The following is a 71197-nucleotide window of genomic DNA, read 5'->3' on the forward strand; positions in this document are numbered from 1 at the left end:
TTCTTAGAACCACAGCAGCAGAGCCCATACTGTGTCCTGCTCTCGGACATGTGACACAGTGTCACAATGGTGACACCCACACCTCCCAGTGCATATACTGCCCTCGACTGGTCATCTGTCGACTCAGTTAAACTGCTATTTTCCAGTTAGTCGCAAGGGTGTCTTCTCTCTCTCCTCCCTTCTGCTCAGTCTGAAAATTTGGATACCTGTAGCTACCACCAAACCCAGCAGTTATAATGTAAGAAAATTCTTAAATCTCATAGAAAGCCGGAGCACCTGAAAGCCCCATGTTTTCTTACATAACAGTTATTAATTTGCAAAGAGGAAAAGCTGTCCCCCAAAATCTTAGGCTTGGGTATCTTCTTTTCTTTTTTAACATTTGAAACCCTAGAAAGGAACATGATCTAGGGAGAAAGAGTTTAGAAGACTTCTTAATTGTATCCCAGATGCACTGACGTTCCTCTAAGCCGAGCACCACTGAGGCAAGGAAATTTCCAGTCTGCTTCCTGGGACCCTGCTGAAGGCCAGTGGCAAGTGTGAGCGTTGAGATAATTCTAACACAAGGAAAGAACATACTAGAATGTGTGTGTGAGATTTCCTCAGCCGGGGAACTTAGTCCCTGTACAGCACTAACATGTAGGTCTTCCTATCACTTCTAAATCTGTGTGGGGCGTTTTTTTTGTTTTTATCACACAGAGGTATTTTATTGTAAGTTATAAGCAAAAGCAACTTAGTTCTTCAGAAAAAAATTTTTAAATAAAATAGATCAATATTTAAGATATACCAGACCAAAAAAAACCCTGAATAAAAATGATAAAGATAAAAATATATTACTCAAAAAAATCCTTGAGGGCTTCCCTGGTGGCGCAGTGGTTGAGAGTCGGCCTGCCAACGCAGGGGACACGGGTTCGTGCCCCGGTCCGGGAAGATCCCACATGCCGCGGAGCGGCTGGGCCCGTGAGCCATGGCCGCTGAGCCTGTGCGTCCGCAGCCTGTGCTCTGCAACGGGAGAGGCCACAACAGTGAGAGGCCCGCGTACAGCAAAAAAAAATCCTTGAATTTATTAGAATATAAAACTTTAATGTCCCTCTAGTCAAAATTTTATTCACAAGAGATCGTAGGTTGGTTGTTTGTTGGAAATCTGTTTGAAAAGTTCAAAAACTAAAATAGTTGCTTTATTTCTTTGTTCCATTAGTACTAAGTCACGAGATCTTTGTAAGTCAACCCTCTCTTCTTTGGTGTGAGTTTTCTGCTGGGATGAGGAGCCGTGGGCCTGGGAGAGTTGGACGAACTGCCCCGCTTCCCCTGTGGTCGAGGCTGGTGAGGGTAGGCTTGCCTGTGGGTTTCAGCAGGTCGGCTGAAATCGTGAGCCTCTCTAGAGCGGCAGTGGTTCCAATTCCTACAGTCGCCTTCATTTGGAGCAGAGACTAGAGTATAGAGATGCAAGGAGTCCACCTCTGGCTCCCTCTGGCCGCTGCCCCCATGGAGCCTGTCTAACTCGGCAGAGTTGCACCCCGGCGACCGGGAAGCCCTGAGACAACCAGGATCTGGCTGATGAGCAGCTTTTCAGGCGTGATTTTCTTGTCTCATCTCTGTTTCTTCCTCCTCCAGGAGAAATGGGCCCCGTGAGGCAAGCGTGACCCTCAAGTCCAGCCCGCCAGCCCGACGCCCGGCCGGGAGGACAGCGCCATGGCTGGAGTCGTGGAGCAGAAGAGCGGGCTGGTGCACAGCAAGCTCGGCGAGGCCGGCAAGAGGAATGGCCTGATCAACACCAGAAGCCTCGTGTCTGAGAGCAGAGATGGGCTGGTGTCCGTGTACCCGGCACCCCAGTACCAGAGCTGCCGGATGGTGGGCAACGCGGCACCGGCCGCCCCGGACAACAGCAGGAACAAGCCGGTCCAGCAGCTGCTGGACCCCAACACCCTCCAGCAGTCGGTGGAGTCCCTCTACCGGCCCAACATCATCCTCTACTCGGAGGGCGTGCTGCACCCCTGGGGGGACAGCGTGGCGGCCGACTGCTGTGAGACCACCTTCATCGAGGACCGGTCGCCCGCCAAGGAGAGCCTGGAGTACCCCGACAGCAAGTTCCTCGACCTCTCGCCCGAAGACATCAAGATCCACACGCTCTCCTACGACGTGGAGGAGGAGGGGTTCCAGGAGCTGGAGGTCAGAGCGCGTGTCTGTCATGGGCCTTCGGGAGCAGGGTGTGGGGCTCCGGCGGGATACGAGCGCCAGGCAGAAGTCGGGGCGTGAAGCCAATGTGCGCAAGTGCAGGGAAACCGAAGCCTTCTGGGTGCCCTTCACTCAGAACATTGATGCGGGGACGGAGAAAGAGCTGAGGACCAGGACCCGGGGGGCTTCAGCAGAGATGCTGGTCAGAGAGGGCACAAGGTCACAGCCGTCGGACAGGGCTGAGATGGATTTAACGGATGACAGTGCTGAGAGGGGGTGGGGCTCTGCTCACACCCCGCCCACAAGGGAGACCGGTCACTGGCAAAAGCGAGCCGGGGAGGGGGGCTCATGGTCCTAGGGCCACACAAGGCTGGAAGTACACGTGTGGGGACAACTTGGGATGTTTTTGCTGCTACGTGTGGTTTACTCAATTTGACATTCCAGAGCGTCTACTAAGGATCATTGGAATAGCTGAAACCTGCTGGAAGAAACAGTTGAAATTGATAGCATAAGTGACAGACGAGCTGAATTATCGCAGGGTCCCGTCTCCCATAGGGCAGGCCCAGGCGTCAGATCACATGCCCAGAAACGTGCGTGTTGGCCGGGGTGTGACGCACGGCCACCCCCGTGGAGGGCGAGGGTGAGGCTGCAGTGGTCTGAGCCCTGGAGGCCAGCGCCCAAGCCGGGGGGCAGTCATTTTGCTGCTGTGAGGCCAGAGGGGGTTCCTCCAGGACATGCATGGCAGGGAGAGAGGGGCCGGTTTCTGTCAGTTGGGAGGGAAAGACCTTTAGGAGGAAGCGTGTGGTCAGAGGGAAAGGAAGTTGGTTTCCTACTTTGATAGGTGAGAACTTTTTGTGGGTGGAGGGAAATGTCCAGGGCAGAGGATGCCGGGGGGGCGGGGGAGGGGGCAGGAGTTGGCGTCCAGGCAGAAGTCTGGTCTTTCTCAAGCAGTCCACACAAGGCTTGTCTGAGAAGGTTACCAAGTCCAAGTGCTCTAGGTGGAAGAGGATGGGATGAGGGCCCACGTGGGGGAGGGTCATGGAGCTGGGGGAGGGTGAGGACCCTCAGGGCGGTGACTCAGGGGAGCGACCATCCTGGAAGAGACAGCCAGCGTCTGGGGCAGGGGGGTCCGTGTGCAGGTGTGGTCAGGCCTGAGCGCTGTGACCTTCCTCGTGACGGGCGGCCACCCTTCAGCAGGGGAGGCTCAGGGCAGAGCAAGCTCATTGCTTCCTGCCTGCAAGCTGGGAGAGGCAGGAGAGAGCAAGGGAGGGTCTCGAGTAGACTCAGTCCCACTGCGGGGGCCCAGACTGGGGAGAAGGTCAGTGAGGTCACAGGGAACTGGTGGGCCCAGGAGACCAGGGGCGTCAGGACCGGAGGTAAAACGAGAACGAGAAGCAGCTGGAGAGGTGGTTTTAGCAAACAGATATTCAGAAATGGAAAACAAAATGTGCTTTTGTAGCAAACCCTGTGAACAGAGCCCCTGAAACCAGCTGACGGGGAGTGGAGCAGAGGGCAGCTGTCGGAGGCCGTCGGGAAGACCAGCACAGCCCGGGGGACCCTGTCAAGGGGCAGAGCGGGGGTGAGCTCGGGCCAGTGCTGAAATCTGAGAAAGTTGGGCGAGTGCTTTAGCTGCCATTCAGGAGCCTCTGTTCAGCGTCCACTTTTACCAAGGTCTGGGGTTTTGCCTAAAGCCAAAGTGTAAGTGCTGCATGGAATTTAGGAAGCAGACATACAAAGATGCAATTTCAGCGAAACGCGGCAGTTATGGTGATGCAAATCCGCTGCTCCGAGAGCCTCCGAAGGAGAGGCTGACCCCCGAGCTCAGCGTGGGGCTCAGTTGTGGCTGCAGAGGAGGCGCCCGGTTGCACCTGGCCGGGGAGAGAGAGACCCTCCGGCAAGAAGGTTCATCGGGGTAGGGGGTGAGAATCAAAGGGACGTCGTGAGCAGATGACACACAGAGGTGTCCAACCTAGATCTGCGGGAACAGAGAGGGGTTAGACCTGGTGGGGCTGGGAAGGCAGGACCAGGAGGACGTGGGGTCCTGTCCCTGAGGACCTCACTGCTGTCTCGGGGAGACTGGATTTTAGGCGGGGACACAAACCCAGAGGCTTGGAGACAGGAGGGACCGTAACAGGGTCAAGAAGAGCCCCACGGAGGGGCGGGGCCGAGACTGGGAGCCCAGCCTGTCTGCAGCTCCAGGGGTGCCGCCGTGCAGGCTCGTGTGTAGGGGATCCCGGGGGGTTGGGGCTGTTTCAGGTAAGGGTGCATCGTCAGAGCTGCTCTGGCTGCAGAGCAGGACGAGGGGCCTGTCATAGAAGAGGATGAGAGAATCAGGGCAGCATTACAAGTGAACAGATGCTCAGGACGTAGTACCTGCCATTGTCCGGAGGAGATAGGAAAGAAGGGTCGGGGGGCCTCTCTGTGCACACAGGGTCCCAAACCCCCCATCGGCCAGGCTGGCTGGTACAGGATTTTCAGCTTTGTCACAAGTTCTTAGAAATCAGCCCCAGCACATAACATCCCCAGCAGTGAAAAGTGGGGGACACTTAGTAGACTGAAAACGTAGAGGTAGCTCCTTCATCACTCGTGTGGGCTTCAGGCCTCCCCTCTCTCTGGTCACATCCTACATGCAGGAAGTGTTCCGTTTTCCCATTCCATGAAAAAATAACGGGCATGTACGCATTAGCATTTGCTGTGTAACGAATCTCCCCCAAATCGGTGGCTTCTAACAGCCCCGTGAGCTCGTGATTCTCGGGGTCAGCATTCTGCAGGGGTCTCAGCTGGATGGAGGCTGCTCTGCTGGGCTTGCCGGGTTCCCCCACTGGCCTGAGCCTGAGAATGTGGGCTGGGCTATTGGCCCGGGTGACAGAGGTGACAGGACCACATGCCTCTCTTCATGTGGCCGCCGTGGTGGGGATTCCGGGAGCAGAGAGCGGGGTGAGCAGGGAGCCAGGGCTTTTCAAGTCTCTGCCGTGGAGCGCACGTTACACATCTTATCTTCCAAAGCAAGTCACATGGCCAAGACCAAAGTCTGTGTGGGAGGGGCTGCTCAGGGTGACAGGATAGGAACATGCCAACCACAGGGCCAGGACTGCAGCAGCTCCCACAGAGCAAGCATCACTTTTTAAGATCATCGAATTGAACAGAATGAGAACAGTCCTGGTCGTATTGTAACTCAAATTAAAAAAACATGGTCCGTACGGATGTGGGGCTCTTCCCAGAAGGCAGCTCTACTTCCGATAAAAGGGAAAATGTGGTTTTGACTCCTTGGGGAGTTCCGTGGCTTCACTCAGTCTACAGTAGATCGATTCTGTTTACTGGAAATCACAGTTTTCAGAGAGCTTTGCCCTGGTAGGAGCAGGGCCCTGTCACCAGAGCCTTTCCTCTGCCCCCATCTCTGCCTGGACTTGTCCAGCGCTCGGAGTGGAGGTGGCCTGGTCCAGACGGGTCCGCTCACTGGGCGCACATCTGTAGGAGCTCCTGCAGCTTCATTTGCCTCTGGGGCGGTGGTGCTGGCGTGAGCGTATCTGCAGCTGATTGAAAGCATCTTGTGCAGAGGCCTCGGCCACGGCATTTGCCGTGCGCTGCCCGGAGAGTGGGAGCCCGTCACAGCAGAGAGTCAGCCTGGGGAGTTGCAGGGGTGCAACGGGATGGAGGGTGACCGGGCAGGCGCCTCGGGGGCCCTCGGGACGCTCTGCGTACACGATCTGGGGCCTCCTCCTGGTACCCGACCGCAGCTAAAACCACAGCTCACGGGGCCCCAACCGCAGGAAATCACGTCTCCTTTTCACACAAACCAACTCAAGCAGAGAGATTTCAGGCACAAGTAATAAAGCAGTTCTGCAAAATATAAAACTTGAGCTTAAAGTTATGAAATGAAGTGGGTGCGGGTCAGGGCTGGAGGGGCCTCATTGCATGTTGAAAGGCTGATTGTCACCCTTTTGTGACAAAGCCAAGCCTCCAGCATCCATTGGAAAGCACATGGGATGTCGTCACCGGGAAATAGTGACACGGGAGGAAAGCAGAAGGCGACGCGTGTTTCTGGAGCATCTTCCTGTACTAGCCCCTCTGCTCACCCTGCCTTCTGATCCCGGCAGCCACACTGGGCGACAGGCTCTGTCCCTAACACTGCACATGAGAGGTGGAAGCTTGGAGGGGTCCCAGGTGGCTCTCCTGGCGTCAGACTCCCGTGTCCTGATGGCGATACTCTGTGGTCCCTGAACGGCTGTTTCAGACACAGCCACCTCCTCATGTCTGAGCCCACACCTGGGCTGTCCAAGCCCTGAGTCTGCCCTCCCGTGAAAAACCAGAAACCTATTGGGAGAGACAGGGGTTCACACTCAGGGTAGCACCTTGCAGAGGCCTCTTTCACACACAGGAACGAAGCAGGGAGGACTCGCAGACATTTGACGAAAACCCCAAAGCGTGAATGAGGCAGAGGAACAAAAATAGAAGAGTGGACCCAGAGGAAACTGAAATTACTCAGAAAATAATAGGCAGTGTTTTAACCACGATCATAGCGTCCTATGAGGATGTGAGAGGCTGCTCCGGGGTGGGGCGGGGAGGCCGGGTCTCGTTTGGTTTGTTTGTCTTGTACCTGGGCTGGACCCTCACGTGCGCTGGTGACAGAGGTGGTGAGTGGGGGTCCTCGCCTCGCTCCTGGTTCGGGGTCAGTGCTCAGACTCAGATGAAGGATCATGTTTTTGAGGCTCTTAATCAGGTGCAGGGAGCAGCCTTTGTCAAGACTTGGTTAAACAGGAGTTTTTTAAATATACAAAATGGCAAATGCTGGGAATTTTTGTCCTTTATTGTATTTATGTGACCTATTATATTAACTGATTTTCATATATTAAACTACCCTTACATTTGGGGATAAATCCCCCATGGCCATGGTGTTTGCTCCTCTTTAAATATGGCTGGATTTAATGTGCTAACAACTTGGTAAGGATGTTTATTTCTGTGCCCGTGAGGGGTCTTGGTCCTTGACAACTACAGCTTTCTTTTCTTGTCTTTTTCTGGCTTTGGTGTCAGGGTGACCCTGACCTCATAGGATGAGTTGGGAAGTGTTTCCTCCTCTTCTCTCTGAAAGACTCTGCCCAGCACTGGTACGTTTTCTTCTCAGGTATTCATTCATATTCACAGTGAAGCCATCTGGGCCTGGGCTCTTCTCTGTGGGAAGATTTTTGATTACTGATCAGACCTGATTTCTCTATGATTTTAAAGCAAATCTAGGTTTTCCTTTCTTCTTGACTCAGCTTTAGTCATTTGTGTCATTCTAGGGATTTGCCCGTTTTATCCAAGTTACCTAATTTGTCAGCATAACATTGTCCATGATATTCCATTTAAATCTTCTCACTTTCTATACAGTTGGCAATGTCTCCTCTTTCCCTGCCTAGTTTTGGTGAGTTTCCATTTCTTCCTTGCGCAGTCTCAGTCTAGCCAAAGGTTTATACATTTCCTTGATCTTTTCAAATATCTGTCGTCTGTTTCCATTGGTTTGTCCTTGCTGCTCGGTTTTCCATTTCTATGATTTTCACTCAGATATTTATGATAATTTCCTCTCGTTTCCTATGGGCTAAATTTGCTCTTCTTTACCTAGTTTCTTAGTTACTGATTTGAGATTTTTCTTCCTTCGTAATATATGTATTTAAAGCTGTAACTTTCGAACACTGTTTTAACTGCCTGCTATAAATTCTGATATGTTTTTTCATTTTCGATTTAGTTCAAAATATCATCTAATATGTGATTATTTATTTATTTTCTTAATGGGTTTTTATTTATTTATTTATTTTCTTAATGGGTTTATTTATTTTCTTAATGGGTTTATTTATTTTCTTAATGGGTTTATTTATTTATTTTCTTAATGGGTTTGTTTATTTATTTATTTTCTTAATGGGTTATTTATAAAAGTGTTTTTGTGATTTATTTATTTTCTTAATGGGTTATTTATAAAAGTGTTGTTTAATTCCCAAATTTCAGGGATTTCCCACACTTTTCCTATCATTTATTCCTAACTTCATTTCATATGGTTGAATAACATAGTTTGTATAATTTCTCTTCTAATTTTATTGAGATGTGATGTGTGGCCTAACGTACGGTGTGTTCTGGGAAGTGTGCCTTGTGCATTTGTGAAGGAACTTGTATTTGTCGTTGTGTGAAGGACCCATGAATGCTTGTTGACTTGAGTTGGCCATGCTGTTCACGTTTTCTGTCTTTGTTGCTTATCTCCCTGGTCGTTTCATCAGTTTTGTCAGCTTTTGCCTCATGTATTTTGGGCTCTATTGGTTGGTGCGTGTACCTTTATAATTGGTATATGTTGCTGGAATATTGACCATTTTTGTCTTCAGGTCTATTTTGTGTGGCATTAGTATAGCTGCCACAGCTTTCTTATTATTACAGTTTTCACGAGGTATCTTTTTCCATCATTTTGCTTTGAGTTTATTTTTGTCTCAGAATTTATAGTGTGTCTCTATAGAGAACACATAGGTGGGTCTTGTTTTTTTTAATTGTCTTACAATCTCTGTCTTTTGATTGGAGTATTTAATCCATTTGCGTTAGCTGTAATTTTTTATATGGTTGGATTTATGTCTGCCATTTTGATTTTTGTTTTCTACGTGTTTCTTGGTTTTGTTGTTGTTCCTCTTTTTCTTCTTACTGCCTTTTGGTGGCAAATATGCGTTCGCACAGCCTCACATCAGCCTGGGATGTGAGGAGAGATCCCCAGGCCCCCGTGGTCCTCTCCCTTCCAGGAGCTCCTTGTTAAATTCTTGAGTCATCCTGCTGTCTGCCACTTGGCCCAACCAGGACTAGAGCCATAGTTTGGGAGAGCTGCAAGATTTCCAATTTGTACCTGGGACTGGAGTTTCCACTCTGTGCTCCCCAGTCAATTCAGCTCCTTCTAGCAGTGAAGCTTCTGGTCTCCAAGGGTAGCCCCACCCTAGCAGAAATACTTCATGGCCAAGCTGGTGGTGGATTTGGATCAGCCCAGAGCAGGAACACCCCAGACTCACACTGTTCTGGCTCAGAATTCAGCAGTGGTTCGTAAGCACACGCCCCCCAGTTTATCGTTGGCCCTGGGTCAGTGCAGAGTGCCCTGACAAGGCCGTTTGGACAATTCTGTTCAGTCATTTCTCCGGGACAGGATTTGCCTGCCTCCCGGCTCTGTTATACCCGAAGTTTTGCAGGATATTATTTGAACTGCTAGATGCATTTTCCAACAGGCACTAGACATGGACAAGAATATGTTCAAATGCCCACAGATGGCTGGTGGTTAGGTTAAGAATTTTAATCGAATTAATTATCTTTAAATAATATGACGTATATCCACTTACAGCATTAGGAAATTAAATTACTCATTTTCCTCCCTTGAGACAGTCTGTAAATAAAGAAATGTATTTAGAGATTCCAGTTTCTTTGGATCTATGCGTGGGTCATTCGCACTGGAAATCTGTTTTATTTCCTATAGTCACGTCTTACCTAGCCCTCTTCAAGCTGCAGCTCATTCTGTAAAGAGGCCTGTGGGAATAACTTCTCATCTCGAAATTAAATTTACCTTTACGGAGTAAATATTTTGAGGGCATCCTACATACTCATGATTTCCAAAGACAAATTCAAAAATATTGTGTGAAATACAAGCATGATTGGAACAGCAGTGCGCTATTTACCGGTTTAATTTTCGATGTCAAGGAAAACTCTCATATAAATGTGGAACTTGCGGCACGTTTCTTACAAAATAAAAATCAATATCTTTATATTCTCATCTCACACGTGCCAGGAAAAGGCACTGGAGCGTGTAATTATAGCCGTTTGATGAGGAGAGAACCTCTGAGGTAATAAATCCATCTGTCATAAGAACACAAGGGGATCATTCGTCACATTTCCCTGAAACACTTTCCGATAAGCGGGAGCGTTGGGACATCAAACCAAATTTGTATGCCAAGGAAATAAAAGCCTTTTTACTCATTCAAGCTCACACTGATCTCTCGGCGGCGGCTCCTGAGCCCCTGCTCAGAATTGCAAGTGGGAGAGAGCCATCCGTGTATCTGTGGCCACCTGGAACTGGAATCTTTCATCGTTGTAAGACTACAATTATTGTAATGAAATCAGCTTTTACGTATTTACAGGTAGCTGTGAGCTGAATGTGCTAACACGGTAAATGTGACTTGAATAACAGTGAAAGGCAGGCCTGTAACTTTTGTGAATCTCTTCCATACTCAGTTTTGAACAAATACCAGTAAAATTTTGTTCTAAACCAAATTGTGGTTTAATAAAGTTCCCCCACGCTTAGCCAAAGGTCCACCTATTTCAAGCAATACTCATGTAAACAAAACTCGGTACCAAGAGGATCCTTTGGAGTCCCCGAGGGGCAAATTTGCTCGACGGTGCATGAAACGTGTCTCCTCACGGGCCTGCCGCTAACTCCTGCATTCAGCGACCTCCAGGTGTGCAGAAAACGCTCTTCATGGCCTGGAGCCCAGGGAATGCCATTTAACCTTGGCCCATGGTAACCAAAACCTCAGCTCCCACCTGCCACATCATAATGTCATAATGACATTATGTCATAAGAAAGTTTGTGGGAAACCGTCAGCATTCAAGTTTGTTAGAAGAAGCACATCCTTTGAATTCAAAGTATTGGTGATGACCACGTCCTTTTTAAGGGAATCGTAGGAAGTGTCACCTCCATATTATGGTCTGTTCAGCTTTCTGTCCGTCCCGCTGCTGGGGAAACAATGGCAGAATAACCACAGAAATCCAGGACGAGCCCAACTTCATGACTGCCAATACTTTCCACTTTTTCCCTAACAAACCATTTCACGGCGTTCCCTAAAAACAGAAGGAAAAGCTCACAGGACTGACACACAGGTAGTTTGGGTGCATTGTGAATTCTGAGATGCAAAAAGAAACTAACACGGGGGAGGCAGTGCAGGTGGCCGGCACTCGTGGGCTGAGGTTAAGCTAGGTTTTTGTTAACAAGAGGCATTTGGCTGGTGCGAGAATCATCAGATCGTTCAGACCGTTAGCAGGTGAGGGAGACTCCATCGTTCCGGATGCAGCGCCTGCACACCCTCCTCGTGGCCCCGGGCAGCGGGTGCTCGGTGCCGATACTCACCTGGAGGAAACAGACACGGAGGCAAGAAAGAGGTCTCAGTGTGCAAAGTACTGAGGATTCCCATCCGTCGGGCTTGTCTCCAGGGAGGGTGCCGCCCCGCTTCACAGGTGGGAGGAAGCGGGATGGCCCCACTTGGCCTGGCCTGGGTGTCGGCAACGGTCCCAGAAGGAAGGCTGTTTCCTCCTGGATAATGAAAACCACGCTGCGCACCACAGCCCCGTCACTGGAGAAACACGAGGCCAAGTTAGGAAAACAGCCTTTGTCCAGTTAAAGAACAAATCCACACAGCAGGATGTGTGTGCTGTTGAGAGCAGTGTTAGTGGGAAAATGTTCCCTTTGCACGGTTCATCTGAGGCACCTGTAAGTCTTCGTGTCGTAGGAAGCAAAATGTACGCCAGCCTGCAGTGGTGCCGTGTGGACAAGCCTGGAAAGGTGAGAACCACCAGGGGGTCTGGGGGACGTCTGTGTCATCATCAAACAGGTAAAACTTGAGAAGTCAGGGAACATTCCTCAGAGTGGAAAGAAGTATATTGAGAAACAGAACACGTTGCTTGGAGTCATAACCTTACGTAAGACGTTACCCAGAGAGGTCTACACTGTAAAATGCAGGTTCAGGAAGGACTTAGCAGAGAAAGCAGTGGTGTTTCAGGGAGGCTTGGTGGTGGAGGAGGGTCAGGGATGCAGTGGAGGGACAGCTGTAACTTGAGGTCAGATCCCAGAGGATACCTGTCTCTCCAGCAAACCATCCCGTGCTCTGCTTGGCCCAGGCTGGGTGAAATCTGGACGTGGTTCAATATGGTAGATTGTACGGGATTTTCCTCTCGTGTTTCTTCTAGAAAATAGGGAGATTTTCAAGCCTTTGGTAAGCTAGTCAATTACTGTGTCTCCTCTTCTAGTACTTTTGCTTTGATCCCTTTGATACCTCGTTAGGTAGCAGATCACCCAAACTGAGTTAAATAAAATGCAGACACGCAGGGGCCCGTGAGCAGTTGCCTACCCCCGTCTCCTCGCCTCTCACTCTGTCCCCACCACCTCCAGCCTCCTGGTCCCCCTCCATTTCCCAGCTCCCAGGCGGCTTTGCAGCCCCCTCTGGACCCAGAGTGTTCTCTCCTCCCCTTCACTTGGCTGCCTTCTCGCCAGCATCCAGGTCGCAGTGCTGAGATGCCGTTGTTTGTGTGTGTGTGTGTGTGTGTTTACTTGATGATTTTCTGTCCTGTCGGACACGGCCGAGCCATCTTAGGCTGAGTTTCCCAGAAGCAGACGCAATGCAAGGATTCATGAGCACGTGATTTACTAGGAAACGTCCCCTGGGAGACCAGCCGGTCAGCGGGGGAGCAAGGGGCAGTGTGTCGAGAAAGGAGGGGGTTTCAGACAAAGCACAGAGGGGGCCCAGCCTGGCCTCAGGACCTGAGGTATGGGCAGTGCCCCCATGGCCCCGGGGACTGTGGGCAAGTAGATTTTAGCCTCCTGGGAAAGGAGCAGAGACAGGAGCTCCTGGATACGCCCCGAAGCTCATCACCGAGTGGGCACCTAATGATCCTTTGTGCCGATTGGTTTCTTAGTAAATGAATGACTGTCAGAGGAGCCCTCCTGGTCAGTGTCATGCTTTTTTCAATAGAAATGAAGCCAGACGCTACCTGTGTGAGCACCCAGGCTCCTTGAGGTCTTCCTGGTGAGCGTTTATGTGACCTCGACTTTGTTTAATGAGGTGCTTTAGAAAGTGTCCCACGTCAAGTGCACGGAGCAGACGAGGGACCCAGGCCTCTGGTACTTAGCGCCCCATAGGCCCTGCGGCAGCCCCGGGGCCTCCGTGTGGGACATCCTGGCAGCAGCTGACTCTGTGCTGAAACACAAGAGCAGACCATGTTTCCCACAAACCACAAAAACAAAGTCAGGCCCCAAGTAAGGACTAAGGAGAAAGCACGACATGAAGACTGTTATGAACACAGTGCCATCGGCATTTCATTAGAAAAGAGAGAAATAGTGAGGTTATTCTAGCCGGACAGAGCTGCCCCATAACTGCAGGGGGAAGGGAGGAGAGGAGCCGGTGCCCTGACAGCCCTGCTCAGCCCCTGGCCAGTCCTTGGTGTGTCCATGGGGTTGAGCGGGAGCAAAGCGCCCAGTGACAGCCATGCCACTCCTCTGGGGAGGACCAGCACCACGTCACAGGGACGTAGTCAGAGGTACTTCTTATGCACAAGGACAGAGAACAGAAGGACTGACGGTCAGTTTGTCATCATTGTTGTTTACTTGCTGAAGTGGATGTTTGTCCAGAGGTAGGTAGCAGGGCAGATAACCGGGGACGTTCCTGACACACGACGGTGGAGAGACACCCCACCCCCCACCAGCGATGGAGCATCCCCCGTGACTCCCCATCCAAACACCTCTCCTGAGCCTGGCAGCCTCCATGTGGGCAGGTCCCGGCTGGCTGGGGTGGGGCCTGGGCGTCTGCATTCCTGACGGTTCCCAGCAAGGCTGACACTGCAGCCCCTGGACCACACTGTGTGAGCAGTGAGCACAGAGAGCTCCGCTGACCAGTGGTCCAGGCGGCTTCTAACCCACCTCACAGACAGAGAAGGTACAAGACTCACCCTTTCTGGAAACGTTTCCCTCTCTAGAGATGGGCCGCCTCTGGTACCCGTTTGGATGCCTGAGGACCCATCCCTCCTTCTTCTAAGGATGGCCCTTAACACATGGAGACAATGCTCACCCCCAACCCTGCCCTCCCCAGGGTCCCCCTCTTCCCGGTAGGGCATCGCTTTACTCTCCTCACCATCCTGGTCGCTCTGAATCCCTCTTGAAATGAGTCGAGAAATGGATAATCCAGAGGTGATCTGCCCCCTGTGAAGCAGACTGGAGGTCCCTGACCTCCTCACAGCTCTGTCCTTTGTTCCAGCTGGAACTGTCCCCCCCATGACAGCCCCATCTGCTGTCCTTAGCACGGGCTGGGTGCCCACAGGAGGCCAACCACTGATCTGCCGGCTTTGAGTCCTTTCTCATAACACCTGGAGTCCACCTGGCGGGCAGAGCGTCTACATTTGGGAGGCGGAAGCTAAGGTAAGGGTGACAGGGATTTGCAGGAGAGTTTGTATGGAGCCAGCTGCCACGTAATGGAGAGAACAGGCACTTCACCAAGGAGGAGATACAAATGGCAAATAAGCACACGGAGATGTTCAACATCACTACCTTCCGAGAAATGCAGACTAAAGCCAAGATGAAAGAGCACTGCACAGCCCTTAGGATGGCGGAATGCCAAGAACTGACACCACCAAATGCTGGTGAGGATGCAGAAGCGGGAAGGCCTCTCTGGAAGACAATTGGTCATTTTCCTGTAAAAACACCAACACCGAACAACCCAGCAACCCCATTCCCGGGTATTTACTCTAAAGAAATGAAAACCTATGTTCACACAGAAACCTGCACGAATGTGTCACAGCCTTTATTAGTAAGAATCAAAAACTGGAATTAAACGCCCTTCGGTGGACGAACAGACGAACACACAGCGGCACCTCCCTATCGTGGAAAATCACGCAGGAACAAAACAGAGTGAACTGCTGATACCCCCAGCAGCCTGGGTGACCCTCGGGGCCTCATGCTGAGGGGGCTGGTCGAGGGTCTTGCATTGGACAGGGTCGGTGTCCTGATTTAGGTGCCGGGTCGTGCTTATGTAAGAGGTGGCGGTCAAGGACGTGGGACTCTGTTCTATCTTTGCAGTCCCTACAGGAACTCTGTTCTATTTTTGAAACTTTTATGTGAGTCTAAAATTGTTTCAAAGGGTATGTGTAAGTGTGTGTGTGTATACACATATACATCTCTGTGACCAAGACTTAGTTGAAGAGTTTTTAGATGTGACATCACACCTCACACACACACACACACACACACACAGAGTGAAATAATCTATATGTATACATACATACACATATTGTATAAGGCCATCTTTAATGAATTTTAATACTCTATAATCTTCAAACTAACTAATATATAATTTAAATATCTGCTTTCATTTCAATAAAGCAGAATATTTCAGAACAGTAAATTGGGGAATTAGTGATTTTTTAAAAACGTCTGGTATCTGATGACCTAGAACAGCCCAGCCAGTACCTTGACATACAACCAGAGGTTTTCTGTAATGGGATCTTGCACAGAGGCAGACCTTGGTTTAGAAGATATTCTCATTCTTACAAACTAGGGAGCCCACCTGGGCCATAGACACATGCAAATGTGCAGGGCAGTGGCCATGGTCAGTGGCGAGGGGCTGAAGGGTGATGGGCTCTGGGGTCCCCGCTCCCAAGTTTCGGGCAGACGGCTTTCTCCTTGCTGCAGAGATGGGAGACGTAGCTCCAAGGGCCTCACACTGTACAGGGGCTGGTGCCTTTGGCCAGTACCTGATGCTATGAGAAGATGAAGGAGAAATCGAACAAGCCAGGCGGGGGATCCACAGTCTGCCCTCACCGGAGCAGCACAGACGTGACTCCCACTCAAGCCAGAGAGGCTTCTGGAGCCTAGGGTGGAGGGCATGCAAGGGTCCGTGGAGGGAGGTGGCCACCAGCCTCTCAGAGGAAGGCACGTGGTTCCCACCTGCCCCTCCCGTGGCACCAAGTAGCTCCTGTACTTCCTCGGGAGTCAGGGCCTTTCTGGTGGGTGGGCGGATGGGTGAGGACAGGTGGATGGACGTTGTATCCCCATAGCTTGTTCCTGGGAGGTACGTGCTCCACCGGGCCCTCCACCCTCCTCGCCTCTCAGCCGAGGGCAGCATCCCTGTGGGCCCTAGTGAGCCACCCCCTGCCAGATTCGCCCGGGAGACCTTTGCGACCTGGGCCCCGGTGATGGGCAGCGCAGCCTCCTGACTGCTCAATGCCCCAGCTTTGTTCCAGAAGTCGCCTTGGGCTCCGCAGGCCTCTGAGCCCCCGAGGGCAAGTGTGTGACATCCAACACTACTAAAAGTGTGCCAGACAGAAAGTGTCAGACAAGATGTCCTTTTACCCCTAAAGTAGCTTCTCTGTGGAAACATAAAAAGGACGAACTTGATGAAATACCAGTGTAAAATGAATTATTCATGTGTCATGAAAAGAGTGAATTTGATATTTTTTTCAGTTTTCCCTGCAATGCTCAGTGTTTCCATTAAAGCATAATGAAAAGAGAGGGAAAAGCGTATGCAACTTTTAATCCACGAAAGAAAGAAATTCAACTTAAAGTATAATTTTTTTCCTCCTAAAATGGCACACGTGTGAGAGGTTTTTTGACTTTCTATTTTCGAAATAATTTCGGACAGAAGAATTGCAAGAACGGTACAGACAATCCCTGTATATGGTTGTCACCCGGTTTCCTTCAGTCTTAACAGTTTACCGTGGGTGCGTTCCCATTCTCTCAATGTACATATGTTTTCCTGAGCTCTTCGCAAGAAAGTGTCAGACAAGATGTCCTTTTACCCCTAAATGAGCCAGTTGTATTTTCTAAAAACAAGTTCAGTTATAAAAGTCGGGAAATTAAAATCGTTACAATACCGTCATCTCATCTGTAGACCTTATGTACATTTTCCCAGTTCTTTCAACATTGTCCTTTATAGCAAAAGGCAAGGGTCAGGCCCAGAATCCAGTTCAGGAGCCCATCTTGCATCTTCTTGCTGTGCCTCTTTAGTCCTCTGTAATCTGGAACCTCCTCTCTCACCACCCTCATTCCCTTGACATGCTTGGAGAGTACAGGTCGGTTATTTCACAGGGGAGCCCTCCCTCTGGGTCGTCTGGTGATCCTGCTGCTTGGATTCAGGTGACGGCGCTCTGGGCAGGACCGCCGCGGAGGAGATGCTTGCCTCCCCGTATCGTGTCGCTGGCGTGTCCCTGGTGCACGTGCCCGTGACCAGTGGTGACTCCATCCCGTGCTGCAGGCGGTGCCTGCCAAGTGTCTCCTGGTTGAGCCACGTTCCTCTGGAATTGATAAGTGTCTTGTAGGAGGTGCTGTGTGAGGATAGGGCATCCTGCTTGTCACTGGTTCTTCACCTACTGGTCTTAACGTCCTTCACAAGCTCCTAACCCCACTGTTCCTTCTGTATTTATTAGCTGGCATTCAGCTGTGGGGAAGAGTTTTCCCTTCCCCCATATTTATTTGTAGGCATTTATTACTTCATTTCAGTCTGGACCATTGATTCTTACTTTATGGGTTCCTGTCCATCCGTTACGGTATATACTGTGTGTTTATTCTCACTTTGTTACAGATTTGACAGCAGGCGCCCCTTCTGGTTGGCTCTGTGTCCTTTTGACACAGCTTGTCAACCATTAGCCAGTTTATCATTATTTCCTGTGCAGAGAGCTGTCCCAGGTCTGCCTTGGATGCTGACGGCCCTGACCCTGAAATCAGCCGTTTCTTCAAAGCACCCTGGCTCCTTGTGTTGGAGAGCCGTGTCTAGAAACCAACATCCGGGCACTGGGTCTTCTCAGCACCTGGGGGGTGGGCGCGTTGTTCCCAGGCCCTCCGGCAGACTGAGCCAGGAGAAACGTGTAGCACATAGGTGCATAAACACACCTGTGTAACCATGTGTGTGTACACAGACATACTTATTTTTTATCTACTTATAGATAGATAGAAACTAACATCCTCAATCCAATCCAAACAGCTCACACCACTACCACACACTCTTTTTTCACCTGCGCTTTATCCCATGCGGTGGATGCCTCATAGTTTATGTAACCACTGGATGCCTCATAGCTTATGTAACCACTCTCGTTCGAATGGGCATTTAGGTCGTTTCCAATATCTTGCAATTACATACTAGGTTGCCATGAATAACCTTGAGCGTATGTATTTTTCTATTATTGGAGGTGAATCTTCAGAATAACACCTAGAATTGAGATTGCTGAACCAAAAACTCAGCACGTATTTAGTTGTGTTGCATGTCGACAGATCTGCTTCCTAAGGTGTCACAATTTGCATCCAGCCAGGCTGTGTGCCCACAGCCTAACTGACAGGATGGCTGGTTGTGCTTTTTCATCGTTGACAACTCGATAGGTGAAACATAGTATCTCGGTGTGGTTTTCATTCTCCTTTCTCTAAGTGAGGATGCACGTCATTCCACCTGGACCAGGTGAGGCCAGCAGAGCACCCAGGCCACAAAAGTTCAGATGCTGACCCTGCACTCACGTGAGTCAAGTCCTAGTTCAAACCAATCCAAACCCACGGTGCCAAAACTATCAATAACTTGGACTTTCCAACTGCAAACCGTAGGTGACCCTCTGGCAAACGTAACATAAAGGGGAAGCAAGATCTAAAGAAGCGACCATCACCTTACGCAGTTGTACATGGAGCTCTTGGGTGCAGAATATCACACGTGGAAATAATGCAGGTCTGAAGCAGGGATTCACATTTAGAAACGGGATCCACAGGTGATAAATCGACATGCCAGGGCTGGTCTCGGTTGTGACACCCACACCTGTGGTTGGTCCTGGAGGGCTGTGTCTGTGTGTATTTCCTGGTTTCTTGTCTGACGTGGGATGAGCCCTGGTCGCAGCAGTGGAAGGCGGCCCGCGCTCCACGCGGTCTGCTGGGGGCCCCTCCCCCACACCAAGTCCCCTCACTCCCTATAGCTCTGCGTGTGTACAGTGCTCACTCCAGGCCCAGGGCCTTTGCACGTGCTAGCCCCACCTCCTTACTGAGCAAGGGGCCTTCAGGGGGGAATCACAATTTCTTGGACAAAATCTGAAGTCCAGTGAACAACCTGATTATATCCACACTGTGCAAACAAAAACACGACAGTGGAAAAATAATATAATTTCCAACATAGACTGATTGCTTGCTACATGCAGGTTGGTTTTACCTGATGCATGTAGTGTTATTTTAAACCAGGTCTTCTGTCTTTGAAAACACACGATGTGTATTTGTTCTTTGTGCCTGTTTATTTGGAGGTAGAGGGGATTCATCATCCTGGATGTCCACGTTCCTGTGTGTCCCCATCTTCTCACACTCCCAGACGTTCGCTGAGTGTGGTGGTCTTGCCCTGGTTGAAGTTTTAGGGTGTCTTAACCCCCCAGTTCTTCCACAGCCTCTGCAACAGATGCTCTCAGCCCACCCCCAAGTATCAGCCCTGCAGGAGAAGCCCCCTGGCCTGGCCTTTGCCCACCTGAGGACCTTCTCTGGGCCCTGAAGCCTTCCCCGCAATGTGGGAGAACCTCTGCCCCCAGGCACTCGCCGAAACTTCCAGGAGGCGGTTCCCCGGGGGTTCCCTCTACCGCATGGCCCCCGAGGTCCCAGAGGGACCAGGCTCCAGGCGCCCACAGAGGACCTGCCTTGGTAAAACGCCCTTTACTGGCTCTGGTCTGGCCACGTCCCACCTCCCCTCTTCCCTGCCAGCATTTCCCATGGTCCTCTACCAAGAAAACAAGTGCACCCAGTCCTTGGCTCAAGATCTGCTTCTGGGGGAACTAAACTAAGACGGGTCCTGAGAACGTTTTGTAGGACTGTCCTCAGGACCCCCGAGCACTTCCAGATCAGAAGAAGGGCAAGTCTTAGAGGGAGCCTGTCATCGTAACCCAACCATCGGATTGAAGACCATAGCTGGTGAGAAAATGGTGTTTAAATTAATTCAGGAAAGTTGAGTAACAGCCCCCCGGTAGAATTTAGGGTACAGCGTGTTTAGATACTAAAATATGGCCCCCAGGTTCCATGCTGTTGAGCCCCCAGACCCCTGCACTTCTTTGCATCGATGACCCCATGTGAAATACACGGAGTGGGTCCCCAGCAGAGCCTGGTTTTGATTGATCTGATTGTGGGTAAAGGAGAGGCCAGTGGGCCTGAGGTGCCAGGGGAGCCCGGGCCAGAGGATTCTGCCGAGCGCTGAGGGATCTGGTCTTCCACAGCTCACTTGCCCACGGAAGACCCCCAAGTGGACACAAGTGGACAAGTGGGGCTACCCCAACAGTGCAGGTGAGGGAGTATGGCCCAGCGCCCTCCCTGCAAGGACTTCAGGGCTCACAACCCAGACAGTGGTCAGGAGAGGCACTTCCATCCGTGGCTGTGGAAGCTCCAGGTGTCAGCGGCACTCACCCACACTCCTCGCTCCTCCGACGTGGACGGGATGTTGCAGCCCCAGAACATCTGGAGGGTCTGTGACTGACACGAGGAGGATGGGGGGCTGCGTCCACCTGCCTTTGTCCTCGGTTCTGTCCATCAGCTGCCCTGGGTGAGACAGCCTTGAACCTGATTGAGTCACTATCCCCCCACTGTGGTCCCACCTGAGTGGACGGCTAGGACCTTAGGGCTCACAGGAAGGAGAGGAGCCTGGGGCAGCGGGGCTGACTGCCCACGTGGAATGAGGGCCCGGTTCCTCCCACGCGCTCTGGGCAAACCCTGGAGCCTGGCTTCTTCTCAGGTGCTGTCCATGTCGGCTAAGGGCACTTGGGAATTCTTCATGCATTCAACACGTGTGATGTTGGTACCTGCTATGTGCAGTCTGTGTGCTGTCCCATGCAATGGACACTGGCCACCTGTGCCACCTGAGGCCCTGGCAGGTGGTAGGGTGGCTGAGGAACTACGTCGGGCATCTTTGATTTGGGTAATTTAAGTAGCTCCGTGGGGCGGTGGTGCCTTGCTGGTCAACACAGACGTGGGCTCCGCGGGCTGAGGCCTCTGATCTTGACTCTCAGTGATCTGGTGGGTCTGACCTGCATCTCAGGGAGCCTGGGTGCTGTGCTGAGTTCCCATCCTGCTCTACCAACTGCTCCTTGGGCCCCCGATGCAATGTCTCCAAGCAGGGCCTCAGGGAAGCCCTGAGGGATCCCACTCCAGGGAGCATGGAGGGCGGGGGGACCCCCCACCGGTCAGCACATCTGTGTCTTGGTGAGTTTCACTGCCCAGTAACCTTGCTTATTGTAGAAAAACTATACCCCAGAAATGGAAAAAGAAAAAAAAACAAAAAGCACGGATATGCCCGCCATCCAGAAGCATCTTAATTTCTGACTTTCTGGAGGAAATATGACTTCTTCCACTTTCTACCCTGGTTTTTCCCTCGGTTATTACAAGCATCTTTCCAGGGCAATGAATAAACATCTACGTCATCATTTTCCATGACCACGTAGAGTCCTCTGTGATTTTGCATTTTTGAAGCAGTGTTGTCAGGAACATACGGTGCAGGCTCCACAGGGCCTCCTGATCCCGAGTCCATCCTGGTCTCCACCCACCGCCCCCACCCAGGCCACGCAGAGATGCTCCCCAGAATTAGCCAGCAGAGAAGGTCAGGGGATGAGGAGGGAGTGGGGTTCCAGGGAGCCAGGCGGTAGCAAGGGGACAGTGAGACCTTGAGAGAGACGAGGGACAAGGCCAAGCCCCTGCACCCCTTCACCCTCGGGGCTGTGCTCACAGGACTGATGTGCGTCCTGCGATTATCCTATTCAATCTTCCCGAGGAAGAAACCCCAGGGGACAGAGAGCCAGCTCCCTGCGTGGAGGTCATGGACAAGGGCAGACTGTGTGGGCAGTGGTGGGCTGGGGGAGGAGGACAGCAGCCCCTGTACTGCTCTGCCCCCTCATAGCATCTGTTCCTTCAACCACGTGAACTGTGAACGTCTCTGGAAGCGTCCACCCTGCCTTGCAGATATTCTAAGCTAATGCCCCATGAAGAGGATTTTCAGAAACAGCTGCTGTGCGTGGTGTGTTTTCTCTACTTGGTTTGATGGTGTCTCCGTCGCCACCCGCCCCCAGGGTCCTCCTCTCCTCTCCTCTTTCTGTTGGTGCGATGCCCATGGCCACTTGTACCCACAGCACTGCCGTGGATGGGAGGGAGATGGTACAGAGGGCTGGGCTGTTTTTGTCTGCCCTGTCATTTGTCTGAATTTTTTAAAACCTATTTTAATGAAAATTGACTAGTTATTTTGGTGCCATGTAGCCACAACTTTGCAGTTTACAGATGTGGTTCCCTTATGCTCTAAAGAAAAATCTGTGAAGACTTTGGGGGGGAACCTTTGCTTCACAGGCATGGGGGTATCATCTGAAGCTGTTTCCAAAGATGGGGGTCGACGCCCAGAAAGCCCTGTGTGGTTTGTGGCCTCAGCCCTCACCACACTGCTCTCTGATTGGGGAACTTGCCGCTGACCACCCTGGCCACTGGCCACCAACAGACCAGTCGAGAAGTGGTTATCAAAATCCCAGGGCCAAGGGGTACAGAGAGGACACCCCAGCTTTAGGCAAGAAGCAACTAAGGGCAGTGGGGTTGATTGGTGGCCAGACGCTGGTGTCCAGACAGCTGACAGCACAGAAGTCTGCAGTAAGCGGCCACTGGCCAGACGGTTCTGTAGTCTGGGGACACTGTAACCGCCCAGATCCCAGCAGTGTCCTTTGTAAAGTAGAAATGACAAGAGAAATAGCCACAGCAGCTATTTCCAGATTTGGAGTAAGATTCCAGCCAGCCCAAGTATTTAAACCCTTAGTAAACGAAAACAAAACCGAAAAACTCCACCGAAGCCAAAAGCCTGAACAAGTGCCCACAGACAGAGCTGTGGCTTGGGTGCATCCAGACCCGTCGAATGACGCGCATCCGCCGGGGGGTCTGTCCTTCGGCTCCGTCCTCCGTGTCTCTCGGGGGCCTCGGATCCCGCCCTGCAACTGTCGCTTCAGGGTCCCCTCCCCAGACCCCGTGCAGAGGGCCATCAGGGCAGATCGGCTGTTCCAGCCCAGCCTGAGGCTCCGAGCGCTGTGCTCCCAGAGTGGACACCGTGGGCCTCCTGGGCAGCTCGTCCTGGTGACCCTGCCTGGCCTCCTTCACCTGGATTGAAGGTTCTGGCCTCCCTGCGGGCCGGCAGATGTGCGTCTGCCCCTCAGCCCTCAGACCCCAGATCCCACCGAGCGAGATGCCTCCCTGAAGGCTGCTCCTTCCCTCTCTGCAGCAGTGAGGATGGGCCTTTCCCTTTCCCTTTATTGTTTGAGAGGTGTTGCTGCAGAGGAAAGACAGGAATTCCGCAGACCTGGCCCAGCGGAGGGGAGGCTGCAGGGTCCTGGAAAGATGACCCCAGGGATGGTGACCAACCAGGGCAAGCGCCTGCCCTGCAGGAAAGAGCTGGTCCTCACTGGGAAGGGATGCCTGGGATTGGGACCCATGGGGTGCATGCATGTGTGTGTCTCTGTGTGTGTGTGTCTCTGTGTGTTTGTGTGTGTATGTGTGTGTCTCTGTGTGTTTGTGTCTGTGTGTGTTTGTGTGTGTCTCTGTGTGTCTGTGTGTGTGTATCTCTGTGTGTCTGTGTGTGAGTCTGTGTGTGTCTGTGTGTGTATTTGTGTGTCTGTGTGTGTGTCTGTGTGTGTTTGTGTGTCTGTGTGTGTATGTGTCTGTGTGTGTCTGTATCTGTGTGTGTCTGTGTGTGAGTCTGTGTGTGTCTGTGTGTGGATTTGTGTGTCTGTGTGTGTGTGTCCATGCATGTGTCTGTGTGTCTGTCCATGCATGTGTATCTGCATGTGAGTCTGTGGGTGTGTCTGTGTGTGTTTCTGTGTCCGTGTCTGTGTACCTGTGTGTCTGTGTGTCTGTGTGTGAGTCTGTGGGTGTGTCTGTGTGTGTTTGTGTGTCCGTGTGTGTGTCTCTGTGTCCGCGTGTGTGTGTGGGTGTGTGTCTGTGCCTGTGTGTGTGTGTCTGTATCTGTGTGTGTGTGTTTCTGTGTGTGTGCCTGTGTGTGTGTGTGTGTCTGTGTCTGTGTGTGTGTCTGTGTATCCGTGTGTGTGTCTGTGTCCGCGTGTGTGTGTGGGTGTGTGTCTGTGTCTGTGTGTGTGTGGGTGTGTGTGTGTCTGTGTGTGTGTCCGCGTGTCTGTGTGTGTGTGTGTGTGTTTCTGTGTGTGAGTCTGTGGGTGTGTCTGTGTGTGTTTGTGTGTCCGTGTGTGTGTCTGTGTATCTGTGTGTGTGTCTCTGTGTCCGTGTGTGTGTGTGTGTCTGTGTGTGTGTGTTTCTGTGTGTGTGCCTGTGGGTGTGTGTGTGTGTGTGTGTGGGTGTGTGTGTGTCTGTGTGTGTGTGTCCGTGTGTCTGTATCTGTGTGTGTGTGTGTTTCTGTGTGTGTGCCTGTGGGTGTGTGTGTGTGTCTGTGTGTGTGTGTGGGTGTGTGTGTGTCTGTGTGTGTCTGTGTGTGTGTGTGTCCGCGTGTCTGTATCTGTGTGTGTGTGTGTGTGTGTTTCTGTGTGTGTGCCTGTGGGTGTGTGTGTGTGTCTGTATGTGCCTGTGGGTGTGTGTGTGTGTCCGCGTGACTGTATCTGTGTGTGTGTCTGTGGGTGTGTGTGTGTGTCTGTGTGTGTGTGTGTGTCTGTGTGTGTGTGTGTGTGTGTGTGTGTGCGCGCACATGTGGAGGGCAGCTGGGTACTGTGTGGACAGTACATCACCCACTTCCATCCTGGGCCCCTAGAGAAAGTCCCTGTTTGAGATTGGGGTGAGCCCCTCCAAATTCACCTGTTTTCTCTCACATGAGACACAAACAGTCCAGCAGGAAGCTTCTAGCACAGGCTGAGTAGAGGCTCTGATTGGCAGTTTTACATGTGTTTGATTAACCAAAACATGAGGGACATCCAGGCTTGAGACCAGGCCCAGTGACGTCCTTACTCAGATCAGAGTCTAAGGCAAGAAGGGGGTTCAGGGCAGGTCCTGGCCCCAACACCTGCCCTGCCTCACCCTAAAACCAGCTTGAAGTCTTGGAACAAAGAGTGGACTCCAACTCTGCCTGTGTGCTTCCCACCCAGCCCCGTCCTCTGATGGTCAAACCTTCACCCAGCTGTCCACACCCCAACCCAGAGATCCGCGGGTCTATGAGGTTTAATCTCCCGTGGAGCAACCCAGAGCCCATCCTTGGGGTTTTTCTCTTCCTGTGGGGGACACACACTTGCCAGGAGGGCTTGCCAGGCCTGAGCCCCACTTCGGGGGATGATGGAGAGACCCCTGGTAACCTCGCTCTCCATCCCCATCTCTCCCGGCAGAGTGACTACTCCAGTGACACAGAGAGCGAGGACAACTTCCTCGTGATGCCCCCGCGGGACCACCTGGGCCTTAGCGTCTTCTCCATGCTCTGCTGCTTCTGGCCCCTGGGCATCGCCGCCTTCTACCTGTCCCACGAGGTAAGGCCTCCCCGTGGATCACGCGCACGCGGCTGGTGCACCCAGGCCATCGAGGAGAGCCTGCTCGGGGGGGGAGGGCCATCTGGGGGGACAGGGGAGGGGTGCCCAGCCTCACCCCATCAGGCCCGGGACGCATCCTCTGACAGCGGCCACTGGGAAAGCAGCGGGTTGGGAGCCCGGCCTCCACACCAGCGGGACTGACCCCATGTTGGGAGCGGACTTGGTACATACTGGGAATGGAGGCAAAGTGGGTTTGGTTTTCTTTGTGAAAGGCTCACACGTAAAATAGAGTCCAGTCTTGCAGCACCTGTGTGCTTATCCCAAACTAAGGTTCTGGAGGAAACGGCCTGTCTTGGTGGATAACCATGCCCTCCGTGCTTTAAGGGCGTCGATTCCCAGCCCTTTTTCACAGTAAACGTCCTCCACGTGCCTTCACGGAGCCCAGGTTTTGAAAGATTTCCTCTAGCAAATGGGGAGCCTTCATTCAGAAATGATCTACATTCCCGTTTTTATTAATCAAAGGAAGATGTGTACTTGCCAATTAAAGCATGAGTTTCAGCATCACCCGTTATCCCCACCAGACGGGAGATAAAGGCAGCCCCTTCTGCTGGCCCCAGAGCCCACCGCATCCTCAGGGCACCAGGCTCCCTCTCCAGCATCCAGGGCTCTCGGGCCTACCGGCCAGGTCTCACACTTGAAGCACTGATTCCTCTGGGCTTGAGAACAGACCCCTGGCCTCTCACTGCTTCTTGCCATTGTCTGTACTGATTCGGTTTGTTGGGTGAGTGGAGAGTCCCTTTATGCGTGTTCCCGTGTCCCCTGACCCCCTTTTCCTGACCCCACGAGGAGCAGGGGGAGAAGAGGACCCACTGGTGGCCCCCTGAGGGCAGGCACCTCTTCACAGGGACACTGAGAGGCCCCAGAGGCCCTTCCAGGGGGACATGGCGGGGCCGCTGCTTGAGGTCCCGTCTCTGGAGGATGGACGGGTACGGGGAGGGGTGATGGGGATCGTCCTGCACCGCTGGGGTTGGGTCAGGTGGCTGTTTCACGCCCAGCTTTGACCTGGAGGATCTGTCTGAGCTTCTCTTTTGTGACCTTGTCCCACACATGCCAGAGGCCTCTGCTCTGGGGGCACAAGCCGAGGCTGCAGGGCAAGACTCCAGGCTGTCAGGGGCCTGAGCAGCTGTGGGTGGAGCGAGGCCGGGATCTCCCAGACCCAAGCAGTGGCCGCGGTCGCTGCGTGCACCAAGGATCGGGACGAACAGCGGGACCCAGACAGATGCCCTCGATGTGCGGATGGTGTCCCCAGAAGACCCCAGGCGCAGAGCCCAGCGCCCCGTGTCAGCTGCGCCCTGAGCCTGGGTTAACGCGCTGCAAACAGGCAAGAGGGTTTCTCCAGGAGAAGGAAGCTCAGGAGGACAGAGCCCAGAGAACCAGGGCCCAAGTGTAACGTCAGCCTCCCCCTGCATCCCAGTCTTGACACATCGAGGGGTGAAGGGGGCGGCCCACTCCCAGCCTCCCAGCCTGGCCTACTGACAAACCCCATCACCCCCAGGGCGTGCCCTCCAAGCCAGAACTGTGTTCTGATTGCCAAGTTGTAGAACATGACTAATATTTTTACCATGGATTCCACAGGGCAGATGCTCCCTGTTCAGAGAGATGCAAGTGGACATTGGTGTCACTTGTCACCTGCCGGCAGAGGCCAGGTGAGGCCTGGATAAGCGGGGGCTGGGTGTGGGGGGTGCCCAGGAAAGGTTGTCTACAAGCCGGGATGCAGAAGTCATCCCTGGTCTTGGCTTCTCCGTGTACCCTGGGGGAGGCCTGTCTCTGGGGCAGGGCAAGCCGTGCCCAGCATCCTTGTCTAAAAGATGGTAAATATAATAAAAATCCAGCCACAGTAGACGAGACTGGCATGAGGTCCTTCTTCTCAGAAAGTAACGTTACCCTTCACACCTTAAAAACCTCCTAGACTCGGACCTGATGAGTCAGGATGTTTAATACCTTTGATGGGAAAGGATTCTGATCATCTGTTAACGGCAAGTGAAACAGTCTCCATGGAGGCCGCTGGTCACATTCTCAGGGGTGAAGAGCCAGCATTTTGAGGCCCGCGGGGTTGCCTTTGCTGTTGGAATAAGAGAAGGGGCTCTGGGGTCCCCGGCTCTCAGCCCCTCTTTTTCTTGTGCTGTGAGCGTGGACCCCTCGGTGGACACATCTCCACGGGAACTCGCGGCTGAGACCCTGGCACACACGTCCCTTCAGGGTCAGCGTGGCTCTGGACTACACTGCAGGCCCAGGAGACGGGCAGCCCCTGACACATGGTACTTCAGCCCAGCCTTGAGCCCGCCAGGCCTTCTGTTCGGGCCTCTTCAGCCTGACTGTAGACAAAGGAGATCGGAATTGTCGGCACACACGTGGGTCCCCAGGTCAAGGGACACCTGGAAGGAGACGTGGGATCTTTTCTCCAACAGATTTTATGATTCGAAAAAGGCCTCAGGTAGCAGTAACAGTGGTGGTAAAAGTGTCAGAGAGGTGGGCATCACAGGCACCTCTGGGCCCTGGCCTGCGTTGAACACCGCACACCTGCCTTCTTGGGTGGTCCTGACCAGCAGTGTCGACACACCCAGCTCAGTTAGAAAGGCGTGTCGTCTGGCCCACCAACCCGCTACATCACAGCCACCGTGGGGGGGGGGGGGGAGGGGGCGTGGAAACGGCTTTTGGAAAAGCCCTCCCCCCGCTCCTGATGCTGCCGTAGTCTGAGCAGTTACACACGCGTGATCTCATGGGAAGCCCGTGACAGGGCACTGCCATCATGTCACTTTGTGGCCATGGGATCAGGGGTCAGTGAAGGTGATGGCATCCTAAGACCAGACCTGCTGGCGGTGGGCCTGGCCCCCGGCCTTAGTGCAGAGGCCTGAGGGCAGCGTTTGTCCACAGCTTCATTTTACTCCAGGGCTAATCATTTGATCCAGCTCCCAATGCGGGCAAGTTTTATACACTTTTTATAGAGGAAGGTGTTGTGTGTGGTTTTGGTGGGTCCACCCAGAAAACGATGCTCTGAATGGTGTGGAAGATAGAAGGGACCCCAGATTGGCTGCGCGATGGCTGTGAGCTGGTTGATGTGCCCACTTTATCTTATTTAATCTTGGCAATGAGTCTGAAGGTGGGAGTTTATTATCCCCATTTTTATGGACGAAAAGACTGAAGTTTCAAGGGATTAAATAACACAGAAATCAGAGAGGTAGCAAGTATGGATACATGATGCAAATATCAATGCTTCTAACACTTAAAATCAAATTTCCTGCAACGTAACTTTGACTTTTATCTGCAAACAAAAATAGAAAAGCACAGTTCTCGCTTCTAAATCTTGTCCCCACCTGCTTGGAGCGTGTTACAGTGAGGAAGAGAAGCCTTCTAGACGGGATCGGGCGCTTACCTGGGCACCTTCACCGGCGGGGCAGGTGTGAGCTTGAGACTGGAGCTGGAAGACCCTCCCCGACTCCCCAGCCCACATCCGCTGCCCCGAGGCCCTGGGTCTGGAGCTCCCGCTGGCGGGAGGCCTGAGGGCTCCGTGCACTACGTCGGCCTCAGGCATCTTCTACATCTGAGCATCTATTATGTCTTGATTTCACTTCCTAAAATGTTTCTTTCCTTTCTTAACTGCATTATTATAACTATAATTAAATGAGAAAAGGGAATTAAGCGTCAGATTATGAATTTTATGAATAGCACCAGCGTTTCAAAGTATTCTTTAGTATTTCCTAAAGAATCTGTAGCTGTCTTCTGCCGAAGGATCACTAGTGATATCATTAGAAGCAGAAATCTCTATTTCTTCTACAGAGACCGTGTTCCTCTCACAACCGGAATGTTTCTTAATTAGAAAATTGAAGGCTGGCTTGAGGAACTTAGATTTTCTGTCACTTGAATTCCCGTTCCTTCCAGCGCTGACAGGAACTCACCCTGGCTCTTTGCGTGAGTGGCCTAGTGCAATGGGACAAAGAGAACAAAGCCCATGGGAGCCTTATTCAGACTCAGAAGTAGCATCGCCGTGTGAACAAAGGATGGAAAGCCCCGGGCCTGGCCCTTCGAGGGGCTCGCCGAGTCCCTGCTGCATGTGTGTCTGATGCAGAGACCTGCACACCCGTGTTCTGTTCAGTCATTTCGTAAAGATGAACCACGTGGCTTATAAACGTGGCATCTCTTGAGGGTGTCCAGACCCAGCTGGGAGGAGTCACCACGACTCAATATCGAGTCAAGCTGCTAGATGCTCTGGGCACGCGCCATACGCAGGTCGGTGAGCAGCCAGCACGAACCCCTCCTCCTCTGGGCACCCTGGAGACAGTGCCGAGCTCCCTCCTCTGAGCTTCCCACCAAGGAGGGGCTGCCACCAGTCGTAGGCTGAAGGCTCCCCCCCAGGAGGAAGCAACAGAGACAGAGGTGACCTGGGGGGCCAGGGAAGACAGGGCAGGGCCGGAGAGTCTTGAACGCAAACTGGAGTCGGTCTATTAACTGAGTGATTTAAGCCAGAGAATAAGGGTGGGAAATACAGCAGCGTAAAGGGTGGTCAGAGGACACGGCACGGAAGCAGCGTGCTCTGGATAGAGTCAACTCAGAGCAGAAAAGCCTTTCACAAGGAAGCAAGCAGACACGTGTGTCAGGCACCGCGGGGCCTCTGTGGATTTCTGCTGTGCAGCCTTGGGGTCGCACGAGACAGATGCAGCGAGACGGGCCGCTCCCCTCCCTCCGCCCTCCCGTCCGCCAGGAGCCTAGTGACAGCAAAGCCTTGAGCGGTAGATGCCTCAGGTGCTTTTAGGAGCTGTCACCTGTCCATCTCTAACCATTCATCTCACCAGAGAGACCGGCATTTCCACGTTCTCTTAGCTAAACCTTGTCACAGACAAAGACAGATTTTGGAAATGCTCATTTTGTTTTCAAAGTTGTGTGCTTAGAACAGATGCATTACATAAAACTGGACCCCGTGTCCTCCACACACTGAGTGGTGTGGTTTATAATCATCCATAGGTCTGGAGGAAATGTTTTATGTATGTCACCATGCACCTCTTTTATCCTCAAGTTCATTATTCTCCGATGCCCCCTGATTTATAGTAAGTTGAGTACCGCCTGGTGACTGCATCTGTAAGCAGTAGCAGATTCAGAATTAGCACAAGGCCCGACTTCGTACGTGAGAGTCACGGGTCCTCTAACAGGTGGAGTTATCATCTGGTTTGGCAGCGTAACTAAGTACTGAAGCCATGAACTCTGCTGGAGTCACAGAGGAGGACCTGGCAAAGCCTGTTCCAGCCGCAGGAGGTGTGGAGAAGCAGGAGCGATGGGACCACCTGGGAAGAAAGATGCTACCAAGGGGGTGAGGGGGTGGGAAGGATTTAGACCAGGCCCACCTCTACCCCCAGGGTTATGGTGAGGGAGCGGCTAGGCTGCAGGAGCCCCACCAGGCGAGGGAATGGCACTGACTTTGCAGAAATGGAGTATAAACATGACTAGAAGGATGGCCTGATATATCAGATGGATATATTTTAACCTGTATCAGGAAAACATGCAACACAGCTTAATGGTCTGGAGTGATCACTTTCCCCCTCCCCTCCCCCTTCTCTCTCCCTCCCTCCCCTCCTTCCTCCTCCCTCCGATCTCTCCTGCCCCATCTCTATCTCCCCCTCCATATGTGTATTTGATATGCTGATTGTAGCTTCTGAGAGCTGTTTTGCAACTTCTGGATCTAAACAATTCTGTATAAATATTAATGATCCAGTGCAGCCAAGACAAATCATATTTCTGATCTGTTTTTCTTCCTCCAGAATGCATGCTGGAGTTGAGTCACGGATCTCAGCTTGTTCTGGTGGATAGATGAACAAATGCATCATGTCTGTTCTGTTCCCTGGAGTGTATTAGGTGGATTTTTTGCAGTTATCGTTTATGCATTGTCTCAGTAATTAGTATCTCGATTTTGTGATTATTTGTCTGGAGCAGAGAAACCCGTGCGTTGATTGTCCAAGGGCAGAGCCCACACAGTGCCTGGGAGTCCAGAGTTAAGATCCCAGGGTGTGTTACATTCTTCCCTCCGGCCTCATGCTCACCTCAAATTACGTTTGCAAATGCGTGATCTTTTTGCTTTTAGATGATGTATCTAAAGCTGTAAGGACATAGCCCCTAAAAGCACGGTTGGTCTTTTCTTTCCCATCTCTTCTGAGATTGAGGCTCTGCACAGGTCCTATGACATCCCGAGGACCAAACAAAAGGTGCAGTCCCAGGAGCTCCTGTTCTGTGCAGTGGCCCGTGGCTTCCGTGGCTGTGCCTCTGAAGGCTGAGTCCAGCCTGCCCAGAGCCTAGACACACTTAGCTGAACACGCCCTGGTCCACGACAGACACCAGTCTCACCACAGGCGTCCCCGGATGTGGCCACGGGGAAGGCCAGGCCACTGATCCATCTCACTGTCTGCAGCACGAAGCATCACCTCACAGGCAGGACAGTACCTCCTGTGTCTGGATTCACAAGTATAGTGATGCCAACAGAACATAGAAATTCGGGAACAGTTGTGATGAGTCACTGGTTGATGAGCACGTCATAGATTCTCGTGGGAATTAGGGTCATTTGGGGTACCTCTCTGATGTTTTGATGTTGACAATAATGAAATTTAAGTCTTTCTCACTGAGAGACCCCTCACTGGACTACCTCACCCTTGGGGCCAGCTAGCTGTACATGGAAGTCAAAAGTACTGATGACATTACACCTGCACCTTGGCTGTAAAAACTGGTGCAGCGAGAGGACAGGACCCTGGCTCAAGACTCTGGGTGGGCTGCTCTCAGGAGGGCCCCTCTTTTCTTGCTTCCTTGATGAGCTTTGGCATTTTCTGGCACTTGAGGGTTGCATGAATCCCAGACGTAGAGCCTAGAAGATGCTGAGTTTAGAGCTGGAAAATTACCTTGAGCACAGCATGTACTGTGACCTGCAGAGCATGTGTGTAAAGCTTCCCATTCTTATTTTCCCTTCTCTCCTTTTAGACAGGGGATTCTTCATTTCTAACCTTTGGTTTTATTTAAATGATTGATACATATAAATAGGAAGGAGTCCTTGAAATGCAACTGCAGCACGTGTTTACTTTGGTCTGAGCTTTGCGTTGCGGTGATGTTCACACACACACGAGGGCAGGGTCGAAGGAGCCCCACGTACTCAGCGTGAGCTGGTTGGGGAGAGCTGTGGAGCCGCCTGCCTCCAAAGTAATTCAAAGATAAATGACGGGGGCTTCCCTGGTGGCGCAGTGGTTGAGAGTCCGCCTGCCGATGCAGGGGACACGGGTTCATGCCCCGGTCTGGGAAGATCCCACATGCCGCGGAGCGGCTGGGCCCGTGAGCCATGGCCGCTGAGCCTGCGCATCCAGAGCCTGTGCTCTGCAACGGGAGAGGCCGTGACAGTGAGAGGCCCGCGTACCACAAAAAAAAAAAAAAAAAAAGATAAATGACGAAGCAGCGAGTTCTTAGATGACACGACGCAGACTGCTTAGGGGATGCAGGAAACAGCAAGACATGTAGGCGGAAAGTATCCTTTAGAACTGGCCCTGCGCTGGGAGACAGCAACATGCAGGTGGTGAATTTGGCCCTGGACCCTTCCCATCCCCCATCCCCCATCCCGGCCCATCCATGGTTCTCCAGGAAGTGCCACAGTTTGGGTCCACTGTGGTGATGGACAGCATCACCCCTCGAGGCCCCAGCACTGCCTGCTTCATCCAAACTGAGTGGAGGTTTCAAAGCCAGCCTGAACCCCAGAGCTTCCCCATTACTCCCGTTCTGCCATCACTCCAGCCTCCTGCCACTCCTGCCTCCCTCCAAGGCCACCGCCCCCATCCTAGGCCCACACTGGCCACCACCACCAGACTGGGTCTCTGGGGGTCCCTTCTTGGTCACCAAGAGCCACAAGAGCTTCCAAGGTATCCAGGATGGTTCACAGGCACAGAAAGTACCAAGAACAGACCGGCAGTGCTTTGTGGTCCTCCCGGGAATCTAAACAGAGTGGAGATGTGGTGAGTCCATCTTGAGACCCTGCCCCTAGAGCTCAATTCTAAAATGATTCTCTGCATTCCTGAGATGATTTTGCATCCCTCAGAGGTGTATCAAGTGCCTTGCATTCCTCTGGAAATGACATGCAGAGTTTGAAAACCAGAATGGAGCTTGTAAGTGAACAAATCTTCATCCAGCGCCATCTGCGTCCATGTAAGGATTCCTGGGCCTTGCCCATCAGGGGCGCTGGGAGTGCGTTTGTGCCTGTCCCATCGCACAGGGGGCAAGTGCTGATCAGACCTGGGAGCCTGAGTCCGCAGCAGGGAGCCTGAGTCACGCTCTGCCCACAGAGGGTACAGCTGATCGCTCTGGTTCTCAGGCTGATTTTCAGGTAATTTGCGGGGTGCCTTGCAAGGACTGATCACAGTGAGGTTTGATTTATTATGTGTGAATGTTGGATGCTAGGTGGGGCACAGAGTTCGGCTGACTCTCTGGAGTCTGAAGGAGGCCGGAGCCCCGAGGGTTGCAGGTTCCCTCAGGACACGTGGCCACTCTTCCCGAAGCTGTCCTGTGGCATCCCCGGAGGCCGGAGCCCGGGGTGCAGGGAAGCACCCTCTGCTTTGCCTCTCGGAAGTGTGTCTGTCCTGCAGCTGCGGCTGCTGCAGGGGCAGGAGCTGGCGGCTCAGCTCCGTGGTCAAAGGGCTGCTTCTGTCCTGGGCCGGCTCTCAGGCACGGTTCCTGGAGGGGTATCTGGAATCTGCTCCCGGGCCTGGACCTGGAGATGCTCAGGGTGTTCTGGGCACCTCCATTCTTGGCCTAAGAGCCTGTCATGAGAAAGGCCAATTCTTTCTGAAAATTCTTTGGTACTCTTTGTCACCACCTGTGACCAGGGAGGCCCTGAGTAACTAGGTTCATTTCCCCAGAGGGCGGCCCTTCCCCAGCAGACAGGAGCCATCTGACTCCAGCTAAGGACTTGGGGGTGTGGGTGTGCTGTCTTTACTCAGGAGAGAGGACTTTGCCCTTTGGCACCAGGACAGAATCAGATGTGCCCCCAAACACCCCGCCATCTGATCGGGAAGACCGTGACTCTCTGCTAGGGCCCACCTGCTGCCCTGGTCTCCCCACAGGCGCGGGAGGAGATGGGATGCCCCGGGCCCGACGCAGGCTCCCGGCGAGCTGTAAAACCGAAGAACGGCCTGGGCAGCAGGACATAAAAGTGTTCTTGACGCAGCCTGCACTAACCTGCAAGATGATTAACTTTATTTCCCAGTAACTTAACAGAATTCAAAAGCCAGGGGAAAGGCTTAAAGCAGAATCAGCTTTAGCTATATTTCTAAATATATCTAAACTCAGAGCTCTTCCCCCTCAGCTCCCAGCAGAGGATTATAATAATCGTTTGTCATGGTCAGAAAGCTTGGCTGAAGGGTTTCAGCTCACGGTGGTCTGTGGATGGAGCGCGCTGGCCACGGGGGCGCTGCAGTCCGGCTGCGTCTCCAGGATGTGGTGTTCGTGGTGCGTGGCCTGAACAGGAGTTTAGTAAACACACTCTGTCTGTTTGGTTGGCATAAAGACAGAGACGGGGGAGCAGGTCCAGGAACCAGAGGCCTGGCCAAGACAGCTCTTCCCCAAACCGCCCGCTCTTCTTGGCTGAAAAGAGGCACTGTGAGAGGGACTCATCCAAGTTCCTAGGCTGAGATTCTGTGGTGGTCAGGGCAACAAGTCCACTGAGACCTCGGGAAGCAATGAGGAAATGGGACGAGGAAGGGTTTCTGGCCTTCGGGAAACAGTCAACCCTCCTCGGTCCTTCTTGGAGGTGGTCAGGGAATAAATAAGACAGACCCAAGGTTAAAGTCTTAACTGACAAGCTGCTGTCAAGGAGGAGTCCTGCTTCACCCATTTAAATGCTCAGAATAGAGTTCTTTATTACATTGAGATTAATGTAACCCAACGGGCATGTCGGGCAAAGCAATGAACAGAAGGTAACAATACCTTAGAGCACGGATCCTCAGATGTTGCGGCAGTATTGCTCCCAAGGATTTCTGTCCCCTAGAAGTTAGTGGTTTATTTTCAAAGGAGTTCTTTCAGTGGCCTCCTTTAATAAACGAAAGCATATAGTCGAAATCAGCCAATGAGCTGTACGCATTTATCAAATTCTTAACGACGTTAGTATCTTAAGTAGGTGAGGCAACTTCCTCGATGATGTTTTAACATCTGTTTAATCGGCCACACCTCAACACCCTAACTCCAAGGGACAGAGCTGGGAGGACACCTCCGTGGGGACAGAGCACCAGGAACCCCAATGAGCCCGCACGTCCTGCTCGTGGACCCGCAGAGCTGACTCCTCGCCTCCAGGGTCTCCCCTCCTGGGCGGCTGGGCGGCGACACAGGACACAGTCACCCCCACATGCCGTTCTGAGATAGGCACTCACTTCCACCCACCTTCACCCCCGTCTCCTCCTGTCCCCAGAGTCCTGGACGTCCTTTCAGCCCAGGGAGCTCGGAAACCTGGATCGTCTTGCCCTCCCTGCCCCCCTCCTCTGGGGGATTGCCTAGACCCCACGAGGGCAGGCAGGCCATCCGGGACATCCACGGGCTTGGTGGGAATCGGGTTCATCATGATTTTCACTAACTTCTCACTGAAATTCAGCATTTCTCCTGTTTGTGGGCATGGCCACCAGCGCCAGGGGAAAACTGTTTACTTCAGAGGAACCAAAGGGCTGATCCTGGGGGAGCCAGAGGGGTGGTCCTAGAGTGGGGCTGGAAAGGTGGTCCTGCAGTGTCTCTGCAGGTCAGAATGCTGGGACTCACTGGCACCAAGGGCTCAGCCTGTCTCCTTCTCTTTCTGGGGTCATTTCTGACCCACAAATTATGCTCCTACCAGCCCGTTTCTCTGCCAACCCACAAAGCCCCAAGGAGAAAAAGACATCATCCCAACAGCAGTTTCATTACCTTTATATTTTACTCTCATCTTTGAAGCTGGAAAAAGATGCTCTGTATTAAAATGTTCCTTCCCGCTGTGCGTAATGCTAATGTCCTCCACACAATAAAGCTAAGGGAATATTTTACACGCTGAAAGTAGCTGCAGTGACCTTTCTTCTTCGTGAAAGAGTCTCTTCTTTCCCTCATGGTCCTTCCCCTCCTCCTTCGCTCTTTTTTTCCCCCTTTGCATGTCAGCTCTCAGTCCCCTATAGCCAAGTGACTGGGCCATCTTCCAGAAACAACAGCAAAGAAAATTATCAAAGGACGCGGAGGAAACAGACACACTTCTTTCCTCCAGTTATGGCCTCTGCAAAGTCCTAGATTCTTGGAGGAGGAGACTGAGATCTTGGGATGTAGCTAGGAGTGCAGGTCATACCCCAGCCCAGGGCCCTTGTGTGAAGCCCTCTGTTACTTAGAACTGCCAGAGGGTCTAGAGGGAGGCTGTGGTCTTGAGTTTATCATTTTTTCCAGGTTTATTGAGGTATACTTGGCAAATAAAACTACATATTACACTTCTAGGAGGTGATGAGAGAAACAAGACAGAGGTTGGCCTGCTTGTACCTGACCCGAAGGTGGGACCCACCAAAAGGAATTGTCTGGAAGGGGTGGGAAATACGGAAGAGCAAAGCTCAGATGAGTCTGTTGTTTCTAACTGCCCGGCCAGAAAGGTACTTTTCTCCTAGAGATTTTGCTTGTTTCTTACAATGGAGAAGACGGTGGCAAGAATATTGAGGCTTCCAAAGGGACAGACACACACAAAAGGAGGACCAGAGAGAAAGTGTGTGGGCCCAAGACAGCTCTCCCCTCCCCTTCTCTGTCTACCCTCCGTGTGTTCCCATCCACAGACAACCTCATGGGAGCTGGTCTTTACGCGGCATAAACGGGCCATGCATGCACACACATGCACACACACAGAATTTAAGGACCTTACCCATACCTTGCACTTACTTTTAATGTTCGTAAGTCAGATAGATATAGTGGTGTCACTGTATAATAGTATAGCCCTTACTGACTACAATACTTTCATTAGCTTCTCAGACTACAAATCTCCAGGGATAGAAGGATTGTCTCCTAGACGGTGACTAGAACACACCTTATCCCAAATCGCACGCGATGTGACCCAGCCTCACTTTCTTGTCTAACTTCACAGAGGGTAGATTTTCCAGTTGAGCAACACTGAGGTAGAGGAGGAGTGAACCCGAGCCTTCTGCATTCAGACCCTGCAGGGACCAAGGAGCACCGTCAAGGTCTGCACATGAGGAAACTCAGGCCCCGTGTCTAAGTGGACTTGTTAAAAGTATACCAAGAAATAAGAGGTACAAACCCCAGCCTCCCCAGAGAAATGCCCTCAGACTGTTACGGAAGGGGTGAACCCTACTGCCTTGGGGAGCAAACTCTCGCAATCTCCCCGCACTTCCTCCTGCTTCTGCAATGAGTGTTTTGCACACCACACCTGCTCCTGGCTTTCTGATAAACCTCTGCCTTTTATTCTGGGTGCTGATCCAGTTATTCCTGCAAAGAAAACTGCCCTGAACCTCGTGGCATGAAATGACCTTTTCATTGTGCTCATGGTTTCTTGGGTTGGGATCCGGGAGGCGCCATGGGGAAGGCCTGTCTCTGCTCCTCAATGTCTGGGGTCACTCGAGGCTGGAACATCTGCAGCGTCTTCACACCCATGTCTGGTAATTGATGCTGGCTGTTGGCTCGGACTTTACCCAGAGTGAGCACAGGGGCACCCAGTACCTGGCCTTCCCACGTGGTCCCTTCACATGGGCTAATTTGCGCTTCCTCACAGCATGGTGGCTGGGCTCCCAAAGCAAGTGTCCCAAAAATACCAGAGCAGATCATGAGACCTTGTTATGACCCAACCTCTGAAGCCATGCAGCATCACCTCCACCAGACCCTGTTGGCCGAGGCCTTGGTAAAGTTCTACCCAGACTCATGGGAAGGAACATAGAGGTCAAGGATCTAGAAGAATAGGAGGGATGGAAAACACTGCAGCAGCCGTTTCAGGGAAAATATAACCTGCCACAGCTGCATTTACAGGGATGAAAGAAAAGTATACACATAACGTGTTTATATTATTAGGTTCCTCAGAAAATGAATAATGAGAGAACAACTTTCTTTCCTAAGTGCTATATTCGGAAAGAAAATATCAAATTAACAAAACTTCTGAGACCTAAAATGCCTTCCAATAGTTTATGAGGTCATGACATGATTATAGTAAAAAGTAAAGGGCGTTTTTACCCCAAAGCTATTATACTTATCAAACGCACACTGGTACACATGACAATGATGATGAAGACGTTGCCTAGTGAAGACAGAAGGGCTGAGAGTCTGGCGAATCTCCAGTTAGCAAAGCCAACAGCATTGTGATGGTAAGGCTAGGTGACAGCATTAAATATTCTAAATGATTTTTAAAATAAGCTAAGTTAACATATTTCTTCAAATATCTACAGCCTTACAGGATGTGTGTGTACAGGAGAGGAACAGAAACTACCTCAACAGAAGAGACCCGCCTTAAAGCATTTGTTAATCTCCAACATGCATCTCATTTGTTATCCTAAAAGCGAAGTGCTGCAGGGTGGTCTCTGGCAGGCTTTTGATGAGGGCGGGGGGCGGGGAGCAACCCTACTCTGGAGGAGAGATGGAAAGACCGTGGAGCTCATCCCTCTTTGTGGAGTGCACCCCTGGCCCACTGTGCACTCCAGTTACAAGACTTAGAGGGTCACAGAGCTTCCCCTCCCCCATACCCTTCTACCATGTGAATATAAGCTTCCAGTATGATAAAAATGGATGTGAGCTGGGGGACATGAGATGTATACTCTGTTTGAGGCAGTACACAGGAAAGCCCCAAAGCCAAGAGGAAAGACAAAAATAAAGACATTCGAAGAGGTACCTAAAGCTACAACAAACATCAAACATGCTCCACTTCTTGCCAACTTAACATAAATTCTCACACTAAAGACCTATTTACTTTAATATCTACTGCCCTATAAAGATGTCTTTATTGCAAGGCATGCTAGAAGTCAAGAAAAGTCTGAAGAGACAAAGCAATCGTTAGAACCAAACTTGATTATGACTCAGATGTTGGAATTATCAAACAGAGGATTTAAAACAGCTGTGTCCAATATGTTAAAAGCTCTAAAGGAAAAGGTAGACAACATGCATGAACATCTGGGTAATGTCAGCAGAGAGATAAAAACTGTAAAAGAAATGCTAGAAGTAAAAAACAGTAACAGAAATGAAGAATATTTTGTTGGTAGACTTGACACAGCTGAGAAAAGCATCAGTGAACTTGAAGATGTCCCAAAAGAAATTACCCAAACTGAAACACACATTGAAAACAGTGGGAAAAAAAAAAAAAAGAACACAACATCCAAGAACTGTGGACTGCAAGACCATAGGAAATGGTGTAACATGTGTAATCGGAATACCAAAAGAAGAAGAAATATTTTAAGAAATAATACCCAAGGGTTTCCCAATATTAGTGACAGACACCAAATCACTGTTCCAAGAAGCAGAGAGACCATCAAGCAGAATTCAGCAAAAACAAAAAGACCTAGATGTATTATATTTAGACTGTAGGAAACAAAAAGAAACTTTTGAAGATTCCCCAAGGAGAATAAAACACCTTACCTACAGAGAAACAAGGATAAAAACTGTGGCCAACTTCTCATCAGAAACCACACAACTAAGAATGCAGTTCAACTCAATCTTGAAAGTGTTGAAAGAATAAAACAAATAAACGAAAGCCTGCCAACCTGTGTGTATATCCAGGGACAATATCCTGAAAGAGTCAAGGATAAATAAAAACAATCTCAAACAAACAACTGGGGGAATTCACTGCCAGCACCCCTGAGGTCTAGAAAAATATTAAAGTTCTTCAGGCAGCAGGAGAACGATATGGGTCAGAAAACTGGATCTACATTGATAAAAAAGAAGAGCAGCAAAAAATGAATAAATAAAAATGAGATGTAATCTTTTATTTTTCTTATTCTCTAAAAGATCGCTGTCTGTTTAAAGCACGAATAGTAACAGTGCACTGGGCGATTAGGGAATATGTAGAAGTGAAAAGTGACAACAGTGTTGAAGAGATGAGAGGGAGGATTTGGGAATATTCCATCATAAAGTACCGGCACTACACTTGAGACAATATGGTGCTATTTGAAAGTAGGCTTAGCAACTGAGATATATATTTTAAATGGAAGCATAAATGATAAGGCAATAGAGGTGATAAAATGGAATCACATAAAATGCTCGATTAAAACCAGAGAAGACGGGGACTTCCCTGGTGGTCCAGTGGTTGAGACTTTGCCTTCCAATTCAGGGGGTGTGGGTTCCATCCCTGGTCAAGGATCTAAGATCCCACATGCCTCGCGGCCAAAAAACCAAAACATAAAACAGAAGAAATATTGTAACAAATTCAATAAAGACCCTAAAAATGGTCCACATTTTAAAAAGAAAAAAAAAAAAACAGAGAAGGCTGAAAAGAAAATAGAAACAAGTGCAACAATATACAAAGATGATAAATATTAATCTGATTATGTTAATAATCATTTATGTATCAGTGGTCTGAACACACCCGCTAAAACAGAGATTGTCAGATTGATTTTTAAAAAAGTGAGACCCCACTATATGCTGTCTACTTATAAACTCTATACCGTCTACATTTAAAGAAACCTGTATATAAAGCCCAGACAGATTGAAAGTAAATATTAAAAGTAAAGATATGGAAAAAGATACACTATGCTAACACAAATCAAGATAAAACTGGAGTATCTTGTGTGAATGTCATGCAAAGCCGACCTCAGAACAAGGCATATTATCGGGGATAAAGAGGTGTGTTGCATAATGATAAAGGGGTTAATTCTCCAAGAACAAATAACAATCGTAAACGGAAAGTGAATGCGCTAACCACAGAGTCGAGATATGAGGCCAGACTACAGAATTGAGAGAAGAAATAGATAACAGTTACAGTTGGAGACTTCAGCCACCTCTGTCAGTACATGATAGATCGAGCAGACAGAAAATCAGTAAAGATACAGATGACCTGAACAGCACTGTTAATCAGCCAACACTGCAGAATACACATTTCTTCTGAAGAGCACAGGGGGCATTCACCAGGACAGGCTGTATTCTGGGCCAAAAAAACAATCCTTAAAAATTTTAAAGAAAAAATACAAAGTACATTCTAGACCACACAAGAATTAAAATAGAAGTCAGTGACAGAAAGATAGCTGGGGATTTCCGAAATATTTGGCACTTTAAAAATGTACTTCTCAATAACCCATGGGTCAAAAATGTCTCACAGGAAATTTAAAAATATTCTGAACTAAAAATGAAAATAAAACATCAAAATTGGTGGGATGTAGTTAAAGGGGTGCTTAGAGGGAAAATTGTAGCATCAGATGCATCTATTAGAAAAAGATATATGCATTTGATGGAACCTAACCAGCCACCTTAAGAAACTAGAGAAACAAGAATAAATTAAGGCAAAAAGAATGAAGGAAATAGTTAAAATTAGAGAAGAAATCAACTAACACTGAAAATAGGAAAACAGTAGAGAAAATCAACAAAATCAAAAGCCAGCTATTTGAAAAGACAAAAAACCAATAAAACTTGAAAAGTCAATAAAACTAATACACCTCTAGCCAGGCTAACCAGTAGAGAGAGAATGAGATTACCTATACCAGGAAAGAAAGGGTCATCTCTACTGATGCCATGGATGTTAAGAGAAGAATAAGAGAATTCAACAAGTGTGAAGAGCTCTGTGCCCGTAAACTCAATAACCCAGATGAAATGGACCAATTCCTTGAAAGCAAGGAGCCTTGGCTCTCCCGGAATTGCCATCTCTCTGTGCAATCGACGGTTCTCTCCTTGGATGCATGTTGGAATCACCTGGAGACCTTGAACAGCTCTTGTTGCCCGGGCCCCCTCGTAAGCATCTTTCTGTGATCGGGGTAGGGTCTGCGCGGGGCCAGGACGCTCAGGTGTCTCCACGTTCTGACATCCTTTGAGCAAAATGGTGTTCCCTGCTCTTATGAAGCCTTTCTCTTGGTGGATATTCCAACAGCTAAAAGCATGACATCTCCCCAATCCCAGTGCCTGGAGCTGACACTGGTTTTCATCTCCAGGCTTAGAAATGGAAAACCTTAGATTCTCAACAGCAAGACGCTTTGCTCCCAAAGTGGAAGGGACCTTTGTGAGCCTGTGTTTGATGCCGAGGTGAAGAAATCCTAAGGAAGGGGCCCCTCAGGACTCCAGCCCCACCCCGGAAGCAGGAACCCCCTGTAGACACTATAAAGGCTTGCAAAGGATAAAGTGTTTTCACGTCACTGGGCACAGAGAACCTCGGGGCCTGAAAGCAGAGGTAGCGATAAAAAATGGAAGAATGGTGCTCTCGGCTGTGGCATATCTTTAGATCTTTTATTCATATTGTGGGTGTACAATGTGTACGTTAAACCATTTTTGATGGTTTGTACTTACACCCGCGAGTGAGAGGGGAGTGGTCCCCGCTGGGAACCAGGGAACCAAGTAAGAACAGCTGAAACGGGCGAGTCGTGGGTACAGCTTGCCTGTTCCAGCTCCCAGGCCATCCTTAGCTGCTCAGCCCCCTTCCTACATAAAAATCCCTTGGAAGGAAAGAGGAGAGGAATTAGCCCCGGCTGCCAGGGCATGTGGGAAGCTTTCCGGGGCAGCCAGGCTCTCCTGAAGCGAACATGGGCCATGAACCCAGAGTCTGGGTGGCGTTGAGCATCTTCCACTCAGAGCCCCGTGTGGCTCTTCCTCCTGGCCTGTGTGTTGGTGGGGGGCCATCAATGGGGGTCGCCCCCTCAAGGCCCATCGATTTATAGCAGAGGGAACAGAAGCCATCCACGTAAAGGTCGTAGTCAGTGCACAAAGGCCACATGGAAGTGCATGGACCTGGTAGGGTGTCCGTGCCTTGTAACTGCACGATTCTTTCCTCTGGGCGCTGGCATCCGGATCCTGGGGTTTCAGAGGTTTTAGGTCTTCTACCTCCAAGCAAAGGAGAACAATGGTGTGCGTGCAGAGAGACCAGTAGAATCCGTTAGAAAGGGGATGACCAGCCGTGGCCAAGTTTGCTGTGCCCGCGGGGAGACACCCAGCCCCTCACCCGCCCTTGTTCTGCCTGACGTGCCCCCGTGTGGCCCTGTGGCCCTCATCTGAAGCTGATCCCCAGCCCAGTGCTCCAGGGACAGCTGCCTGAATGGCCCACGTCTCCACCCCACATTTTATTCACCTGCTGGTGGGTACCCCTCTATAAAAACAGTGACATGGAGACCCTATAAAGAATGACAACAACTCAATAATGAAACAGAGACCTTTGTCGTTCATGCACAAAGGAAGGTGCACGAAGGACCAGGGAGCCCAGGAGATGGGCCTCTGATCATTTGTCTTCAGGGGAGCACAGATGAAAATCCCTGGCACACACAGCTCCCACTTCATGCTGGAATCACTGGGCCCACGGGCTGGGACCCTCCCCCACTGTTGGGAGTGGAAAATGCTGTGATACTTTCTTATAAATGTAAACATCCATCTCCCTATTTTGCACCTAGACATCTGCCCAAGAGAAATGCACCCACATGGCCACAGAGGTTCACAGCAGCATCCTTGGTCACAGCCCCAAAATGGAACAACCCAGCAAAGCCGGAAACAGCCAGGGTTGATCTCAGGGCTCCTGTGTATGGAAGATGGTTTACCAGCCGGGTCAGCTTGGTTGGGGCAGCCTGAGCCCCTCGGTTTCAAGGTCGGCAGAACCCCCTCTGTAGCTGCAGCGGGGCCCACGCCCCTGAGCTGTCGGTTCCTGGAAGCCTCTGTGCTGACCCTTCAGAACCAGTTCCCTTCATACTCTTTAGGCCACCCACGCTGCGAGCGCCACCTCTCTCCCATTGCTTCTAGAACCCCTGAGTTGTGGAATCTCCTGGCCAGAAGGGTAAGTGGTTCTGAAGCAACCAGTTGCAGCGATATTAACACCAGACAAACAGAATTCAAGGGAAAAGCCATAAAGAGCGACAAAGAATAACTACAAAGATAAGAGGGCAGCAAGAAGGAGCCATGATTAATGTAGAAGAGTAACGAGCGTGGCTGCCGATGTGAAGGGAGAAGGGTTTACCGGGGACGGAGTGGACCCGCGCCCCGTGTCATGCACAGGGTGATGCTGGGAATGAAATATGCCCCTAAAGGCCAGCCTGGGGAGCCTCTGTCTGTGAAGTCAAGGAAGGCTGGAAACCCAGGAAGATATGGGGGGCGTGGCTTTAAATCGACATTTGGGGAAATCGGAGAACAGACTCAGAATTTCCGGGCAGTGGGCCCAGGTCAGGTTGAAACCATGCCCTGGCGTCGGCCCACAGCTCAGCCGTGAGGTGGAGAAGTTAAGCCGCGGCGGGTCTGGAGCTGAAATCTCCCCGGGGGTGCGGGCCGTGAGGGCAGAGGTCCAGCGGGGGGTCCCCGGGCCTCGCAGCTACCCGCGCCTGCAGACGTGGCCTCCTGGTCTCATCCAGAAAGCAGCAGCACCGTTCACCGGCCCCCCAGACTATCAGCCTCGACTTCAACATTCCTTGGTCTCGAAAGAATTTACCAAAACAGTTATTTCCAAAGAAAGGAGATGTTGCCTCCCAGACGAGGAGGAATACGGTGAGTTGGTTAGGAGTACTCTGGACAGACTTCAGAGCGCCACTCACGGTGTGAGGTCTTCTGGGGCGTCTGGACGTCGGGGGTCCCACCTGCAAAGGAGCAAGTTGCAAAAATGGCATGAAAAGCCCTGGTGTCTCCGGCGCCTCCCCCGATAGACAACACGCAGAACCCTGTCCGGAGAGGTCAGCGTTGCTTTCAGGGACCCTTGGAAGAGTTGTAATGACACTAACCTGTACCCCACCGTCGCCTGTCTTTGATGGCGGCTTGCGGTGTTGACGGTTTCTGAAACCCAGGACCCAACGTTCTGATAAGAGCTTAGATTTCTAGAAGTTTCACCAACCAGGACCCTGACCACCCAACACATCCCTGTGGTCTTATCCTGTGCGCTCAGACCAGACCAGAAGAGCCCTTCATTTTCCAAATGTGTGCTGGGGTGGCGCTGCCAGCCTGGGTGGGGAGGGGTGGGCAGTGAGGAGATCACTGGAAATCAGTTCGTTTTAAACCTTTCCAGTCAAGTGGAGCCCCTGCTGCCTGGACGGAGCACCTAACTTAATGACATTATCACACAGTGACAGTGTGCAGAGCGCCAGCAGCAGCCGCTCAGTGAGATTTTATCAGAACCGTCCCAGGGACTCGGGTCCCGTCTCTCGTGCTTTGTAAGGAGTCCAGGCAACAAGAGGGTAGTTCGGCCGCTGGTGAAGTGAGCTGGGCAGGGCAGCAGGACACTGCCCTTTCTTTTGGATATTTTGTGAGTGTTTGGGGGAAGGAGGGCAGCAAACAGCTGTGCCTTCACAAGGAAACAGGTCTCCTGTAGCCAAGAGGACGAGGGTGTGGGAGAGACGCCCGGCCTTTGGCAGACGGGGCCTCACAGCTCTCTCCTCACTTCTGGAATAAATGTGTCAGAAGCCATAGCATGTTAGAAGGCCCTGGAGCATACACCGTGGCTCCTGTGAAGTTTCTTAGTTTCTTCTTGGTCAATAAAGCTGCCATCGCCTTCCACAGCTCAGAATAATCTTCCCCGTCATTTCCGGTGGTTCTTCGTGTTCTGCTCTGGTCCTCATCCCCTCCAGGAACTCAGGAGCAAAGGGTGGATCGCGGTTAATGTGAACGTGATGTGCTTTGTGGCCTGCAGCAAGCTCCTTGCCATTATAAAAATTCGGTGAATAGGCAGGCCTGGAAGCTGTCTCCCCCTGGTCGAGTTCACCTCCAGACCCAGCATACCTTTCCTCTCGGGTCTGGGCAGATGTCACAGCCCTACGTGCAAACGAGGGATCTTGACTCTTCACCGTCTGTGGGTCCACCAGTGGTTGCCCCCCACCGGGCTCTGCCACCCGACTGGCAGCCCCTACGCCACTGCCACCTGCCTGGCTCCTGACGCCACCCCTGGCATCCCCTTGTTCCCAACCCTAAGTACCTCTGCCAGAGGCAGAACCTGCCCTCGCTTCCCTCCCATGCCTGAGAGGTGGGAGCCAACTGCCAAGGTTTGTCAAAGCGCTTGAGAGAGACACACCCTCCTGAGCCGCCTTGGGAAGACAGGCCCTAAAAGGGAACAGAGATCAGGGCGGAGCTGCAGAACTGCCCTGCCGCCCACGGCCAAGGACTCTGCCCTCAAGGCCTTGGGAGCCTGCTGGTGGTTCTCACCTGCTGCTGCAGGTGCGAAAGTGGATTTTTTAAAGGAAGCACAATGACAAACGTGCAAATACGTTAAGAGCAGCAATATGGTGGAAGGTAAAAACAGAAGTGTATGTTTTTTAAATTCTCCACTGCATGAATATCTGCAGGTGCCATTGCTGCCGAAACAAACCAACCAACAGACTAACCAAGGGAACTGTGGGACAGGGGCAGCTGATAAACGGTGGCTTAAGTGTGAAGCCAGAACTTCCGGTCTGATGTGAAAGGCTCCCCTGGGGGGTACGATCCTTCCTTTCCCAAGTCCACTGAGCGAACACACTGGGTTTTTTATGAGAGATGCTCAGGGCAGCCCAGAAATGTCGAAGATCAAAGGTCGCATTCTCAGGCTTGGCACTGAGAAGCTCTGAACCCAGCTGGAGGGCCACCTGCCCTGGTTCTATGCCTGCTCCCTCCAGGGGCTCCAGGGCCCAAGAAGCAGAGGTGGAGCAGGCGGGGTCCCCACGCCAGGCCACGCGGGAAGGACAGCACAGCAACCCACGTCTGAACGTGGAGCAGCACAGACGGCATCTCTGTGCAGGCACAACGGCCGTGAGGCCGGGACAGGTTTAGGAGGGGCTGGCAGGCAGCCAGCAAGAGCCTCATCTCCAACGGGGCCCGGAGCAGGCCCCAGCCGGTGGCCTCCAGCCCCAAGCTCAGCAACCGTGTGGGTTTATCAGCCATCAGGGGCTGCAGATCAGGCCTGAGAGCAAGTCTGGGGCAGAGAGATTCCCCCCCAGACCCAGGCATCAGGCTCAGGGGGTCCCAGCACCTGCTGTGCTGAGGGGAACTTGGGTGTCACTGCCCTGGGGCTTCCTCCCCACGACCAACGCTGACTCCCCAGGCTGCACACACTGGGAAGGGTAAACCGAGGCATCGGCCCGATGGGAAATGACACCTGTGGGATCAACAGGTTTTTCCTGTTTACCGGCACTGAAATTCTGGACAGCGAATTAAACTATGAAGAAACAGGGGGAAACTCAACAGTTACATTTAAGACTTTGGTCTGTTCCATCCAGTCCTTTTCGTGTGCATTATTCTCTGTATAGGCAAGATTAGGGTTTAAAATATGCCTTTTTGTAACCAATATCATGAGTACTTGTCATGTAATTAGTGATGTTTGTGGTGACCTAATGTCTCACCATAGGGATATAACATGGTTATTTAATTATTCATCTTTTAAAGCATTCAGATTTTCTCCCAAATTTCCAGTCTACTAGGGAACACTGAATTTTTTTCATTTTTTACTTAAATCTTTGCTAGTCTTTGCTTCTCAAGAAACAAGCTTTTCTTAATTTCATTGGAGTATCATAATTCGTGATTATCTAGTGGCCCTGTCATGGGAAGACTTTTTAAAACAAGGGTGTTTTGTTTGCTGTGTGATTGGTTTTCTGTGCCATGGACTGGCAGGAAAATAAAAGGACCATCCCGTCACCCATAATCTGAGGAAGCTTTTTGTGCACAAGATAAAGCCCAGTCATGGGGGCTCTTCTGCAGGGAACATGGGGGGGCCCCCAGATTCTGTAGAGGCACCGACCCAGCACCTGACAGGTTTCCGCTGGCACAGAACAGCCACCACACATGTGCTGGGGGTGTCACACACATGGTGAAAGCGGCCACACACATGGGGCAGACATCAGCCAGCCTGCGTCCACCGTTGGGTCCAAAGGGCCCAAACATTCATTTTTGTTCCTAAAAATTTTTCTCGTCCCCAAGGGGTATTTAAAGAGAAAGGTCTGATTTTTCCTCTCCTGGGTTTTAAAATCTTTAATCTCCTTCTTATTTGTTTCCAGAAAGGAAGCAGGACTTTTGCATAAAGAATGAAATGATGGAAATAGTTTCCGTTCGTGAGCACCTATTAGGATCCAGGAGGCAGGTGCTCTGTCACTCAACACTAAACCTGAATTCCCCATCTCTCATTCTCCATCAATGGAGTCATATGCAGACGTGCTTAGCAGGGAGTGTCTGCAACTTACCCTGACACGCATCCAAAAGAAAAAAGATGGGTTGGTGGATGGATAGAGAGCTGGATAGATGAAGCTAATAACATAAACAAAATGCTAATAGTGAACTGAAGGGGTTGATATGCTCGCTGCAGGTTCTTTTACCTTTTCTGTGTGTTTGAACATCTTCCTAACACATTGTTATATTAAGGGTACGTTTATGGAAACCAGTATTCACAACAGTCATTCTCTGTGGTGTCAGGAAGAAGTAAGGCCAGGCAAGTGAGTTGTTGGCGTGGAGCTCGACATGGAGCAGTAAGTCAGGGCGTCCTCTGCTGACATTGTCACAACACCCACTAGACAGGTGTTATAACTCTGCTTTAGGGAGAAAAGTAAAATTGGACACTCAGAAATAGCGAGTAGGGCTTCCCTGGTGGCACAGTGGTTGAAAGTCCGCCTGCCGATGCGGACACGGGTTCGTGCCCCGGTCCGGGAAGATCCCACATGCCGCGGAGCGGCTGGGCCCGTGAGCCATGGTCGCTGAGCCTGCACGTCCCGAGCCTGTGCTCGGGAGAGGCCACACAGTGAGAGGCTCGCGTACCGCAAAAGGGCTGAGGGAGTTCCCTGTCAGTGCTGGTTTGAGCAGGTGTGCCGGCCCCTCCCCCCGCCCCCCCCACCCCCGCCGGCTCTCAGGGACGGAGCCCGGGAACGTGCCCCTGCACCAGACAGGCCTCTCACCTGCCCCATCCACACCCTGCCTTTTAAATAAATGGCTTATCTCAGACCAGTTTAGCTCTGCAGAAAATGGACAAAAAGGTGCAGAGCTGGCGGCTTCCCTGAGCCCAGTCACCCACCAACCCCCATCAACATCTCACATGGGGCTCGTCTGTCCCCCAGGTAAAGGCCAGTGTTGCTGCCCCATTGTACTCTAAGTGCTCTGTCCGGATCGCCTTAGCGGTTGCCTGATGCCCTCTTTCTGCCCCTGGGTCCCAGCAGGATGCACTCAGCACCTGGCGGTCAGGCCTCCTCGGGGTCCTCTGGGCTGTGACACGTCTTAGGCGTCCCCTGTTTCTGATGACTTTGACACCTGTGAGGAGACCTGGTGGGGTACGGTGTGGGATGTCCCTCTATCGGGACTTGTCTGATGCTTTCCTCCTGCTTAGACCGGGGTTATGGGTTTGTCAAGGAGGAGCATGGAGGTGAAGGTCAGTGCTGCATCCCATCAACACGACCTGTCACTGCGGATGCTGACCCTGGTCGCCTGGCTGTGGTCGTGCCTGTCGGGTTTCTTCACGGCAAAGGTCACCCTTCCTCCCGCCATCCATTCCGTCCTCTGTCCTAGGAAGTCACTGCACAGCCCACCCTCTAAGGGTGGGACTTGTTCTTTACTTCCCTGAGGCCAGAGGACCTACATAGATTATTTGGAATTTGTCTAAATGGGAGATTTGTCTATTCTCCCCAGTGAACTGATTCATCCAATCATTTATTTATATCAGTATGGACCCTTGGATGTTCATTTTACACTTTGGCTTATAATCCAATACTTCATTATTTATTTTGCCACTTTGGCCATAGGGAGCATTTCCTGCGCCCCCCTGACATGCCCCCATCCTTTTGATCTTGGAGTATTTTTCCTTTTTTGTACTATAAAATGCCGTCCCAGGCTCATCTTGTATATCATCTGCCTGAGTCCTAAAATCAGCCACTTCCCCATGGAGTTCTGACCCCTTTTATTGGAAAATGGTTTTAGAAACCACTATCTGGGCACTGGGTGTGCTTGTTGCTACTGGGGTGTCATTGATTCTGGGTTTGCTCAGTAACAGAGCTAGGAAATAGGAAATACACGTGTGTGTACTCGCATGTTATCAGTTCTATATGTAGAAATACATGTGTCTACATCTTTGTATAGAGAAATATTTCCATCTGTATAATTATTTTTGTATTATCCATCTGTGCCTGTATGAAGCTAGACATGAGTTCATACTAATTAGTCACAGGGGGAAACCAAGGCAGGCTTCTCTCGAGCACAGCCCCATGGCCAGCATACAGGGGAGGCCTGAGCTGTGGGAAGTGAAGCACTGGGCGGGGCTTCTCAGGAACCGCGGGTCCTGGGGCTCCTCTAACCTCAGATGCAGGATGGAAACAAGGTCACGCAGGCTTCTGCACAGGATGGCACAGGGGCCGTTGCTCGTACTGAGGTTTTTTGTTGTGTTTCCTACAAAATGACCTTGATGACAGGGGCCCTCAGACACCATCATGGGTAACTCCCCACCCCCGCAGTGACCCAGGCCAAGGCCAGGTGAAGAGGCTTGGTGCTAGCACCCAGGGGAGCCTGTGTTCCCATCTGGTTTTACCCAAACACAGGGGGTACATTTGTTTCATAGCTGATCTGTCTGCCATTCAGACCTAACTCACAAGATTTATTTTTTTTTCATGGCTTAAAATAGAAGGGTTACTTTAAAGGGGGGAGGGGAGGTCATAAAAATGCTCCTGGAACTAAAGCACGTAAGGAAAGAAGTGTGCATGTGGGTCTGAGTGAGCCCCGGCTTGAGAGGCTTTCCCTCCTCCCCATGGAGCCTGCTAAACCACCACGTGGCCCCCTCCTCCAGCGCAGCCCCGGGTACCCGTCAGCACACAGCAAGCAGTAGACAGTCATAAATAAGGGAAATAAGCTTTGCAATGATGCAAAGAAATGTAATCCAGCCCGACAGATATTGGTGCAGGAGGAAAAATGAGCCATAAAATACCCAGAGTGCTATAAATTTCCAGAGAGATGGTTGTGGAGGAGAGAGGGTGTCTGTCACACTCCTCAGAGGCGGGGGTCTGGCGCCGGCCTTTGTGTTCTGCCGAGGCCATCCCGGCTGTGCCGGGACCCAGCTCCTCGACCAGAGCGGAACCACGTGTCTGTGGAAGACGTGGATGTGGACTCCTCCAACCTTAGCGATTCCTGCCCCTAAAATAAGCGACCGTAAGAAAAACAAAGCAAAGGGGATTCCGTGGCCGTCCAATAGTTAGGGTTCAGCGCTTTCACTGCCGGTGCCCAGGTTCGACTTCTAGTCGGGGAGTTAAGATTCCGCAAGCCACGCGGCTAAAAGAAAAAAGAAAGAAAAACAAAGGAGGGATATATTGCAGAGAAAGTCATGTTTTTCCTGAAACTCAAACAACAGTGGGTATTTTACAGCCAAAGGAAATGAGGACTTTGACAAAAGCTTGTGGTAAACTCAGTCCAGGACCAGACCCTGGGAGCATCGTCTCCCGGGGTTCTGGGAGGTGTCCCCCAGCAAGGATGGAATGCAGGACCTTGCCACATGTCACGGAGGCCTGGGACCCAGCATCAGTCCCTGATAGGTTCCATCTGCGAGGGATGCCAGTGGACCCCAGACCAGGACGCCCACTCCACACCCCGGGTCCAAAGGCCCCCCTTCATCCGCAGATTTCATGAGCATTGCCCTCTCACAGGGTCACCCCAACCTCCTTCATCTCCACCTGACACTGAGCAACCAAAATAAATTCACGGTTAAATGCACAGAGGCAGGTGTGTGTGGAGCAGTTTCCCGAGCGCGGGGAAACCCCCGACCCCAGCACCGATGCCTGAACGGCCCTGCAGGGTTTCCACCTCCTTTGGGTTCATCCCGCCCACCACACCGCAGGCTTCTTCTCCTCCCCGCTCCCCGTGGGACTCTCTGCCCGTTTCTCCTGGGTCTGTGCTGCCCACCATGGTGGCCCCCAACATTTGGCTATTTATGTTTATATTAATTAAAATTAAATGATATTAAAACTCACAGTCACACTCACCACATCCCAAGTGCTGAGTAGCCACAGGTGGCTCGTGGCCACCACGCGGGGCCGCACAGATTAACTGCCTCCATCGTGGAAGCGCTCCCCTGCCCGGCAGCCACCGGCCACCCTCCTGGCTGCTCTCTCTCCTCCTTCCTGGACCCCCGAGGACTGTGGACCCCTCCCCTCCATCATGCAGGCACCATGTCCTGCCCAAACTGGCCTCCAGGTCCTTGAGGGTGCCTGGCAGAGCCACCCCAGCAAGGAGCTGTGGTTGTAAACGCTTCCTTCTTGGCTACGCCTGACGCATATCCCCCTAATCAGCTCGTAGACGATGCGTAGGACCCGTGACTATCAGCCGAGGGCTTCCTGGACATGGGGGTGTTTCTGACCAAAGCGTGTTGCCCTCGAGAGCTGGAAGGAAAGGCCGCTGGGTCATTAGTTCACTGAGTGGTCCTGCGCGGAGCCCGCGAACCTGCAGTTGCAATGCTCCGGGGTGAGCCTGGGATGGAGACTTGGGAGCCCCAGGGGCCTCCCCTCCTCAGGGGGCAGGGACGGCCCCATGGACATATAATAGATGAGTTAGGGGTGAAAATGGTGTGAAGGACAATCAAAAAGGCCCAGCAAATGCAGAGGCAGAGAGCAGCGTGGAGAGGAAGCCGGCTCTCGCTCACTGAATCTCACCTGCATCCGTCCGTAGGGAATCAGCATTTTCCTTTCCTTTTCTCTTCCTTTCCTTCTCTGGTTCTGATATCAAGATTTTACTGGTTTCACGAAATGGGTTTCTCTATTCTTTATAGATGGTTCCTATTTGTTCATTTAACTCTTGGTAGACTCATTTCTAAAATCATCTTAGGGTGTAAAAGTAAATTGTTTTAACTGTGTTTTCTTCCAGTTACTGACCCTCCCCAAGGACACCACCAATCTGGCCCCTTGGCCAACAGTGTAGATGACTTTGGCCTGTTTTGTACTCTACACAATAGACTCCTGTGTCTGGCTTCTTCTGTTCAACGTCATGCTCCTGAGATTTACTTCATTACCACATTGGGTACCATTGTCATTTATCCTTTTACTGTGGTTGGATGTTGGGATGACTTCCAGGTCGGGGCTCTGATGGTCGGTATGGCTACGGACATGCTTGTAGGTGTCCTTGGTGCACAGATGCATCGTTTCTGTTGAGTATTTGCCGGGAGTGGAACACTTGTATCGTGTGTGTGTCTATATGTCCAGCTGTAAGCAGTGTTGCGTTTCCCAAGTAGTGACAGGACTTCATACTCTCAGCAGGACCAGATGAGAGTGTGGATTTCCACTGTGTCCCTCTTCACTTTGAGCCATTCTTGGGTGGCAGATAGCACTGTTCTTTTACAATGTACCGGGTGGGGTATGCCTGAGCCGTTCCTGGGAAGGAGGGGTGTGGTCTCTCCCCACCCCCAGGCTGCCACCATGGGGTCTGCCGCTTTGGGTTGAGGCATGGCGAGTGGAAACAGATGGGGGTAGAAAAGTCTCACCCACTCACATCACCATGGGGGTCTCACGCCTGCAAAGGGTGTGCAGCTCTCTTCCTCATCCAGGCATTTGGCGGGTTCTCTGCAGACCCCACACACACTCGCACACCCTGCATCCTCGACTAGAGTTTGGAATTTTCCTCGGGGGTCTGCTTGCCCCTCCGTTTGGCTCTGTCGGACACGGTCTAAGATAGCCCGGGCAGCCTGCGTCTGCCCCAGGAAGTACCCACTCCTCCCCTGACTGACAGGAGAGCTTTCCCGTCCCCCCAGAGAGCGCTGACCCCGGCTCCCCCCCTGACGCTGCTGCCCAGCCCACCCCTACCTTCTGGGTCGTCCAGGCGGGAAGGGTCTCCTGCCCTCCATGCAGGGGACACACATCAAGACAGACACCCAGTGTCCCGTCGGAGCTGCTCTCAGTGGGACTGAAGGGGGAGGCGGTGCCTACGCCCCTCACGGAGAGAACCCGGACTCACATTCTGGTCCCTCAGATCCCCTCCCCGCCTCCACACACCCGGCCCCTTGTCCCCTCGGGGGGCGGGGGGATGGAGGGCTTCAGAACCTCTAATTCGGTTCCGTTCTCGTTTTGGAAGTTGGCAAATGCGGCTGTGCAGCCCTGTCGCCATCCTGGGCCGTTGTCTGTCATGATGTCAAACCTCTAGCTGTTGCAAGTGAGCAAAGGAAGGAAGGAAGGAAAGGGCTGAGGGAGGAGTAAGGACCTGGGCCCCCCGAGCCGAGGGCCAGACAAACCTCTCAGGTGAGCCAGGCCTCAGGTGGGAGGGAGGCGGTGCGCACTGGGAAGGGGGTGAGGATGGCCACAGGTCGGGGCCAGACTGGACGCACCAGAAGCACCAGAAGAAAGAAAGCACCTGTCGGACCAGGAGACGAGCCTGCTATGAAACCAGCCCCTAAATGCTCCCAATCGCCACAGAGGGAGGAAGCGTCAGAGGATAAGGGCAGCCGAGGATGTGAATTTGACTTCGTTCCCCTGCAAACGGGTCGTTTCTCACCCTAGAAACCTGCACAAAACGAGCTTGAAATGTGTCTGAGGACCTTCCCGACTTCTGATGGCCAGTTCCTCCGCGTGGGTGCTTGACCTAGAGCTGTCCCAGCCTCAGAGGCTGAAGGGGGCAGCACCTGGGACGGACCTCACGCTGTATCTGGATCACGGCTCTGATGGTCAATTCTGGCCTAAGCACATTGGTCCCAGCTGTGCGTTCTCTGTTTCTATGATTTTTATTTCCTCCATTTAAGTAACACTTCATTCAAGGGAGGGAGTCAGTGTTCCCATGAGTTTTAGCACCAATATTTTACTTCTGCTCTTGAATTTAAAGTTGGGTTTTCTACATAGCTTTAAAACCAGGTGAGGGAGTGTAGTTATTTACCTAAAGAACCAGAGTACATGTTTGAATGTGGAATACCCCAGCGGGCTATGCATGAGCTCAGCACGTCCTGGGTAGGTTGGGGGACGTTTCCCCAGGTCAGGGAGGTGGCTGCACCCAGTCCCCAGCGAGCGGTGTCTCGGGGGCCCAGGCACTCCTTGACTCTGACCTCCAGCTCTTCGACCTGAGTTAAGACTCTCTCCCTCGCCTGTGACTTTTACTCCAAGCAGCGTCCATGAGGGTGGACAGCACACTCTCTGGGTCCCTCTGAGCCCCTGGCACACAGAAGATGCTGCCCAGAACCAGGCCAGTCACCTGCACTTTCTATTTTCTGAGCAAAAGACCTCAAAAAAGAAAGGAACAAACTTCACTTGGTGATCTCTGGCCAAAAGGGCGGGGAAGGAAAACCAGCTGCAGGGATGTTCCGAACCGGGGAGGGGGGAGTGGGACGGCCGTTTGCAGACAGGGCCCGCGGGGCTGTCCGGTGACACACGCTGTGCCCCTCCCTCTGCCCAATGCGGCAGCCCTGGGGCCGGCCTCTGGGATCACAGAGGCCACGCGGACAGAAAGCTGCCCGTGGGAACCCCCTCAGGATGAGCTTCAGCGGGACCCCCATCTGTCACTGCCCCAAGGCTGCATCCCCCGAGATTCTGCTCTTCCTGGAAGGAGGGGCCACCCACTGTGTCGTCCTGTGTGTGCGTCCTTCTTCACAAGAGTTTCCTTTCAGCTGTGCAAACGTCAGCCAAGCCCCAGCCGCAGCCCCACTTCTGTGCAGGGGCCCCAGGAGCTGGTCCCCAGAGACCGTGAGGCCAGGCCGCCATCTGGGAGGGGACCCTAGGTGGACCCGAGGGCTGCGGGAACGCAAGGAAGGAGCGGGTGCGTCCCGGTAGGGGGACGCTGTGAGCTCCTGCCTCAGCCCACAACACAGCCAGGACGTCAAGAGATTGCAGCCCAGGCCCCTCCAGGCCCAGGCAGAGTCACCCACCGAGGGGCTCCCAAACCCCTAACCCCGGAACCTGGGAGAGGTTAGCGGCTTGTTCTTGATTTAAGCTGCCCGGCTGGGGATGATGTAGGTCAGCAGAGGACAGTGAGCCCACCCGTCAGGAGAGAGGACGGAGCACCCGGATTCGGTCCCACACCCGCGGGTCAGGCCGTCCAGGGCGGCCCTTGGGGAGCCCAGCCGATGCAGGCATTATAAGCAGCTCACCGGGGCTTCCAGCCGTGCATGGACCCAGATGAGACGGGCAGCCCTTGGAGTTGGGAGCTCCCCGCGGGGTGCGAATGCCCGGCCCGGCCTCCCGGTCTGTCTGTCTGTCTGTCTGTGGCTGCTGCAGCAGAGCCCCGCCTGGGCTGGGGCTGGGGGGCCCACCCTGACAGAGGCCGGGGGCCAGCAGGGAGGGGCCTGGAGAGTTTGGGGTGAACTCAGCTGAGACGTAGTTACTGTTGTCCTGGGAGCTTCGTGCTCACGTTCTCTTCACTCCGCTTCATCAAAGATCGTCCACAGGGAACCCTCAGGCTCACTTCCAAGCCCAAAAATTGGGGACGAGGACATAAAACTGGCCCTGAAGAAACATAAGTTAGAGGAAAAAATAAAAGGACACGAGCAGACCGGAGGCCCTTCTCCACCTGACGTCTCATCAGGTTGGGGGCAGAGCTGCGGAGGACGGAAAGTCATCTCCTAGTGACCTCTGAGTCTGGGACCTCGGTGTCTGAGTAAACAGGATGCCATCTCCCATCCTGCCCGCAAAAGTAGAAATACACTCAACACGCATGCAAATGGGATCCGGTGAGAGTCCGGTTTCCGGAGATGGGTCCTGAGGGGGTCAGGACGTCCCACACGGGGAGTGGGCTCTGCCTTTGCCCTGACGAGGAGGACCCCGCCCTACCAGGGGTCAGCCCTCCTCAGCGCCCCATGACGCTCCGGGGGCACCTGCCCTGCTGGCCTCCACCCTCATCTGCCATCACTCAGGGGGCATCAGCCGTGATGTCACAGCTGGATCACACGATGGTCCCCACAGCCCGGGGCCTCCCTTGTCGAGGGGACAAGGAGGAGGGGGCTGGCAGTGGTGGAGGTGGACTCCAGCACAAGACGGCAAATCAGGGCTTCCCTGGTGGCGCAGTGGTTGAGAGCCCGCCTGCCGATGCAGGGGACACGGGTTTGTACCCCAGTCCGGGAAGATCCCACATGCCGCGGAGCAGCTGAGCCCGTGAGCCATGGCCGCTGGGCCTGTGTGTCCGGAGCCTGTGCTCCGCAATGGGAGAGACCGCAGCAGTGAGAGGCCCGAGTACCAAAAAAAAACGCCATATCAGACACAACACCCGAAACCTCCATGTTCCCAGCTGCCTCATGACCCCGAGGCAACATGAATCTTACTAAACTAACACCTCACTATGCAATCGGGTGACCAGAAATAGAGGCGCTGGTCTCACCTCGAGTTATTTCACTGGTGGATGAATTTTCCGGCCCCGCCATGGCAGGGAGGGGGCATCGGGCACGCAGATTCCCGCGCCGCCGGCTGAGGGGCGGGGTCTCAGTACCCGCCGTCCACTGAGGGATCTTACGCCTCGGGCTCCTCTCCGGGTAGCGAGGACTACCGTTTCCTTCCCCCACACCGCCGTACACTGTAAGGACCAGAGGAGGTAAGTGTGAACACACTTTAGAAAACTGTTCACGTATCTTTACCGGGCAGAAGGGGGCCGCTGAGCTGTGACGTCCCCGCCCTCGCGTCCTGGTGCCTGGGACCTGGGACTCCTGTGGCTGGTGCTCAGCTGACCACTGCCGGCCTGGGTATCCCTGGGGCTTCGCTTTCTTTCCCTTAAGCTTTGACTGCCTTGCAGGGCAGGGGGGAGCAGTGGTGAGCGACAGCCCCCCGCCTTGCCTGGACAACTCCCCCTCGGTGAGTCCCCTCTCGGTTCACCTTGCTCATCCTGGCCCCCTTTTTCCTCTCCCTCCTCCCGCTGCAGACGAACAAAGCCGTGGCCAAGGGGGACTTTCACCAGGCCAGCACCAGCTCCCGGCGGGCCCTCTTCCTGGCCGTGCTCTCCATCACCATCGGGACCGGCATCTACGTGGGCGTGGCCGTGGCCCTCATCGCCTACCTCTCCAAGAGCAACCACCTATGAGCCTCCCCGGGCGCATGCGCATGAAGAGCCTGGGCCAGTTGTGTGCGGGTGCAGAGGAGCGGGCCTGACAAGGGTGGACACACAGGTAGACACACCTGCGTGATGCTGTACAGTGTAAGTCCTCGCCAACGACGCCATAAAGCCCTGGGACCTTCTGCCCATGGATTCCTTTTGTTTTCACCCTTTCATATCGTTTTCACAGCACTGTGCAGAGCATGGGACAGATGGGCACTGCTAACCCTTCTAAATGGAAGCTCCATAGATCCCGACCCTCGCGGCTGTCTCTGGATGGATTCTGGTGGATTAACGCTGGTGCCAGTGCCTGGAATGCCATAACATTAGCAATAGACGAACAGGAACATGTGTTTATTTTTATGGAATATGGTGCAACAGGCAGAGGGGGCAGGGGACACGTGCTCTTCTGTCTGTGGCCCCACCTGACTCCTCTGGCACTGCCCCCCAGGCCACGTGCCTTTCCTGCAGGAAGGCAACGGGCTGGGTGGCAAGAGAGACAAAGCAGCTGCTGGCAGGACCCCCAGCTGTCACGGCTCTCCAGAGGGGTCCAGCCCTGAGAATGCAGAGCCAGAGTCGTTCCCAGGCCCAGAGTGTCCCTCCCTCCATGCTGTCCCCAGCCTAGGAACGTCAGGCCTCCTCTGGAGCGTGTCCATACTCCGCAGCCACCACGCGGCAATATGCAGTCCTGGGGCCTCGTTGACCTGGGGCCCAGGGCAGGCCAGCCCCTCCCCAGACTCCTCCCAGAAGGACCCAGGTTTTCTCCAGGAACTCCAGGCCAAGGAGCCAAGACGCCCCCTCAGTGTAAGGACGAGCACAGGGGGATGCTTCTACCCGCCTGTGCTGACATCCACCTTGGTGATGACAGTGACACTAGTGATCTTACAGAGGACACGAACCTTCTCTGTCAACTAAATGAATAGCTATTTTCTTGTCATTTTTTTTAAGTGCAACTACTGCTTCATGCTGCTTTAGTTATCAGATGAATGCTGAGAAATACGTAATCACAGACATTTTAATACCATTTCGTTGCTGTTTCACGAGTGTTCACTGTTGAACAAAAGTTACCTTTTACCTTTTTGCTTAAGGCTTTTCTTTCTGATTAATATCAACCCTTGGGTTTCACTAATACCTTTTCCTTGTTGTTAAAGTAGCTGCAGAGCCGCCAGGGCTCAGCTGCTGAAGCAGTAGCAGGGGGTCCTGAGATGAGAATCACAGCATCCCCAGCTGCTGACGTTCCCACTTGAACACATTAGTAAATATTATTATACCGATACCCTCAGTGGACACAGAGGCCGTCTCTCTAGGGCAGTGGTTCCACCCACAGCATTTACAACATCCCTGCTGCCTGGGTCCCAGCCCCAGAAATCTTATGTGATTGATCAGGGGTGCGGCCTGGTGATTACAAAGTGCAGCAGGAATTAAGGACCACTGTCCTGGAATAAGGACTCAGGTTTGATCCCTGCACTTGCCTCTCTTCTCCTCGACCTTACACACTTAATATTCTGAAAATTATTAGCACTGCTTTCCTGGGTCAAATCCAAGATCCATCAGCCACTTGCATCTATGGATGCACCAAAAACACGCTTTAAGCAGGACACAGGGAAGATGCCCAGACATCCTGGGATGAGTCAGAGGAACCTGGTGAGAGAGGGCGGATTTGGAACCAAACCAATCTGGGTTTTTTAGCTGTCTGGTCCTGGGCAGGTGGGCGCACTTCTCTGGACCTCATCTCTAGGGGAGGGTGACTGGTTAGGCCACCTCCTTGGACAGCCGGTAGGGGAAGCCGGGAGGCCCGGCCCGGCCGCGGGCATGCAGAGATGGGCGGTCCCCGTCACTCAGGCCCTGAGGGTACGTCCACCGGCTGGTTTGTGCCCTCCTGTCTCTTCAGCCCAATCTCTTGGGTTTATTCATCGTGAGCCATTGTGTGAAACGGTCTTTGTATGTGTCCTCAATTGTCCATTTTTAGTTCAAGAGGTGCCCAAAGTTGCCTATCTTTGGATTTGATTATGTCCTCTCCCCCATCTCGTCCGCCACCATCAGGGGGCTCTACGCCAGCCCCTCTGGGCTCCTGGACCCCCTTCCCGTCTCCCCCTGGCCTCCGTTTAAAATGTTTAGCCCTCCCCATATCCTCTCGGTTCCTCCAGGCCTCCCCAGGACCCGCACCACAACCACACGTGGTGCCTTGGGCGGGGTCCAGCCTGTCCGAGGACAACTGACCAGCCGCATGTGGCCCTGCAGCTCACTTGACAGGTGGACACGGCGCGGCCCAGCACTGCCACCTGCTCGGCCTCGTCAGGGAGGTGCCTCTGTGGGCGGCCGCTGCCCACACGGCATCTTCGAAGTGTTTGGGGGCCACCGTGCGCCCCCCTAGGGCTACGTTGTCCCACTGTCACTGCACCTGCCCCAGACGAGGCACCACGTAGGCAGGCCCTGCCCCAGGCCCTGGGCCCAGTTTCCCCACAAAGTCCCAAGAGCCCCAGCAGGTGGGAGTCACAGCTGAGGGTGAGAGCAGGTAACTCGCCCAGCACCACCTAAGTGTCGTCTGGAGAGTGAGGACAGGCCCCACCCGGCACCCACCGCCCAGGCCAGGGTGCCTGGCGGAACCGCAGACACAGCGTTCCCTCTGCATCAGCTCGTTGCATTCTCGTCAAAACACTTTCTGCAGCGGGGACCCAGTGCTGCTCCCCAGAAACAGCAAAGTCAGCTGCCACCCAGATGGTCAGACCCTAACCCTAACCCGCCACCCCCTCTTACGGCACACGGCCTCAGCCGTGGTTTACCAAAACAGTGAGGAATCACATCTGCGCCCAGACGTTAGTGGGTCAGGACTCTTAGGGACCCGAGAGGACTTTGGTTTATGTTCGCAGCCAGTCTTTGCCAGTGGGTGGTGGGGCGAGTGGGGAGGGGGCCTGAGGCAACCTCCATGGAAGTGTCGTCTTGGCAAAGGTGGGTGTCTGGTTCCTCTGCACAGCAGAGGTCCACCCCCATCTTTGCAGACGCCACAGGCTGCCGGGCTCCTGCCGCCCCGAGGCCCCTCTCTGCCCCTGCTTCCCTGGGCATCCTGCTCCACCGGGTCTCACCCCCCACCAGGCATGCCCGCTTGCCCAGCTATTCCAACTCTCCCCAGGGAACTACCCTGGGTCCCGAGGAGAACCCTGTCGGGGAGGCCACATCCCTCGGTCACTGTGCCATCAGCGGCTACCAGAGATGCCACAGACAGTGGGGCCACACGGCTGCCTGGGAACGGGGTCCCACTGACACCAAAAGCCAGGGCAGGGTGTCCCTCACCCCTGCCACTCACTCTGTGCCTCTCCGGATGCTGGAGGCCACTTCGCATTCAGGGCAGCATCCGGGTTTAAAATCATCCACGAGCTGCCTTCCCGTAGGCCAACAGCTGCTGCCACTTCCGGACACGAATGCCCAGTGGTCATGGCACTGAGCTGCCTTTCCAGGGCCCCTGTGGATTGGCTTCAGCTCCAGCCCTGAGGACAATTGTGTGTCGTCCCCTCAAAGTCCACCTGCCTTTGTTGCCACGGGTGTTGACATCTGTTGACCCAATTTGCCAATAAAGAGTTAAGTGTAGATTCAGATCCTGAGCTGACCTGACCTCTCGGAAACACACCTGTCCCGTCTCTAACCAACTAGAGGCCAGGCTCACGTCTGTGCTCTGCTGTCAATGACCTTGGGAGCGTCGGGTGGAGCCGGAAGTAGTGTGAGGCTGTGGCTGTGATGTCGCCCCCTTGACCTCTTGAAAGCCCCTCCCTGGTCTTCAGGATGAGCTGAGCTGCCGGGAGGGGGACAGGGGGCGGGACCTCACCCCCTGGGAATCTCACCTGAAGATTCTGTTCCTGGTAGCAAACCAAGGGTGGACGCCAAACCCGCAGACAGCTGGGGCCTGCGGACGGCTGGCTCCCCGCCAGACAAGCATGAATTTGTCATCTCCCTGACCCACGGGAAGGGGTCAGAGCTCCACGTGGGTGAGGATGGACAGGGCGTTTAAGGCGCTGCGGGAATGACAGGTGGGGCCCACCGCAGCCTTGGAACAGGCTCCAGGGTCAATGACAAGGGCACGTACAGCTGTCCCACACGGCAGGGCATGGTGAACCCCGGGAGCGGGGCTCCCTGTGGGTCTTCATAGCAGAAAGGGTGTCTTGAGTGAGTCACAGGGCAGGGAAATCACAGGGGTCTAAAGATTTTCCCACTTCTGCTGGATGGAAAAGACACACAGCAGGATCAGGATGGGTGGTTGGGGTGACGGGGGCAGAATGTGGGGTCTGCCCCAGGTGGACACACCCCAAGGGTGAGGGGGCCCGGGCTCTCCAGGGGGGAGCCATGCATGGCCTGAAATGGCTCAGGCTTCCCGCCTCCACCAAGCCCAGCAGCAGCGTCGGGATGGCTCTGGCCTTTGGCCGAGGTTCCTGTTTGCCGCTGCCCCAGGTCCTGCCGTGTGGGGACACCGAGATGACTGTTCCTTTAGCTGAGCATTGCCCAGGGTCCTTGTCACCCAGAGGCGCACTCCCCTCCAGCAACCAGCGAGCTGGGGCCACACTTACCTGCCAGACAGACGGGTTCACGCATCTGAATGCAGCCTCCACTGGGCACTCGACTGACCAGCAGAGATTGATTGAATTCACAGCGCTCTGTAGGGGCCAGTTAAGTGCCAGGGAGGGTATCCATTGCCCCTATGGCCTCTAGGGGACTGGGCTTGTGTTTTCATTGGAATCAGGTCATTTGAGGCCAGTTTGAAGATGATAGGTAGGTAGGTTGGTAGATAGATAGACGGATAGATAGATAGATTGATAGGGATGGACGATAGATAAAATACCTGCGCATCTTGGGTGGGAGGCGGGAGGTGTCTCACAAAATCCCAGCACGACACTCAGCTGTCCATTCCCTAGGGCCTTCAGTTGTAACCCCTCAGGTCACCAAAGTCCAACCTGTGGCTCAGCTGAAGAATAAACAGTGGCTTGGGCGGCTGTCTGTCTGTCTACACCAGAGAATCCATATGTGGACTCAAACTACGTGTAGGTGGGACAAGTTGGGGAAGAGTGGGCATCTTCTCCGTCACCTACTGTAACGTCTTTGTTCCCTGGATGTGGTCCCAGCAAGGTTTGTAAGACACGTGTATTCTGTCGGCTTCGGGGATGGAGCTCTTGCCACGGGACTGAATTGGGTGAAGGGCTGTGAAATTTTTGTGTCTGGTGGACGTTCGTCCTGGGAAAGGTCATGGACAGGAAAAGCCTGAAAGGCAGAGAGCAGGAAGAGTCCCTGGACTTCGTGAATGACCACTTTCAGGGCCCCACCTAGAAATGCCGAGATCTGGTGACTCAAGAAGGCTCACCAGGGGGCCTGGGTGTGGGCAGCCCAGTCCCCACTCTGGGCAGGGGCCTCCTCTGATGGTGGAGGTGGTAGGGGCAACAGTGTCTGCAGAGACTGAAGTCCTGCTTCGGCCCCAGGAGTCCTGAACCCTCTCCCTGCCCTTGCTGATGCCATGGCATTGTGCCCTGTCTGGCTGGAGTCCCTGGCTGCCTCCTGACCCATGAAGGCACCCAGCAGAGTCAGGCCCATCCTCCAAGGTCCAGGGGGTGCAGCTGTCACCAAGCCTGGCTTTCAGGCTCCCACAAGCCCAGGACTCCCCCCTCCTCCTCTGCTGGGCACACGGGGTCTTTACCCCCCACACCCGCTGCCTTCACTCAGCAGCGTTCATGGACCCACTGCCATCAGCCCTGCCCTGGAGGGAACGGCAACTGTCTGAACCTCAAGACAGCAGCAAGCAGAAAACACACGTCTTAGAAGATGCCTGTCGTGGTCCATTTAGATCTGGTTCAAAGGAGGAGAATCTAAACTGTAGTGATGCTTCCTTAGACGATGAAAGATGATGGGGAGAAAGTAGAGAGGGGGTGCAGTCAGCAGAGGGGAGCTCGGGCTGGGGGGCCATGGTTCTCAAACTGTTATACACATCACTGTGTGTAGGGTACGTTTCATGTTTAAGAAAACTCAGAGGGCTTCCCTGGTGGCGCAGTGGTTGAGAGTCTGCCTGCCGATGCAGGGGACACGGGTTCATGCCCCGGTCCGGGAAGATCCCACATGCCGCGGAGCAGCTGGGCCCGTGAGCCATGGCCACTGAGCCTGCGCGTCCGGAGCCTGTGCTCCGCAACAGAAGAGGCCACAATAGTGAGAGGCCCGCGTACCGCCAAAAAAAAAGAAAACTCAGAGACTGACTCTGCTGGGCTTGAGGCACAAGTAGGTTCACAAGACACAGCCCCTGCTCCCAAGGGTCACCATCTCCAGTCCCAGCAGGACAGGCTGGGTCCTGCCGCCCCCTTGCAGGCATGTGATGGACCCTCGTCATTAAAGTGGGGGCAAGGCGGGTAGCAGGACCGCCATGGAGACGGGATCCCGGGACCGTGATTGCCTCGTGATCACCAGTTCAGCCCTGCATCCTGGTTGTTGACATAACTGTACCTTCCTCTGAATTTTATGATTTTTTCGAGGACGGACATCTTATTTTATGAGTTTGTTTATTCCCTCAGCATCAGTCATTTGGGAAGCAGTAAGTGTTATACATAGATTGTTGAATCTGATTAAATCTGATCCTCTTGAGGAAGGCCCTGTGACGCGGGAGGGTGGGAATTAGTTCTCTGATTCACAAACAGGGAAACTGAGGTTCAGAGGCCGAACGGAACTCCTCTCAGCAGACAGGGCGCTTCTTCTTCCTACAAAGGAAAATGCAACACAGGACAGGTTCCAAACCAAGAGTGTGGATTTTCTCTGCATCTGAGAATCTACCTGCCCACCTAAAAAGAAACGTTCAAAGTATTCTGTGACGGAGGCCCTGGCCATCCTCCCACCTTGAGGTCAGACCTACCAGCATCCTCCAAGAGCCCAGAACTGCAGACACCCGCTCCGCTTGGAAAAGAGTGCACTTAAAATTAGAGAGAGAGGGGCGCCTTCAAGATGGCAGAGGAGTAAGACATGGAGATCACCTTCCTCCCCACAAATACAACAAAACTACATCTACATGTGAAACAACCCCTACAGAACACCGACTGAATGCTGGCAGAAGACCTCAGACTTCCCAAAAGACGCACTCAGGCAACCTACACGCAGAGGCAGGGACAGATCCAAAGCTGAACCCAAGGAGCTGTGTGAACAAAGAGAAAGGGAAATCTCTCCCAGCAGCCTCAGGAGCAGCGGAGTAAACCTCCACAATCAACTTGATGTACCCTGCATCGGTGGAATACCTGAATACACAACAAATCATCCCAAAATTGAGGCGGTGGACTTTGGGAGCAACTGTAGACTTGGGGTTTGCTTTCTGCATCTAATTTGTTTCTGGTTTTATGTTTACCTTAGTTTGGTATTTAGAGCTTATTAGCATTGATAGATTTGTTTATTGATTTGGTTGCTCTCTTCCTTTTTAAATTTTTTTATATATACATTGTTTTCTTTTTTCTCTTTTTGTGAGTGTGTATGTGTATGCTTCTTTGTGTGATTTTGTCTGTATAGCTTTGCTTTTGCCATTTGTCCTATGGTTCTGACTGCCCATTTTTTCTTTTGTTCTGTTTTTTTTTTTAGTATAGTTTTTTGCACTTGTTATCATTGGTGGATTTGTTTTTTTGGTTTGGTTGCTCTCTTCCTTCTTTCTCTCTTTCTTTTTTTTTAATTACTTTTTTATTTTTAATAATTTTTTTCTATTTTAATAAATTTATTTTATTTATTTTCTTTCTTTCTTAATTTCTTTCTTTCTCTCTCTCTCTCTCTCTCTCTCTCTCTCTCTCTCTCTCTCTCTCTTTCTTTTTCTCCCTTTTCTTCTGAGCCGTGTGGCTGACAGGGTCTTGGTGCTCTCACCAGGCCTGAGCACTCTGAGGTGGGAGAGCCAAGTTCAGGACATTGGTCCACAAGAGACCTCCCAACCCCATGTAATATCAAACAGCAAAAGCTCTCCATCTCAACACTGAGACGCAGCTCCACTCAACGACCGGCAAGCTACAGTGCTGGACACCCTATGCCAAATAACTAGCAAGACAGGAACACAAACCCACCCACTAGCAGAGAGACTGCCTAAAATCATAATAAGTTCACAGACATCCCAAAACACACCACTGGACGTGGTTCTGCCCACCAGAAAGACAAGATCCAGCCTCATCCACCAGAACACAGGCACCAGTCCCCTCTACCAGGAAGCCTACAGAAGCCACTGAACCAACATTACCCACTGGGAGCAGACACCAAAAACAACAGGAACTACAAACCTGCAGCCTGAGAAACGGAGACCCCCAACACAGTAAGTTAAGCAAAATGAGAAGACAGAGAAATACACAGCAGATGAAGAAGCAATGTAAAAACCCACCAGACCAAACAAATGAAGAGGAAATAGGCAGTCTACCTGAAAAAGAATTCAGAGTAATGATAGTAAAGATGATCCAAAATCCTAGAAATAGAATGGAGAAAATACACAAAACGTTTAACAAGGAACTAGAAGAATTAAACAGCAAATAAACAATGATGAACAGCAAAATAAATGAAATTAAAAATTCTCTAGAAGGAATCAATGGTACAATAACTGAGGCAGAAAAACAGATAAGTGACCTGGAAGATAAAATAATGGAAATAACTACCACAGAGCAGAATAAAGAAAAAAGAATGAAAAGAATTGAGGACAATCTCAGAGACATCTGGGACAACATTAAATGCACCAACATGCAAATTATAGGGGTCCCAGAAGAAGAAGAAGAGAAAAAAAAAAGGGACTGAGAAAATATTTGAAGAGATTATAGTTGAAAACTTCCCTCATATGGGTAAGGAAATAGTCAACTCCAGGAAGCTCAGAGAGTCCCATATAGGATAAATCCAAGGAGAAACATGCCAAGACACATATTAATCAAACTATCAAAAATTAAGTGCAAAGAAAAAATATTAAAAACAGCAAGGGAAAAGCAACAATTAGCATACAAGGGAATCCCCATAAGTTTAACAACTGATCTTTCAGCAGAAACTCTGCAAGCCAGAAGGGAGGGGCAGGACATATTTAAAGTGATGAAAGGGAAAAACCTACAACCAAGATTACTCTACCCAAGAGTTCCTGTGCTGTGCAGTAGGTCCTTATTAGTTACCTGTTTTATACATGGTGGTGTGTATGTGTCAATCCCAATCTCTCAATGTATCCCTCCCCCACCTTTCCCCTCTGGTAACCATAAGTTTGTTTTCTACATCTGTAACTCTATTTCTGTTTTGTAAATAAGTTCATTTGTACCATTTTTTTTTTAGTTTCTACATATGGGCGATATCATATGATGTTTGTCTTTCTCTTTCTGACTTACCTCACTCAGTATGACAATCTCTAGGTCCATCTAGGTATGTTTAAATAGGAGCTTCCCCCCAAAACTGTATCTACCTGCTAGAAAAAGAAATCAGAAAACACTACAATTATATTTCAAAAAAAAAAAAAGATTACTCTACCCAGCAAGGATCTCATTCAGATTCGACAGAGAAATTTAAACTTTCACAGATAAGCAAAAGCTAAGAGAATTCAGCACCACCAAACCAGCTCTACAACAAATGCTAAAGGAACTTCTCAAAGCAGGAAACACAAAAGGAGGAAAAAACTTACAATAACAAACCCAAAACAATTAAGAAAATGGTAATAGGAACATACATATCAATAACTATCTTAAATGTAAATGGATTAAATGCTCCAACCAAAAGACATAGACTGGCTGAATGGATACAAAAATAAGACCCATACATATGCTGTCTACAAGAGACCAACTTCAGACCTAGGGACACATACAGACTGAAAGTGAGGGGATGGAAAAAGATATTCCATACAAATGGAAATCAAAAGAAAGATGGAAAAAAAAAAAAAAGAAAGATGGAATAGCAATTCTCATATCAGACAAAATAGACTTTAAAATAAAGACTATTACAAGGGACAAAGAGGACACTACATAATGATCCAGGGGACAATCCAAGAAGAAGATAACAATTGTTAATATTTATGCACCCAACACAGGAGCACCTCAATACATAAGGCAAATGCTAACAGCCATAAAATTGACAGTAACACAATCATAGTAGAGGACTTTAACACACCACTTTCACCAATGGACAGATCATCCAAAATGAAAACAAATAAGGAAACACAAGCTTTAAATGATACATTAAACAAGATGGACTTAATATTTACAGGACACTCCATCCAAAAGCAGCAGATTACACTTTCTTCTCAACTGCTCATGGAACATTCTCCAGGATAGATCATATCTTGGGTCACAAATCAAGCCTTGGTAAATTTCAGAAAACTGAAATTGTATCAAGTATCTTTTCCAACCACAATGCTATGAGACTAGACATCAATTAAAGGGAAAAAATCTGTAAAAAAATACAAACACATGAAGGCTAAACAATACACTACTAAATAACCAAGAGATCACTGAAGAAATCAAAGAGGAAATCAAAAAATGCATATAAACGAATGACAATGAAAACACGACAACCCAAAACCTATGGGATGCAGCAAAAGCAGTTCTAAGAGGGAAGTTTACAGCAATAAAATACTACCTCAAGAAACAAGAAACATCTCAAATAAACAATTAGAGAAAGAATAACAAACCTAAAGCAATTAGAGAAAGAATAACAAAAAACCCCAAAGTTAGCATAAGGAAAGAAATCATAAAGATCAGATCAGAAATAAATGAAAAAGAAATGAAGGAAATGATAGCAAAGATCAATAAAACTAAAAGCTGGTTCTTTGTGAAGATAAACAAAATTGATAAACCATTAGCCAGACTCATCAAGAAAAAAAGGGAGAAGACTCAAATCAGTAGAATTAGAAATGAAAAAGGAGAAGTAACAACTGACACTGTAGAAATACAAAGGATCATGAGAGATTACTACAAGCAACTATATGCCAATAAAATGGACAACCTAGAAGAAATGGACAAATTCTTAGAAAAGCACAACTTTCTGAGACTGAACCAGGAAGAAATAGAAAATATACACAGACCAATCACAAGCACTGAAATTGTAACTGACATTAAAAATCTTCCAACAAACAAAAGCCTAGGACCAGATGGCTTCACATTCACATTCACCAGGCAAATTCTATCAAACATTTAGAGAAGAGCTAACACCTATCCTTCTCAAACTCTTCCAAGATATAGCAGAGGGAGGAACACTCCCAAACTCATTGTATGAGGCCACCATCACCCTGAAACCAAAACCAGACAAAGATACCACAAAAAAAGAAAACTACAGGACAATATCACTGATGAACATAGATGCAAAAATTCTCAACAAAATACTAGCAAACAGAATCCAACAGCACATTAAAAGGATCATACACCATGATCAAGTGGGGTTTATCCGAAGAATGCAAGGATTCTTCAATATATGCAAATCAATCCACGTGACAAACCATATTAACAAACTGAAGGAGAAAAACCATATGATAATCACAAAAGATGCAGGAAAAGCTTTTGACAAGATTCAACACCCATTTATGATAAAAACCCTCCAGAAAGTAGGCATAGAGGGAACTTACCTCACATAATAAAGGCCATATATGACAAACCCACAGCCAACATCGTCCTCAATGGTGAAAAACTGAAAGCATTTCCACTAAGATCAGGAACAAGACAATGTTGCCCACTCTCACCACTATTATTCAACACAGTTTTGGAAGTTTTAGTCACAGCAGTCAGAGAAGAAAAAGAAATAAAAGGACTCCAAATCGGAAAAGAAGAAGTAAAACTGTCACTGTTTGCAGATGACATGATACTATACATAGAGAATCCTAAAGATGCTACCAGAAAACTACTAGAGCTAATCAATAAATTTGATAAAGTAGCAAGATACAAAATTAATGCACAGAAATCTCTGGCATTCCTATACACTAATGATGAAAAATCTGAAAGAGAAATTAAGGAAACACTCCCATTTACCATTGCAACAAAAAGAATAAAATACCTAGGAATAAACCTATCTAAGGAGACAAAAGACCTGTATGCAGAAAACTATAAGACACTGATGAAAGAAATTAAAGATGATACAAACAGATGGAGAGATATATCATGTTCTTGGATTGGAAGAAAAAACATTTTGAAAATGACTATACTACCCAAAGCAATCTACAGATTCAATGCAATCCCTATCAAACTACCAATGGCATTTTTCACAGAACTAGAACATAATATTTCACCATTTGTATGGAAACACAAAGACCCCAAATAGCCAAAGCAATCTTGAGAAAGAAAAATGGAGCTGGAGGAATCAGGCTCCCTGACTTCAGACTATACTACAAAGCTACAGTAATCAAGACAGTATGGTACTGGCACAAAAACAGAAATATAGATCAATGGAACAGGATAGAAGGCCCAGAGATAAATCCATGCATCTATGGTCACCTTATCTTTGATAAAGGAGGCAAGAATATACAGTGGAGAAAAGACAGCCTCTTCAATAAGTGGTGCTGGGAAAACTGGACAGCTACATGTAAAAGAATGAAGTTAGAACACTCCCTAACATCATACACAAAAATAAACACAATGGATTAAAGGCCTAAATGTAAGGCCAGACACTATAAAACTCTTAGAGGAAAACATAGGCAGAACACTCCATGACATAAATCACAGCAAGATCCTTTCTGACCCACCTCCTAGAGAAATGGAAATAAAAGCAAAAATAAACAAATGGGACCTAATGAAACTTAAAAGTCTTTGCACAGCAAAGGAAACCATAAACAAGATGAAAAGACAACCCTCAGGATGGGAGAAAATATTTGCAAATGAAGCAACTG

The 71197-nt window shown here is 51.3% G+C and overlaps 1 protein-coding gene across 1 annotated transcript; it reads left to right on the top strand.

Annotated features, from left to right (window-relative positions):
* Window positions 1-1689: 1689 nt before the first annotated feature.
* On the top strand, window positions 1690-58383 carry SYNDIG1 (synapse differentiation inducing 1). Its single transcript, XM_065893598.1, has 3 exons — window positions 1690-2166; window positions 25207-25344; window positions 58225-58383. Exons 1-3 carry the CDS (start codon window positions 1690-1692, stop codon window positions 58381-58383), a joined length of 774 nt encoding a protein of 257 aa, XP_065749670.1.
* Window positions 58384-71197: the final 12814 nt, after the last annotated feature.

The sequence above is a fragment of the Phocoena phocoena genome, chromosome 15 (assembly GCF_963924675.1).
Source record: "Phocoena phocoena chromosome 15, mPhoPho1.1, whole genome shotgun sequence".
Classification (NCBI taxonomy): Eukaryota; Metazoa; Chordata; class Mammalia; order Artiodactyla; family Phocoenidae; genus Phocoena; species Phocoena phocoena.

Excerpts from the sequence above, each read along its gene's own strand:
- SYNDIG1 (XM_065893598.1), top strand. The coding sequence starts at position 1,690 with ATGGCTGGAGTCGTGGAGCAGAAGAGCGGGCTGGTGCACAGCAAGCTC. Across the intron at positions 2,167-25,206 it reads AGGGGTTCCAGGAGCTGGAG|AGTGACTACTCCAGTGACAC; the intron begins GTCAGAGCGCGT and ends CTCTCCCGGCAG. Across the intron at positions 25,345-58,224 it reads CCTTCTACCTGTCCCACGAG|ACGAACAAAGCCGTGGCCAA; the intron begins GTAAGGCCTCCC and ends CTCCCGCTGCAG.